General features: G+C 46.9%; 1 protein-coding gene across 1 annotated transcript; it reads left to right on the top strand.

The window, feature by feature from the left end:
• Nucleotides 1-13784: 13784 nt before the first annotated feature.
• LOC309523368 (steroidogenic factor 1-like) lies at nt 13785-69712 on the top strand (the record flags this gene model as incomplete). The annotated part of the gene is made up of 6 exons (XM_082207144.1): nt 13785-14015; nt 21048-21189; nt 27698-28449; nt 58666-58785; nt 59601-59748; nt 69465-69712. The coding sequence occupies exons 1-6, from the start codon at nt 13911-13913 to the stop codon at nt 69710-69712; spliced, it is 1515 nt and encodes a 504-aa protein (XP_082063270.1). The 5' UTR covers nt 13785-13910.
• Nucleotides 69713-71849: the final 2137 nt, after the last annotated feature.

Here is a 71849-nt window from a genome sequence, read left to right as displayed (position 1 = left end):
TCCCCCAAACAGTTCATCAAAAAAGTTTGTAAGAAGCTGTGCAATGGGCTAGTTAAAGATTCAGAAATATTTAATTCTGACATAAACATACTGCAAAAGCTTTAAAAAATTGTTTTGTTTTTTCATCTTTCAATTTTCACCTGTTGTTTTAATTGTTCTCTTACATTAAAAAAATATTTCCCAAAATGCCAACATCACCCCTAACCCCAAAGACTTCTACAAACACATGGAAACCTTCAGAGAGACTTGCTAGAGTGAAACTGTTCGAATCTTCCATGTGACATGATCATAGAATTGTAGAGTTGGAACAGAGGGACCACAAGGATCATCTAGTCCAACCCCCTGCAATGCGGGAATTTTTTGCCCATCGTGCGCTTGAACCCACAACCCTGAGATTAAGAGTCTCATGCTCTGCTGACTAAGCTTCACCATGTCTGAATGCACCTCTATTATTATTATTTTTAAATAAAATTTTTTATTGGTTTTTCAGTTTTTATAAACACAAACAATACACAATACAAACAAACAAACACACAAACAAACATGTATAATTTCATATCCCTTTTTCTTAGACCTTACTTCGCCGACTTCCCCATACCTCCCCTTTCTACATCCCAATTTCCAAAATTATTTCAGCAAATCCTAACACTTAATTTTGTCAAATTTTCCCTTATTCTTTTCTTTTACTTAATCTTTTACAGCTGTAGTCTCCTTTTTTCCCCTTAAAACCACGACATTTTAGCATTCATTGATTTTACAATGTTTCTTAAGATAAACTTTAAATTTCTTCCAATCTTCTTCCGCCGTCTCTTTCCCCTGATCACGGATTCTGCCAGTCATTTCAGCCAGTCCCATATAGTCTATCACCTTCATCTGCCATTCTTCCAAAGTGGGTAGATCTTGGGTCTTCCAATGCTTTGCGATGAGTACTCTTGCTGCTGTGGTGGCGTACATAAAAAAAGTTCTATCTTTCTTTGACACCAATTGGCCGACAATGCCCAAGAGAAAGGCCTCTGGTTTCTTAGGGAAGGTACATTTAAGCACCTTTTTCATTTCATTATATATCATTTCCCAGAAAGCCTTAATCTTCGGGCACGTTCACCAAAGGTGAAAGAATGTACCTTCAGTTTCTTTACATTTCCAACACTTATTGTCAGGCAAATGGTAAATTTTTGCTAGCTTGACTGGGGTCATGTACCACCTATAAATCATTTTCCTAATATTTTCCTTTAAGGCATTACATGCCGTAAATTTCAAACCGGTGGTCCACAACTGTTCCCAGTCAGCAAACATAATATTATGACCAATGTCTTGTGCCCACTTAATCATAGCTGATTTAACTGTTTCATCTTGTGTATTCCATTTCAGCAACAAGTTATACATTCTAGACAAATTCTTAGCATTGGGTTCTAACAATTCTGTTTCTAGTTTTGATTTCTCCACCTGGAAGCCAATTTTCCTGTCTTGTTTATAAACCTCCATTATTTGATAATAATGGAGCCAATCTCGTACTTTGGTCTTCAATTTCTCATAACTCTGTAGTTTCAATTTATCACCCTCTTGTTCCAAAATCTCCCAATATTTTGGCCATTTAGCCTCCATACTGAGTTTTTTCCCAGCTTTAGCCTCCATTGGCGACAGCCATCTTGGAGTTTTATTTTCCAACAAATCTTTATATCTGGTCCAGACATTGTATAATGCTTTCCTCACAATATGATTTTTAAAAGCTTTGTGCGCTTTAACCTTATCATACCATAAATATGCATGCCATCCAAATACATTATTAAAACCTTCCAAGTCCAAGATATCTGTATTCTCGAGGAGCATCCACTCTCTCAACCAGCAAAAAGCTGCTGATTCATAATAAAGTTTTAAGTCCGGCAGGGCAAACCCCCCTCTTTCCTTTGCATCCGTTAAAATCTTAAATTTTATTCTGGGTTTTTTGCCCTGCCAGACAAATTTCGAAATGTCTTTCTGCCACCTCTTGAAACAGTCCATCTTGTCAAGGATTTGCAGTGCTTGAAACAAAAATAACATTCTAGGCAATACATTCATCTTTATGACTGCAATTCGGCCTAACAAGGAAAGCTTCAAATTTTACCATATTTCTAAATCTTTTTTAACTTCTGACCAACATTTCTCGTAATTATCTTTAAACAAATTCACATTCTTGGCTGTCATATTGACCCCTAGATATTTCACCTTCTTAACCACTGTCAAACCTGTTTCATTCTGGAACCTCTCCCTTTCCATGGCTGTTAATTTTTTTTCCAACACTTTAGTTTTTTGTTTATTCAACTTGAATCCTGCAACTTGACCAAATTCTTGAATTAGCTCTAAAACTCTTTTCGTACTAGTGTCTGGCTCTTGTAAAGTAAGTACTAAGTCATCTGCAAAGGCCCTTAACTTATACTGTTTAGCTCCGACCTGAACCCCTTTAACCAGCTGGTCACTTCTAATCATGTTTAGCAAAACCTCCAGGACTGATATAAAAAGTAGTGGGGAAATTGGGCACCCCTGTCGTGTCCCTTTTTCTATTTTAAATTCTTCCGTTATCACATTATTTACAATTAATTTAGCCTTTTGTTCTGTATATATTGCACCCATACCATTCTCGAATCTTTGCCCTACCCCCATCCCATGTAGATTCTTCTTCATAAAACTCCAAGAAATATTGTCAAAGGCTTTCTCCGCGTCCACAAATATCAGAACTGCTTTAGTATTTATGTTCACCTCTAATAATTCCAAAATGTCTATTATGTTCCTCACATTGTCTGATAGATGCCTTCTTGGGAGAAAGCCTGCTTGGTCCTTATGAATCTCATCCACCAATACTCTTTTCAGTCTTTTTGCCAAAATGTCTGCAAAAATTTTGTAATCCACATTAAGTAAAGATATAGGGCGGTAGTTCTTAAGCTGAGTCTTTTCAGTCTCTGTTTTTGGTATGAGTGTAATATACGCTTCTTTCCACGATTCTGGAGCCCTTTTCCCCTCCAAAATCTCATTGCAGACTTCCTTCAAAGGTTGTAACAACCACTCCTTCAAAGCTTTGTAGTATCTGGAAGTCAACCCATCTGGTCCTGGAGATTTGCCCAATTGCATATTTTGAATGGCACCTTCTATCTCTTGTTCAGTTATTTTCTGATTTAGGTCTATTTTGCTTTGATGAGAGATTTTTTGCAAACCAAATTTCTTAAGAAACTCATCTATGTCCCTTTCATTCTGCGGCCCTTGTGAATATAATTTTTTAAAGTAACTCTGAAAACAGTTTCTAATCTCATTTGGCTTGTAAATGTTCTTTCCTTCCACCTCTAGGCTTGTAACCGTATTTAATTTTTGCCTTTTCTTCAATTGCCAAGCCAGAAGTTTACCACATTTATCCGCAGATTCAAATGTCTTTTGTCTCATTTGCTTAATCTTCCATTCTATTTCTTGGTTCATCAGTTCCATGTATTGTGTCTGAAGTAACTTAATTTCTCTCAAGATCTCCTGGGACTTTGGCTTGGATCTCAATTTCTTTTCTCCTTCTTTTATCTTTTCCATGATCTTATCCTTCTTCTCATTTTGGTTTCTCTTCTTTATTGAATTTTGTTGTATTAAAAATCCTCGCATAACAGCTTTACTTGCGTCCCAGATTACTCTTTTTTCCACATCTCTTTTTAAGTTTATTTCAAAATAGTCTCTCAAAGTTTTTTGGGCCTTTTTATAGACCTCCTCGTCTCTAAATAAGGTGTCATTCATCCTCCATCTAAAAGAGCCAGCTGTTGTTAGCTTCATCTCCATCTTTATGGCGTTATGGTCGGAGCAGGTTTTTGGGCAGATTTCCACTTTCTTTATCTTTGGAGCCATCCCACTAGTGATCCATATTTGGTCAATTCTGGTCCATGTCATCATAGCTTCTGAAAAGAAAGTTCCCTCTCTCTCGAGAGGGTTCTTTGTTCTCCAAATATCAATCAAGTCCATGTTTTCAGTCATTTCAAAAAAGGTCTTTGGTAGTCTCCCATCTTTGGAAACTACCAATCTTTGTGATTTGTCCATATTTGTAGATACTACTCCATTCATGTCTCCCAGCATAATTAAATTGTAGTCCATATAGTCCAGTAATATCTCGTGCAACTTCTTGAAAAATTCCGACTTCCCTTCATTTGGTGCATAGATCCCTAATATCAAAAAATTTTCACCTTGGGCTTGAATTTCAATTGCCAAAAATCTTCCTTGTTCATCTTTAAACATAAATTTCGGAGAAAGTTTTTCCTTTGCATAGATAACCACTCCTCTTTTCTTAACTTTATCAGATGAAATAAATTCTTATTGATGAGTAATTTTCTATGCAGTCTTGTCACATGGGTTTCTTGAAGACAAATCAGGTCCAAGTGTTCTTTTTTCAATAAATGAAACACACTTCTCCTCTTGCGAGGAAGGTTCAAGCCATTACAATTCCAGCTTAGAAGTTGCAGGGCCATCTTGTTGCTATTAACTTTTACCTCCTGTCGCTCCGAGTAGTTGTTCGTCTTCTGTCAGTGATTTCAGTCCAAATGTTAGATTCAAAATGTCTGTAGTTTCTTTTGTCACTTGTGTTGGATCCACTCCCACCACTCCTTTCAGGAGGTCTTCCCCGTTGTCTCGTAAAAATTGATCTTTATCTTGCACAGATCTTATTCTGATTTTCCTACCTTTGTATTTAAAAGATAGGCCTTGGGGGAATTCCCACCTGAATAGTATTTCGTTCTTTCTCAGTAGTTCAACCAACTCTTTGTATTGGGCTCTTGCATCCAAAATGTATTTTGGTATATCTTTAAAAATCCCCACAAAGGAATCTTCAATCTCCAGAGTTCTTTGAAAATGCAGATTCAGTATTTTATCTCTTTCCTCTTTTGATCTTAAAGTTATCAGGCAGTCCCTTGGCTTCTTTCTACCTTGTCTTTTGTCCAGTCTAAACGCAGACACTATCTTGAATTCTTCCTTCTCCAAGTCTTGTTGCCAAAAATCCGAAAATTCCTTAGAAAGGAAGTCCACTAAGTTGTCGTTCTCACTTTCAGGCACTGCTCTCAGTCTTAAGTTCCTCTCCTTCCTTTGCATTTTGAGCATGGACAAAGCCAGCTCATGATCTTCTAACATTTTACAGACTGGTATTATCTTTTCCTGAGTGGCATCAGCAGAAACTTTAGCTTCTTCTGCAATTTTACGTGTAGTAACAGAGTCCTCTAAAAGTTTATTAATAGATTCTGTATTAGAGGTCACCCTCTTCCCTAGATCATTGACACTATTCTGATCAAGCTTTGTAGAGAGCTCTGTCAATTTTTTACTGTTTTCCGCACCTTGCTTTGTCAGAGATTCCAAAGACTCATTTATTTTAACTAGAGCTTGTGTCACAGGGTCTATTGACATTGTGGTTTTTGTCTGCCCAGTTGCATCTGGTGTCACTGGGATGCCTGAGACCGAAACTCTTCGCTGTTGTAAAGTTTTTACCTTGTATGCTTTGCCAGATCTAGTTGTTGTCTCTTCTTGTGCACCACTCATGTCCCAGTCAAGGTCGTTCCCACGCCTGTAGATTGTTTTTAAGAGGAAAATTCCACTAACTTAGAAGTTATAGTCCACTTTGCAGCAATTTCAACAGAGTCCTCTAGGGGGAAAAAGTTTCCAGAACTTCTGCAACAAAATGTCTTTTAATCCAATCCCCCCAGATCTTCCCAAGAGTCAATTGCAACAGTTCCCAATGTATTTTCAAAATTTAACAGTCCAGTAACTTAGTATCTTTCCAGAGCCCAGTAACTCAGAACAAAGTAACTTTCCAAGTAACAGTTTAACAAACTGACAGTTCTCTTTCCGGCATCCTTATTTCAGGCAGTCCGTTTCAGGGGGGTTTGACACAGCGGGAGAAACTTTTACAAACCCCTTTTTCCTGCAGGTTCAAAGTCCACTCTCCCCCCCCCTTTTGCTCCTGCCAGCAAGAGGGGGGTTTCTTTAAACAAATGTCCAGTTCACTTAATTCCAAAAGATCTTTCTATGATTGCAGCTTTGTACTTTCTTTGCAGTATACTTTTGCAGTCCGGGAAGGCAGACTTCCTTGCTTTAAACCGTTCCCGTTTCCGGCCAAGTTTCCTTAAAATATTTGTAAATTCCAAATTGTTGAAGAGTAACAGATACAGCAGCTTTGTTCAGGCTTAACATGGCAATTCAGTTACAAAGACATACTTAAATCCCGCTTAAGATGGGAGTCTGAGCAATGGAGCTCAGACATGCAGGTTCTTCTTGTTAGAATTCCTGGCTCCGTGATTGCAGTTCTCACCTTTCTGGCTTGGTGATGAGATGAAGAAGTAAGAGTGAAGAGAGGCCAAAAAGAGCCCAGAGGAAGAGACCAGCCAGGTGTGGAGGTTTCCTATGGCTACACCCTTCCGCTGTCAGGGCTCAGAGTGAGTGGCTCTCTCAGAGGTCTCTCTGGCAAACTTTCAGGAAAACTTAGCAAAACCTAACTATGCAACTTTTAGAAGACATCTGAAGGCAGCTCTGTACAGGGAAGTTTTTAATGCTTTATTATGTTTTGCCAGATGGGCAGGGTATAAATAATAAAATTATTATTATTATTTAAATAAGAATGGCTGAAAACACAGAAAACAATAATTAAAAAACACACTGATAAACATTTATATATGTTATATATATATATATATATATATATATATATATATATATATATATATATATCTGTATCTTCATAGAATTGTAGAGTTGGAAGGGACCATGTGGGCCATATATTTGTTTGTGTTAAAAACATACAGATAATACACTTAAAAAAGCACATCACCAGTCCTTTCCTTAAAAACAGTCAACCAAAGGTCTGTTGGAATGAAACAGTCTGCCAGCAGAAAGACAGCAAGGAAGGAGCCATCCTGGCTTCTCCAGGGAGGGAATTCCAAAGTTGCCTGGGAGGAGCCAGCTCTGCGAAGGCCCTCTCCTGCATCCCCACCAAAGGTCGTGGGGGCCAAGAGAAGGTCCTGAAGACCTCAGAGCCTGGGCAGGTTCTTTTGAGGTCATGTGGTCTTTTAGGCACACCTAAGCCGTGTAGCTTTTGGGTTTAGCTTCTGTTAGTTTTTAGTTGCAACCTCACATACATATGCAAATATAAAAGTTTATTATTTATTTGGTATTCTGTCGGGCCTTTTAAACTTAACATAGCTTAGGGCCTCAGCATGTCTTAAACTAGCCATCCGAGTCACCCTCACCTGGTGGAACCTTCACAGCATCCAAACTGGCCCCTACAAATCAACCCGGAATGCCAAGTACCGAAGCCAGAACAACAAGAGGGATTACTGCTTTCACTGTGCAGCGATCCCTCTTGCTGTTCTGGCTTCTGAGATTCAGAATATTTTTTTTTCTTGTTTTCCTCCTCCAAAAACTAGGTGCGTCTTATGGTCTGGTGCGTCTTATGGAGCGACAAATACGGTACCTTTCATACATATTTGTAAAAAGAGCCGTATCAAAAGCAAAAAAACCATAAGAAAGCAGTTTGTGTCTGTGAAAAGGAACCGTGATGGTCCGCTGTGGGCCAGCTGCTGTGGTTTAACCAGTGCAGAAGAAGCCAGACCACAGTGCACAGTTAAACTAGGGAACTCCCTCCCACAGGAGGAGAGGGCTATGGGAGGCTCTTGGCCACAATGGCTGTGCTCTGCGTCCACAGTTGGAGGCAGAAGTGCTTCTGAAGTCACAGGAGGGGAAGAAGAAGAAGAAGAGGAGTTTGGATTTGATATCCCGCCTTTCACTCCCTTTAAGGAGTCTCAAAGCGGCTAACATTCTCCTTTCCCTTCCTCCCCCACAACATACACTCTGTGAGGTGAGTGGGGCTGAGAGACTTCACAGAAGTGTGACTGGCCCAAGGTCACCCAGCAGCTGCATGTGGAGGAGCAGAGACGCGAACCCGGTTCCCCAGATTATGAGACTGCCGCTCTTAACCACTACACCACACTGGCTCTGCATTCAGGTTGTGATTGAGGGCTTCCCATTGAAGCATGTGGTTGGCCACTGGGCTAAACGGGCTCCTTTGGCCTGATCCTGCAGGCTCTTCTTAGGTTCTCATGGCACCAACCTCCATCTCAGCAGAGTGCCTGGCTTGGCAGGGCATCTCTCTTCCCCGGGGGAGACCTTGCTAAGGCCCAGCAGGGCTGAGCAATAAATCAGGCTGAGTTCCTCTTCCTCCCTCATTTTTTTTAATGAGCTTCTTCTCTGGCCATGAAAGCCCCCACAAGCATCCTTTAGCAACTTCCTTTCCCCTCCTTCTTTATTTATGGCAAAGGTCCCAGTTTATCTTCCTTGCTGCCACATTCTGATGCTGGTTTATGAGCCGCATTTCATATCACAATTTCTTTTCTTTTTTTAACATGGTCACGTGGCCATGGAGAAAGCCAAGGAGGCAACTAATCTGTGTCCACCTTGGCCACCATTTGGAGGTGGGAAGTGAATTGGATGAAGGTCCAGTAGTGGCTGGGACTCCTGACACGGGGATGCCCACGTTGTGAGGGTGAGAGGAACCCCAGTCAATCCTTTCCGGGTTGAAACCTAAGCCCAAGGATCTGGCTGTTTCTGCTCCTGGAGACTCACGTGAGGGCCCTTGGCTTCTCCAGCTCAACAGACAACGCAGAGCAAGAAGGATTTCCCAAGTAAGTGATTTAAAGCAGGCCATTTGCAACAGCTGCAACTCCTCCACTCCTGAAACGATCCCAGCTGAACTGTCCATCCTGTACTCTCTGTGCATTGGTCGCTTGGAAGATTGAAACCCCAGTAAGGTACTGAACTGGGCCTAGGTTTCTGCATTGGCTTCCTGCTTCCTGCACAGATCCTCTTTTTCTTGGTGCTGCCTTCACAACTCCAGCAAATCTGTGCCTGTCAGACCAGGAGGTGGGAAGGGGGAAGGGGGAAGGGGGGCAGGGGTGGGGGAAGAGGCTGAACTGCCTGCCTGCTTGCTCCCCACACAAGGAGGGCCAGTGCTACTCTCTAGTGGGCAGGGTGGACGCTAAGCTACAATTCAGGACAGTTTTTGCAGGATCCATCTCAGCTCCAACCTGGACTTAACATGAGTCCATACGCAGCCCCCCCCCCCCCCTTTAGACCGCAAGCTCTGTTCTGGAACTTACATGTGAAAGAAGGAGGTTTCTTTGTGGATAAACAATAGTGCCTTATATATAACCACAGCCTTCTCATACCTGGATGCCTGGAAGCCACCATGTTTCAGTTTAGGAAGTTAGGGCCTCAAAGGGAGTGGAGAATGGCTCAAAATGCTGTAAATCCAGAAACCAAGTGAATCTCCTTGGGTGGGGCTCTTTCGTGCTTGACTTATCTTTAAGTGTTAGTTGTGCATCTTATTATAGCTATAGCGATCCATCAGAATTTTATGTGTGATTCTTCTGTAAGCTTAAGACTTTTGCAATAAAAATATAAAGCAAGGAGGGGGAGAGATAATAATAATAATAATAATAATAATAATAATAATAATAATAATAATAATAACAACAACAACAACAACAACAACAACAATAACAATTGTTGTTGTTGTTGTTGTTTGTACCCTGCCCATCTGACTGGGTTGCCCCAGCCACTCTGGGTGGTTTCCAAGACATAAAAACTTAATAAAACACCAAACATTAAAAAATTCCCAATACAGGGCTGCCTTCAGATGTCTACTAATAGTTGTGTAGTTCTCTATTTCCTTGACATCTGAAGGGAGGGTGTTCCACATGGCGGGCACCACCACCGAGAAGGCCCTCTGCCCGATTCCCTGTTGCTCACTTCTCACAGTGAGGGAACCACCAGAAGGCCCTCAGAGCTGGACCTCAGTCGGGGTGGAGACGCTCCTTCAGGTACACTGGGCTGAGGCTGTTTAGGGCAGGGGTCAGCAAACTCTTTCAGCAGCAAGCTGGTCCACTGTCCCTCAGAACCTGTGGGGGGCTGGACTATATTTTGAAGAAAAGAAATGAACAAATTCCTATGCCCCACAAATAACCCAGAGATGCATTTTAAATAAAAGCACACATTCTACTCATGTAAAAACACAGTGATTCCTGGACTGTCCACGGGCCAGACTTAGAAATTGATTGGGCTGGATCCGGCCCCCGGACCTTAGTTTGCCTACCCATGGATTAGGGCTTTAAAGGTCAGCACCAACACTTTGAATTGTGCTCGGAAACGTACTGGGAGCCAATGCAGATCTCTCAGGACTGGTGTTAAATGGTCTCAGCGGCCACTCCCAGTCACCAGTCTAGCTGCCGCATTCAGGATTAGTTGTAGTTTCCAGGTCACCTTCAAAGGTAGCCCTACGTAGAGCTTGTTGTAGTAGTCCAAGCGGGAGATAACCAGAGCATGCACCACTCTGGCGAGACAGTCCACGGGCAGGTAGGGTGGAGCTGGTAGACAGCTGCCCTGGATACAGAATTGACCTGCGCCTCCATGGACAGCTATGAGTCCAAATGACTCGCAGGCTATGCACTTCAGGGGCACAGTTACCCCATTCATTGGTGGAGCAAGCCGATTGGGTGCCTGGGGTAGCACGCGCGCCCTATGCCCAGGGACAGGGCCAGCTACCCGTGGGGCGGGGCAAGCCAGAGCAAGGCGGGGTAGGACACTCTGTGGGGCCTCCAAGGAGTGTTCCTGTCTCCTCCCACTCAGCCGCCCTACAGCTGAGGGGGGGGTGGCGGGTGGACCGTTTGGGGCAGTGCGGAGCCTGCGCGCGTCCAAGCCACCGTGTCTCTCCCAGGAGAGATGTGTGGCTTGGGTGCGTTGGTCCATCTGGTTGTTTTCTATCAGCTGTAACTCACTAAAAAGATGAATACATTTTCTATAGAAGATTAAGCTGTAACTGTAAAATTTAAAATGAAGTGTATTTTCACTTCTTGTGTGTGTGTGTTACATAACTACCAAGCAACTCCACGGTCTATCTATTTCATTTATACATAAAAAAGAATTCCAATGTGTGTACTACTTGAAAACTGATTGCCTTCTTCAAAATATAAAATAAAAGTAAACTATGATTAGGAATGTATAAGATATAACAAAAACTAATCTGAATAAAACTGCGCCTCTCAGAGTTCTCTACGGGGCCCCCCTGACGTCTGCGCCCTAGGCAGCTTTCTAGATGTCCTGATGAGAGCCCCAGCCCTGTGTGAGTGTGAGCGGGGGCGGGGGCGGGGGGAGGCTGCACCGAGCGCCTTCAGGGGGTTCTTCCCGGCCTCTGACAAGGATCTCTTGGCCCTTTCGGCCTGGTGGGACTCTGACTCCCATCAGCCCGAGGAAGCACGGTCAATGGCCAGGGACAATGCGAGGAAACCTACTGTTTTGTTCGCTTTCGATTCCTTTTGCAAGTGCATTACATTTTGCCTTTTCAACTGTCTGAAGCAAGTTGAACTCGTGTATAAAAAAGTGTTTCAGCTCAGCCTCTCTGAGACAACCCACGAAATAATCCAGTAGTCTATTGAAGCATTCATCGAGATTTGCTGCAATCCATTCATCATCATCACGGGACCACTTGGTACATGCATGAAAAAAGGCAGTTTTGGCAAAGTAAGAATGGACGCACAGCAACATCGTGCTCACTGGCCCTGCCGGAGAGTGGCGCGCACGTTGAGGAAGAGCGCAGGGGAAGGGCGAAGCCAGACTGGAGCGCTTCTGTCTGTTGGTAGATGTTTCCGGGGATGCTGAAGGCCTGCAGAACCTGAACCAAACCCCTGGGTCCGCCTTGCTCAGGGCCTCAGAGGCTCTCCAAGGATTTCAGACAAGGAGAGTCTCTCTCAGCCCTGCTTGGAGATGCTGAGCGGGATACACTCGAGGACGTCCTGAGCGCGAGGCGGATGCTCTGCCACTGAACCGTGTCTGTCCTTTGCCTCTGCGCCCTGTAGCGCATCAGCAGCACCCAGAGGAGACCTGGTTAGGGGAAATACTCTTGTGCAAAAGGGAGAACCGCTGCAGAAAGAGGGGCTGCGTTGGCCACTCTCTTTTGTCATGTGGATTTCCCCATCACCGCATTAAAAAAAGACAAAATACTAGGAGCACGTTCTTTTAAATTGCTCATCCCTTCGTTTGAAGGTGGTTCGAAATCCTTTTTCAGGCTTGCTATGGGACATTGGTTTGGCGCGTTCCTCCGTCTTCCGATGCTTCTTTATGTTATGATGATCATGTTTAATGTATCTATTAGCGATACGTGTGTGCTGAGGCTGCTGCCCGAGAGCATAACGTGCTGGTGGCTTACAATATTATTATTACACAATAAAAAATTAATACATTACAATATTTTATCATAATTACCGTTTATAATATGTTACAAAGTATAAATTTTAATATTATATAAAATGTATAGTGTACAATCATAGTATAACAAAAATAATATTAATGTACCCCCTGAATTAATAATAATATAAATATTTTATAATATTTTATCGTATTAACATTACTATATCTTACACAGTGTGCTATAAATTATATAACACAATATTGTATAACAACTCTAATATTTACTGTATATGTCTTCTGCCCTCAATATATTATTACATAATTATCATACATTCTAATTTATATTAACATGCTATGAATTGTAATATATTATATTTAAAGTATATAATGTTATGGTATAACAGTAAGATTGATATTTCTCCCCGCCTTCCGAATTACCCAAATCTCTAATAATTTGGAGCGTGATTTGCTGAGTGGGTGGAAGAAAATAAAAACGGCACATGAGGCTGGGCGCGGGGGAAACAAATAAAAACCGCCACCCCCCGTTTTCTTTTCACCGGCGGTAGCGGCATGAAGTTCTCCGGCTGACGCGTGTTCTCTTTCGACACAGGCAAAGAAAAGATGCTTCCGAGTCTTGTTTGGTTTTTTTTCCTGAAAACAATCCGAAACACATTTTGGAAGGGGGGGGGGGGTAATTTTCCCTCCTGAAATCCAGGAAGTCTCCTGGCCGAGGCGAACCGGCCCGGCTGAATCTCCGCGGCGCCTCAGTCTGCGCGCTTTGGGCTGCTGGCCAGTTCCCCGGGCTGACCGTGAGGAACAAAGCGCGTCACTGGGGAGGCCCGGTCGACGTCACACACGCGTGCACCCACCCAACCATCCAGGGTGAGAGAAAACAAACCCGGAGGGAGACTCCCCCCCCCCAAGAGGAGAAGGCCGCTGAATACCCCCCCCCATGCCCCCGCCCCATGTTTTCCCGAGGAGCACAAAGTTTCGGTCGCTCCAATCTGGAGTGGGGTGGGGGTGGGTGGGAAACCAGGGAGGGAACCAACAGAAGGCCCTCGGCGCTGGACCTCAGTGTCCAGGCAGAACGATGGGGGTTGAGACACTCCTTCAGATATACTGGACGGAGGCCGTTTAGGGCTTTAAGGGTCAGCACCAGCACTTTGAATTGTGCTTGGAAAGGTACTGGGAGCCAATGTAGCCCTTTCGCCTCCACTGTTGCTCCTGAGTAGCCAGTGCGCCCCGTCGGGGCCTCAAGTGCATGGAAGCCAGTCTCCAGCTGGGCTGATGAGGATGGGACGTTTCGTCTTCGGGCTGCGCCAGGAGGTGGGGCAAGCGGAGATCTGCTCAAAAGGCCACGGGGGGGGGGGGAGCACTGCCCCCATCGGGTGGGTGGGGGTTCTGACTCCCGACGCCCCACCCCATGGGTATAATGGAGCCCTAACTCTCCACTCCCCAGCGCCCTCCTTCCTCGGCTGGGCGCTTCTTACTCCCGCCCACACCCCCACCTCAAGAGGCGGTGGAAGAGACTGGGCTAGCGCAGCCTCCCCGCCCAGTTATAAAGGCGGCTGCCCTCCCCTGCCCATCGGTCGGTCGGTCGGTGCCGCTGCCAGTCCGCCCTTAGGTCCCGGACCCGCCGCCACCATCACCGCCGATTAAGGCTCAGACGCTGCCCGGCTCTCCTACTTTCAGAGGAGATGATGGATTGCTCCTACGAGGATGATCTGGACGAGCTTTGCCCAGTCTGCGAGGACAAGGTATCCGGTTACCATTACGGACTGCTCACCTGCGAGAGTTGCAAGGTAAGGGCCGGCCGTCGAGGGACAGCGACCCGCTCGGGACTGCCTTCCGCAGTCGAGAAAGGGGCTTAGTGGTCTTCTTCTTAGGAAGGAGAGAAGGAAGAGGTTTGAGATCAGGGATCCCCAGATTTGGACCCCCAAAAATATTTCAGGGCAGCAGCGTGGGCTTGTGGGGTCGGATGGCCTTCTTTTTTAAAAAATGCAGGCTCCCCCTTCCCCAATGAACTCCGCTCCAACCGCCGACTGAATAATGACCCCCGGATGGGATTATTATAATAAATGCCGCATTGAAAATTGGCTATCGCCCTGGGCTTCTTAACTGCAGCGCCCTAAAACACCCCAGAGCAAAACCGTCAGTGCAGAAAATTATGGTGGCGTATTTTAATACATGACGCTGGACGTGCGTATTTAAAAGAGGTTCATCCAGTGGCGTAGCGTGGGTTGTCAGCACCCGGGGCAAGGCAAGTAATTTGCGCCCCCTAACCCGTGGATTTGCGCTCCCGAACCCTAACCCCCAGATGTTGCGGCCGGTGCGGCCGGCCCCCCCTGCACCCCCCACGCTACGCCACTGGGTTCATCTCTCGGCTAGGGATGGGGTTTACAAATATTTGCAGGGCAAAACGGTGAGTACAGGATTGAAAAGGAAATAATTAGGATGCAAACAAAATTTGAATTATTATCGCTATCACTGCTTCATGGTTATATGAAATAGTGATAAATATATTGTTAAATATATTTTTCTTAAGCACCAAGCCATCCACATCGAACTCTGGATTACCCAGCGCTTCAGAACAGTATTTCATTAACCCCAGAACCTTTCCCATATTCTGTTGAAAATCCCGGTACATATTTCGACCTGTAGAAGCCGTCACTCTCCCGGCTCAGCTGGGGAGGGTGGGATATAAATAAAATTTATTATTATTATTATTATTATTAATTTTCTCGGGCCCATCTCTGTAGCGTAGCCCCACAACGCTCGCCCTGTAGAACCCACAATACGGCCTCAGTTCCTTTGGGGTTTTTGTTTTCGATCATTTGTGATATTTTAGAGGCCACAGGAGGACTGCGAATGTTTATCACTTCTCTTCGAACCCCGATTTTACGGATGGCGAGTTTTAAGGAGTCCGTGATCCGGCGCCCAAAATCGCATGTAACGCCGATTTGATGTCACTCCCATTCAGGAGCGATAGGTTCCCTAAGTCTGTTCCGGGGAGGGGGTGGGGGCCGGGGGCAAATGCTTCCCCTGCGGGGCCTTTTCGTCCCTAAAACTCTTTTCGAAAAATGCGCGGTAGGAATTCTTTGGAAATCTTCTCTGAGAATGAATAAAATGCTTCCGGAATAAACGAAATCGACTGGTTTGCGGGCGACTCGATCAGGAAATGTGTCCGGGAAAATGCATCCCGGTCTGGAGTTCTCAAAATGTGATTCAAAGAAGGAGATTCGTCTTTTGGGGAACCACAAGTCTTAGCAGTTAATATTATTGAAAAACTGAACCTAGGGGGGCGTTTGGCGGTTGGGGATCTGGGGACGCTTTCTGGTGAGCAGCATGTGCACGTCGGGGTGTGGATGTGATGGCAATTATTTTCCAAGAAAGTGCCTTGTAGATTTTTAGGCGCGGGAAAATATATGGCTGCGCGAAAGACGCCCGAGGACCCTGCGCGCCTCTTTCCCTGGAGTCGAGGGGGTGAACCAAATGGAGCCCCGGAGCGCTGCACTCGGCCCTTCTGTGCAAAAGGCCTAGTGGTGCTCAAGACCAGACCCGGCTGGCCCGCTCCGTCCTTCTCTCCAGGAACGGGTTTGCGCCAAACAGGGTCTCCGGAGGCCACCAGAGGACGATGCTCGGCAGGGGCCCCTGCTGGGAAGGGCCGCTTTGCAAGCAGTGGGTGCGAGAAGGGTTAGGGAGAAATGGGGGGGGGGGGATGAGGCGAATATTGCCCTCCACCCCCCCCCCAAATGATGACACCCAGCAAGGGCATCCCTTTAAAGTGAGGTTACAGGGAACCAGGCATAGGGCCTTCTCGGTAGTGGCGCCCGCCCTGTGGAACGCCCTCCCATCAGATGTCAAGGAAATAAGCAGCTATCTTATTTTTAAAAGACATCTGAAGGCAGCCCTGTTTAGGGAAGTTTTTAATATTTAATGCTGTATTGTCTTTAACACTCCATTGGGAGCTGCCCAGAGTGGCTGGGGAAACTCAGCCAGATGGGCGGGGTATTATTATTATTAATAATAATAATAATAAAATAAAAATGTCTGTTCTTGGTCATTTTTCTGCTTTGTGGATTTATTTATTTGCCCGGAGAGGGAAGACATTATTCTGTTTTTCTTCATTCAGTTCGGTTTAGTTTCTTTCCAGTTCCCGCGTCCTCCCTTGCTGTCTCTAAAGGTGTTTTTGCCTGCTTGCTTGTTTTGAGACGGTGCTTTTGAGATTCACACCTTAATGGTAGGATCAAGGAAGGTGGGGGAGGGAGAGGCCCAAAGACGGAAGGATGTGTCTCGGGGTATGTCTGTCACATTTGTCGTGAGGCTCCCACAAAGGAAGGGCAAGGTCCATGGAGTCTCTTCAAACTTCCAGAGGTTCCCCCCATCATGTGTGTGTGTGTGTGGGGGGGAATCGGCAGCTCCAGCTTGAAGGCCCGGCCGCCCCCACCCTCACCACCAGCGAAAGGGAGATGCGCTTTCCCTGGGGGACTGATAATGCCCTAAGCGCCTTGCGGGGGTGGGTGGGTTGCCAGTTAGGTCCTGTGAGAAACTCTAGTCTTAAGAAACATCTGCCACCCTGTCTCAGTCTCTCGCTGGAAAAAGTGTATTCCTTCACTTACACTTCAGAATTATAATTAGAATTAATAAATGTATTGCTCACTCTTCACCAGTAGGTCCCAGGGCGGCTTACAACAATCTGAAATTCAGAATTAACAATTGTGTGGTAAGCCGGCACTGCTCCCCCCCCCCCCCTGGTTCTTGCAGTTTAACATCCTGGCTGAAGGTTAGATTCCAGGAGGCAGAATATGACAGGGCATGGGGTATCTGCAGACAGGTGCCGGGGCTGAAGCGAGGGGGCCTGGGCAGTGGAGCCAACTGAGGAACCGTGCCCATCTTGCATTCTGAGAAGAGGCGCGCTCTTGAGGCTCCCTTTCCCCAGGGTAAGGCCACCTCTTCTAGGGATTCATCCCTGGAGCTGAGCCGTCCCCCCCGTTCTGAGTCGAAGATCTTTTTATTTAATTGCCCGAGGTTGTGACGTCATCGGCGGCGTGCAGAAGTTCACAAGACAAAATGACTTGCAGAAATGTGCTTTATTTAAAATAATCACAATATAATGTGATTCTTCTCCTTATGTGAAGGTGGTGATGGTGATGTGATGGAATTGGAATAATAATAAGAAAAAAATATTTTTACCCCGCCCATTTAATTGGGTTGCCCCAGCCACTCTGTGGGTGGCTTTCAGTATATATATATAAAATAGTAAAACACAGTAAAACATTACACCTTATAGAGCTTTCCTATACAGGGTTGCCTTCAGATGTTTCCTAAATGTTATATAATTACTGATCTCCTGATGGTAGGGTGTTCCACAGGGCAGACGCCACTACCGAGAAGGCCCTCTGCCTGGTTCCCTGTAGCTTCGCTTCTCGCAGTGAGGGAACTGCCAGAAGGCCCTCGGAGCTGGACCTCAGAGTTTTGGGTGCTTGTCGCCCCTCCTTGATAGGAGTCAGGGAGGTGGCGATGGTGGGGGCCAGAATGCGACAGCTTGATTAGATGCTAATTATATTGGAGCTGTGGTCCCCAAAGGGGTCCCTGGCTTCCCAATTTTCCTCTGCCCCAGTCAGCATGGCCACCGGACTGGTTAGGGGTGATGGGAGTTGTACCCTTTGCTATCAAGTGCTTGGGTCCAGGGTGCTCCGGTTATTGTCCCTGCTCAGCCTTGAAACTCTCCCCGGTTGTGCCACATTTCCCTCCTCCTCTCACTGTTCCTCCATCCCTGCTTTGCTCAAACGTCTCCCTCTTCCATTTCCGAGCTGCCTCATGTGGATATGATATGATATGATATGATATTATTTCACTCCTGGTGCGATGTGTGGTCTTCTGCATGTAGTTCCAAACTGTGATAATTTACAACAGGTACTTTATAATAAGCAAACATCCAAACGTGGAAACTATTATTATATTTTAAAAGCCACATGTTCGATCTCCAGCTTTTCTAAGTAGCGCTGGGAATGACCCCTGCCCGTGAGCTCTGCTGCCAGTCCATACAGGCAGTGTTGAGTCAGGTGAACCAAAGTTCTGCCTAGGTATGAAGCAGATTTCCATTTTCCTGAACTGCTAAGACCAAAAAAATTAACATGGTATAAGCTTCTTCATCAGATGCATATGGGGACATGACTCTTGGGTTGTGGTATTGTTTAGAGATTGTTGTTGTTGTTGTTTATTGTTTATGACTACTTTGGAATGTTTGTAATTGTGTGGGTTTTTTTACATGTTGTAAGCTGCCTTGAATATGGTTTTAACTTTGGAAAGGCAGCACACAAATAAAATGATTGAAAGACAGAGAGAACGTTAACTGAAATCAGAGGGAAATTAAATGGATTTATGATTACTAATAGTATCACTATCATCTTACAAAGGGCCCCAAAGTATCTATCAGCTGTAAAGACAAAAACAGTCTATGCCCACAGACTCACCACCAGAGAGACATGGCACAAAAGAAATAAACAAGGAGGAAGGCAGAGGAAAGCAAGTGTTGGAGCAGTTTCTTCCTAACTGGCCCACGGATGGGGCCAGGTTGGTCTCCCCTTTGCAGTGTTGCTGTTCCTTGAACAGTCCTTCAGATACCCGTGATAAAGGATGCAAAAATGGTTACAGTCACCCTTCCCAGAGCAGAGTTGATGATCATAATGCTTTGGTACATGTGTAGTGGGATACACTCTCACACATATTCAGGTCTCCCGATTCCACCCTGCCGCTTTCCCAGTTGCCCCTCTTGTGTCCCAAAGAGCACCAGAGGGAACTGGGTTTTGAGACAAGGAGCAGAGCTAGCTATCTAAACACATTTAAAAGGACACAAAATGTTAATTGGCTGAATGCCTGGCTGAAGTAAAACATTGTATTGGAGGTGACAGCCGAGCCTCCCTGGGGAGAGCATTCAGCAAGCGGGGAGCCACCACTAAAAAGGCCCGTTCTCCTACTGCAGCTCACCGGGTCTCCAGTGGAGGGGGCAAACGAAGAAGGGCCTCAGGTGGTACAGTCTTCTCCCTCCTGCACCCGAGCTTCATCTGTGTCGGGTTCACCGTGAGTTCCTCAGAATCATAGGCTCTGCTCTGGAAGGTCTGGCATATTTACTGTACTAAAGCGAGAGTTATAATAATAATAATAATAAATTTTTATTTATACCCCACCCTTCCCAGTTCAGAAAACCGGGCTCAGGGCGGCTAACAACAAATTTAAAACACTTAATTGAGGCAACAAAAAACAGCTTAAAATACAGTATAAAACGTGAATAACAATAAATTCAGAATTCAAAAATCAATTGGGGGGGAAATCCATCCAACAAACATTAGATGATCACCAGGGCTAGCTGGCTGAGTTAGTCCTATTTGGGCCAGCGAGGAGACCAGGGGAGAATGAGCTGTGGGATCCCAGAGCAGGTAATCTTCATAAAAAGGGGAGGGGGAGGGAAGGAAGGGGACTAAAAGATTAGGCTATGTTCAAATTGAAAGCCAGGTGGAATAGCTCTGTCTTACAGGCCCTGCGGAAGGAATTAAATCCTGCAGGGCCCTGGTCTCATGGGACAGAACATTCCACCAGGTCGGAGCCATCACTGAGAAGGCCCTGGCCCTGGTGGAGGATAATCTGACTTCCTTAGGGCCCAGTGTGGGAATGTTCAGGGATGCAGGAGAGGATATATTGTCTGATTATATCCTTATCCAACTTGTGTTAACAAGTTCCCCAATTTCAGCAGAGTAACACATTCCCCTTTATTTTAAGTTTGCAACGGCAGCGTTTGCTCAGGCTCGCTAAAGCCTCTATAATAACTGTTCTGGTAATTTCGCCTTATTCCCTCATAAAATAGAAGAGACAACACAGTCTTTTACAAAAGTATAAAAAGAGTTTACTCACATTCTGTTCACATTCAGATCCCAGAAGGCAGACTTAGCTTAATGAAGTAACATACACTTGGAATCTATCTCTTAAGAAGACAGTCCCTTTGTCCTCTCTTGGGAAGCCAAGAGGGCATCTTTGGCTTAGTAGATGTTGTGTCTTCGATGCATGTGGTGAAAGAGAGAGAGATGGCTGCCCTGCCCTGTGCTTTTGTCATTACCTGCACAGGTGAGGCCACACCCACCTCTAGTCACATGCAAAGGAAGTCTGCCCCAGCCCAGAAGGAAACAGGAAGTTTACCTGCTGGCTGGACAAACATCCCTCCCCATGTGTAAACATGTTCACTCTAGGAATGTTGTACTTGACTGCTCTTGTGTTTCACATCCCACACCCAGGACCTCTAAACTATGATTATTCATGGACCTTAAGGACCTCTGCAGGGCATACCAGGAGAGGTGATCCCGTAAACAGTTCCACTGGGCATACTCAGAGAGCATTTTTGAATTCTCCTCCCAAGTGACAGCTGCTTTGGGCAGGGTGGGGTCTTCAAGGCGAGGAGTGTGGGACCCACCTGTGATCCCCGTTTCTGGGGAATTCTTCGCACTTCCAAACTCCTTGAACTTCTCACACTTTCCCCGCACATTTTATTAAGATGTGGTGTTAAGATGTTAAGAACGGTGGACTCATAATCTGGTGAACCCGGTTCGCTTCCCTGCTCCTCCACATGCAGCTGCTGGGTGACCTTGGGCTAGTCACACTTCTCTGAAGTCTCTCAGCCCCACTCACCTCACAGAGTGTTTGTTGTGGGGGAGGATGGGAAAAGGAGATTGTGATAAAGCGGGATATCAAATCCAAACTCTTCTTCTTCTTCTTCTTCTTCTTCTTCTTCTTCTTCTTCTTCTTCTTCTTCTCCTCCTCCTCCTCCTCCTCCTCCTCCTCAGGGCTTCTTCAAGAGAACTGTGCAGAATAACAAGCACTACACGTGTATTGAGAGCCAGAATTGCAAGATCGACAAGACACAACGCAAGAGGTGTCCCTATTGCCGATTCCAGAAGTGCCTTGTGGTGGGCATGAAACTCGAAGGTGACTCCAGTTGGCATAGTCTTGGGCGGGCGGGAGGGGGTGAGTCTTTGCAACACAGAAGGTAGGTGCTGACGGGAAAGTGCTTTCTGCCAAGTGGGTGGGGGAGGGATCCTGACATCCAGCCTATGTCCTGGATGCTGCTGCCTCTGAGCTAACCGCGGCCAAGAGGGTTTCTGCTCCAGCCCAAACAAGATGTGGGGACTTGAGACTTGACATGGGCGGGGGTGGGTGGAAGGACTGGTGACTTGACTCCTACCAGCCATTTTCTTCCTCGTTCCCCCTCTTAACGCCCGTTGCTTTTCTACCTCTGAGGGGGCGGGGAAGCAAAACATATAGGTATACATGCATTTCTTGCCTAGAATGCAAAACCTTCCCTGGCCAGGACGTGCGTTTTTGAAAAGAGCACGCCTCCACACACAGCGTCCACCCAAACAACAGTGCCAGGTGGTTTAAAAGAGACTTTTTGAGATGTTCTAGATCTGCTTCCTTTATATCTTTAGCCTCTTTCCCCTCTACCCACCCCGTCCCCCAGTAATCCCCCCTTCTCCTTCTGCTGGGTTTCCATGTGTCCCGCGTGGGTCTCTAGAAGAAGGGCAGGGACCTTACCCTGCAAGGACTCTTGGAAGTGAGACCATGTAAAATGTAAAGGAGCTGAGTGCTTTTTCTGTGTATGCTGTCAAGCTTAGTTGCAAGCCACAATATCCTTATTACTATTAATTCAGTGTTCCATTTGAGTGGAGGCCCCCTAAGGCCGTTATCGTTGGGAAAGTCGGGTAATGATGACAGTATTCTTGTGGTTCCTCAGGAGCCAGTGATGGTAACCAACCTGGAAGGCTTTAAAAGAGGATTGGACGAATTCATGCAGGATGATAAGGCTATCAATGGCAGCAATGCTTTCAGACGTGCTCAGATCCTGCTTGCATGTTTCCCATGGGGGTATCTGGGTGGCCACTGTGAGAACAGGATGCGGGGCTGGATGCCCCCCCCCCTTGGGCTCCTCTTATGTTCTTGAGGCAAAATGCCTGTGCAGCCTCTTCTGACGCTCTTATGTCCAAGGAGCGTTTCGTGCCCGCCCCACCCACGTCATAATGCTGACTCTTTGAGAAAGGGCTAGCAATAGGGCGATAATTAAATCTGACAGGAGTCCCTCCCCACGTCTCATTGCCCAGACCCAATTCCTGATGCTCGGTGCGCTTTGCTGGAGAAGTCCTGAAAAAAACCCGCATTTATTTTTATACTGCTTTTAAAACCCGACTTTCCAGCTCTGTTTCCACTGAGTGGTCTGAAGACTGGTATATTTCCCATTTAGAGTCTAGCAATTAAAAAGCCGCAGTACCGATTCAATGCACACTATTTGCTGGTACTCCCAGTTTAAAACCCGACTTTCCAGCTCTGTTTCCGCTGCCGCTGCCGCTGCGGGTTGCTGTCTTGTTCCTGGGGACCTTCCTGCCTTGGAGAGCTGAGGGCTGCCTGTAGCTTGCAGCGGCGTGGCAGCCTGGAGAGCAGGATGGAGCGGCGGCTTTGAACAACATAAAGTGAAAGCAAATTCCTCCATGGGGTGGAGAGGAGGAGGCGAGGCGGGGCGCTGGTCCCGCGGGAGGCTGCTCCACAGCATAGTAGTCTAGGTCTGGAAGGACACGTGTCTCCGGGAACCAATTGGGGTTTCAAATAATAAAAACAAGATAAAAATAAACACAGAGAGAGATCATATGAGAGCCATCTTCGAATACATAAAGGGCTGTCGTATGGAAAATGGACCATGCTTGTTTTCTCCTGCTCCGGAGGGTAGGACCCGAACCCATGGTTTCAAGCGACAAGAAAGGAGATTCATTCAGACTCAGCATCAGGAAGAAATTTCTGACAGCCAAAGCTGTTCGACAGTGGAAGGGTCTCCCGCAGGAGGTGATGGTCTCTCCTTCCTCGGAGGCTTTGAAGCAGAGGTTGGAGAGCCACCTGTCAGGGGTTCCGTAGTTGTGATTCCTGCACTGTGGGAGTTGGGCTAGACGACCCTTTGGCTTCCTCCCAACAAAGCCCAAGTAAAGACTACCAATTTTATCAGATCATTAAGGCTAGTTCCATAGTTGCCAGGCTTGCGATGAGGGTTGTCTTGAAAATGATGGTTCTGTTGCCTATGTCATAAAGGAATGCCAAATCATATAAAGTGTCCGGAGGTTCTACTCGTCTTCAAAATCTCAGATATGTGTGCTTCTCTCCATTAAAGCTGTATTCCAGAGTGTGTGGTACAAAGTGTCCAGTGTAAGATTTTGGGCTGTGTTCCACTGAGTTGCAATTATTATTATTAATATTAATTAATTAATTAATTACATTTCTAGACTGCCCTTCATCCGAGGATCGCAGGGCAGTGTACAATATAAAATCACAAAAAATACATCCCTTAGTAACAATTAAAAAACAACGTCCCCCCACAGTTTAAAAGGCCACAGATGATGATGATGATAATTATACCCCACCCATCTGGTTTGGTTTCCCCAGCCACTTTGGGTGGCTTACAGCATATCTAAAAGCATAATAAAATTAGCCAAAGGCCTGGCTGAAGAGGAATGTTTTTGCCTGGCACTTAAAGATATATAGAGATGGCACCAGGCTAGCCCCCCATGGGGAGAGTATCCCACAAGTGGGGAGCCACCACAGGAAAGGCCCCTTCTCATCTTGCCACCCTCTAGATCTCTCGTGGAGGGGCCACATGAAAAAGGGCCTCAGAGCTTATGGATAGAAGCGGTCCTTGAGGAGTGGTGCTCCTGAGCCATTTAAGGCTTTATAGGTCAAAACCAGCACTGAATTGGGCCTGAAAACTAAGTGGCAGCCAGTTGAGCCACAGTTGGCATTATATGCTCAAACTGTCTTATTCATGCTGCCAAGGTCATATATAAGACCAATTCTTTTGACAATATATTTACATTTGTATCATCAAAAATATTCAGTAACATTAATTTTGGGCAACGAACAATAGTTTCTTTAGCAATATTTATCATTCATGTCAAGAATAAATTCCAAAAATCTTGCACCAAATTACAGTAAATGATAATATGTACGAAGTTTATTGCAGTCCCTCCAACTAGTAGGTGATAAAGAAGGAAATATTTTTGACATTTGCAAAGGAGTGCAGTACCATCTGTGAAATAATTTCAAGGAGTTTTCCCAAAGAAATCTGGAAGCAGATTTTAAGAACTGTGATTCCCAAATTTCATTCCCGTCCTTCCCAAAAAATCTCCCCATATTTGTGTGCAAATATATAGTTCCCATATCTTTTTGAGGGGTTCCATAGATCCACTGATAACCTACATTAAGCAATATAGAGTATAATTAAAATCTAATCCTTTCCCTGCTCTACCAATTGTAATTTTCAAATTTTGTTAAGGGTGATTGTCCCTTCACCATCTCCAGTTGCACATACAGACTCAGACATGCTTATGGGTGAGCTGTGTGATAAGCCAGTGGAGATAGGGTTTTTGTGTATGTGTGCGGGAGATACTTTGTACATGCTCAGAAGCACCCTCTACACATATCCCAAGGCATGTGGATGAAAGCAGGCAGTGCCAAGAAGGCGTGTCTGTGTGTTTGTGTGGGCACTAGGAGTATACCAATTTCCTGTATCATAATGGGATGCACTTTTGCTTAAAAACACTGAAAAAGGGACTAATTATTCTCAGTTATGGAAAAAGGTTGCCCTGAAATGAAAAGTTGGAAACACTGTATATGTAAAGTTATTACTCATAACTATTAGCACTTTTTAAAACTACATGGAACTGTTTATAACTTTTACAGCTGCCTGGAACTTCCTAAAACTGTGGAGAATGTTCAAGAAGAATCCAAATATTGGTCTATAGGGAAAGATTTGTGGGCAAACAACTAAACTTCTTAATTTTTAATATTTCTTTCTGTGGCAATATACAATTGTGGTTGGAGAAACCCAGCTGGATGGGTGGGGTATAAATATAATCATAAACATTACAATGTCACACAAGATCCTCAATTTATTCTCAGCAATAAGAAGTGATGAACCATGTATAAAACATTGTACATGTATTAGAAAATTTGCAAGCTCTATTTTTCCTGTATACATGCTATGCATAATACATTATACAGTTACATATACAAAAATTGATGTATTGATTTCAGGGTGACCTTTTTTCAAAAGGTTTGGAAATGACAGTTCATTCCTTTGTTTTTAGGCAAAAGTTCATCTAACTAAGCTACAGGAACATGAGGTTGTAAAAAAGTTCTAACCCTAGCAGACACTTCCCTTTCCAAAGATCCCAGGGGAAAGGAATAAAAATAATATTAAGATTTGTTTTTTGTTTAAATCCCAGCAGTCCGGACATTTATTCCGGCAGGTGCTCAGCTTTTTCTACCATTGCAAGGAAATAGCCTCCTATCCTGAGCAGTACCGAGTGTCTCGGCCACGGTCCCGACTCACTGGAGTCCATTGGGCACGCCCATTGTGCAGCACCTGGCTGGCTGGAACCCCTCTGATGGCAGGCGCCATGGGGGGGGGGAAGAGATCTGCTCAGTGGTGAAGTGCCCTCACTTTGCATGCCAAAGGCTCCAGGTTCAATCCCTGGCACCCCCCCCCCTTAAAAGGACCCTTGGCCGGAGAGCTGCTGCTAGCACAGCAGACAATACCGGTGGGTTAGATGGACACCAGTGTCCGCCAGATTCTTCTGTTCTGTGCCTTGGCGGAGCAGGTGTGATGAAACCTTGGGCCTCATCCTGGAGGTTTCTGAGCTACAATTCCCATCAGCCCCAGCTGATGGTGGTTGATGGGAGTTGTAGTCCAAATATTTCTTTGTTTGCATTTATATCCCACCTCGTTCTCCAAGGAGCTTAAGGTGGCAGAGGTACAGGGTTCTCCCTTCCCGATTGAATCCCATCGCAGCACTCTCTAGCAATACCATTGCAGTGCCTTTGAGTGCCCATACCCTGTGATGCCTTGCGACTGGCCTTCGCGTGGCTTTATCCACCAGGGGTCGCCGCAAGGGGCGGAGAAGGGCTATAGTTCAGAAGGTCCCAGGCTTAGTCCCCAGGGACATCTCCAGCAAGCAGGGCTGGGAGAAGACTATGAGGGAGCTTCAAGCAAGCAGGGACATCTCCAGCAAGCAGGGCTGGGAGAAGACTATGAGGAGATGCTGCCAGTCTGTGGAGACAATTCCGAGCTCTATAGACCAGGAGTCTCTGGCTTGGCAAAAGGCAACTGCCCCACGTTCTTCTGTTCTTCTATTATTCTGCGTGGAGCAAATGGGCGCACGAAAAAGGGAGTGAAAGAGAAGGAGGGGCACACATTTCAACACGACACCCTGGTTGGGTGCTATTTATTCATTCCTTAAGTGTATTTATATCCCCTGTTTTCCTCGGAGGAGCTCAATGTGACATCCACGTGGCGTCCAGAGTGGCGCAATCTAATCCCAACGACAACCCTGTGAGGCTAGAGGCTAGAGTGACAAGCAGTGACTGGCCCGGGGGGCAAACTTGTATGAAATATTGTGGGAGGGCAGGTAAGCCCCTTCCTGCACACACATCACATCACTTGAGTAGCAATGCCCATCAACGGGGGGGACGGGGACTGTTCCCCTCAAATATTTTGTTAGGGGGTGGGCAAAGGGACCTCGACCCCTAGGAGTTGGCTTCTATTGACTGGCCTCTAATGCCACACCCAGGGAGCTTCGAGGCCGAGTGGGAGGATTTGAACCCAGGTCTCTCCCAGGTCCTAGTAAACTAATCACTATGCCACTATGACAGCAATTTTGGATGGCTTCAGGGCGTAGTGGTTTTTTAGCTTCTCTTTTAGCACGTCCCAAGGCGCTGCCTGGACTGCTAGTGGCACGACCAAAACTCGGGCCGTCTCGAACACCTCGGGCTCGCAGAGGCTGAGGAATAGGCCCCACTTACGCTCCTCTGACCCTTCCGTCAGCTCGTTTGCTTGGAGGCAGCAGCTGAACTGAGCAAGATAGGAGTCCCATGATTCAGAGGCTGGGGCAAATGGCAGTAGAGGCACGAGTGAAGCCATGGTTCCGATGCCGACGTGGTGGGCGATGGATGGAATACAGTGCTCTAGCCAGTATGGTCAGCTCTGAACTGGGTTCTGTTCAGTGATTTTGCTCAGTGAGTGTCCAAATGTGGCTGTGCTCTGATGTCCATCTGATCCCATCCCCGGCGCCAGTATTAAATAGTGGGTGGACATAGCAGACAACACAGAGATTTCTCCAAGTAGTTCTTTATAAGTAAGCTGGAACTGAACTGAACAGCAAACAGCTCAGCCGGCCTGCTTTTATAGGCAGCCGGCTGTCAACATTGTAACAACAGCCCAGGGTTTCCCGCCTAAATTAACTTACGTGGACCTGAGTGGAAACTATATACACAATACCCCTGTTGGCCAGGGTGAGAACTTCAATACATAACACTGGGCCTTCCTGGCCAGATTTTGTCTGACGCCTTTTCCCCGCTTTCTCTCCCTTTGCCCCTTCTTCTCCTCCCTCCCTCCTCCCTCCAGCCGTACGTGCCAACCGCATGCGGGGTGGCTGGAACAGGTTCAGGCCCATGTACAAGCAGGACCGAGCCATGAAACAGCAGAAGAAGGCGCTGATCCACGCCAACAGCTTCAAACTAGAGACGGCGGCCCAGCTGCCCATCGTGTCCCCGGTGCAGACGGCGGAGGAGTCCGGCGGGCTGTCGGCCTCGCTGCACGGCCTGAGCCAACACCACCAGCCTGAGGTGGCAAAGGGGCTACCCCCGGCCAGCAGCAGCAGCTCCAGCAGTGACAGCGGTGGCAGCGGTGGCGGTGGCAGCGGGATAAGCAGCTCCACTGCCATGACGGCCATCGACTATGAGTGCAGCTCCTACGGGACGCCCATGCTGGCCATGCCGGTGCCCTTGGGTCACGGGCCGCTCTCGGGTTACCACTACCCGCCCTTCGCCAGCTGGGCCATCAAGTCCAAGTTCCCGGACCCATACGTGATGCATCCAAACGAGGCAGCCCCGCCGTACCCCTACCCAGAGGTCTACCCCAGCGGCGGCTCCCCAGCCACTGGGGCCGACATGCCCGACGTGATCCTGAGGTTGCTGGAGCAGGAGCCCGACGAGGCGCAAGTCAAGGCCTGCATCCTGTCCTGCCTGCAGGAGGAGCAGAGCAAGGGCCTCCACAACAAGCTCAGCGCCTTTGGCCTCATGTGTAAGATGGCAGATCAGACCCTCTTCGCCATCGTGGAGTGGGCACGCAGCTGCATCTTCTTCAAAGAGCTGGAGGTGAAGGGGGGGTTGTTGCTAATCATGGGGCGGGGGATGAACCCTGAGAGGAAATGGCTTCCCATGACCTACATCTCCCCGACTTGGACATGTTTCCAGCGGTTGCTTTGTTTGGTCCCGGGGGTGGGGGTGGGTGGTGAGGCGGAAGGTTGAACTGTGGCTGGAGCTGGCTGAAGCGAGGCCTGCTTTGAGCACGTGCAGAGCTCAATGGTTAGAGTGTCAGACTAGGAAAAAGTTAACAGTAGTTTGGGAGCAAAATTCTCTTAGCAGTCTGTCCTGAAATGATGACGAACTTAACACCAGTGTGTACCTCACAGCATACCGGTAGTTTTGAGGATAAAATAGAGGGGAGGCCAAGCTAGAATATAAATGTGATATAACAGTAAAAGGAGGGTTAGGCAAATACATGGGGTGTAAGGTGAACAGTGGCTACTAGTCATGATGGCACCTCCAGAGTGAATACTAGTTGCCTGGGGCTCAACAGTGGGAGAGAACTGCTAACAACCCCCCCCCCCCCCCCGCAAATGTCCTGCTTGCGTGGCGAGTTCCTGCTGCCCCCAGTGGAAATAAAGACACATGACATAATTATTAAGGTTAATGGGCTAAATAAGGCCACAACTTTATTGGTTACAGGTGATGAACGGTATTGGCTTAGGCATTGGTCCTAACCGACTATATCCGGCTTCAGCCCATCAGCTTGAAGTCCGGGAAGGGTTAACCACCAGTAGGGGGAGTCCTGCTGATGCACATCAACTAGGAACTCCCCCAGGGTCACCGATAGGGGGCGTGCCTTAGGCCCTCACCTCTGGGCAGGGAGGTGGAGGTTTTTCTGGGGTTTTTCCTGGGTTTGGGCTCTTCTGTCCTCTTCCAGTGACAACCTATAATTTAATAAATTATATAGAGATGGATTTCTCCCGGTGATGGGAGGCTTGAGGGTGGCTCCAAGCAATGGGAATCTGACGGGATGGGTGCTGTGGCTTGATCTGGGCTGAGGTCTTGTGATTTGTATTTGAATGGCCAGCAGGGTGTGGATGGAGAAATCTGAGGCTGGCTACAAGAAAGAACCAGTGTGGTGTAGTCATTAAGAGTGTCAGACTAAGACCTGGGAGAGACCAGGGTTCAAATCCCCACCTGGCCGCCATGAAGCTCACTGGGTGTGATTCACTGCCTCTGTCAGCCTAACCCACCTCACAGGGTTGTCGTGGGAATTGAATGTGGAAGGGGAGAAAACCATGTACACCACTTTGAGCTCCTGGGGGGAAAAGCTGGGATATAAATGCTAATGCTAAAGCTAATGCTAATAATACAGTCATACCTCGGCTTGCAGACGTTTCAGGTTGCCCACCGCGCCAAACCTGGAAGTACCGGAACAGGTTATTTCTGGGTTTCAGCACTTGTGCTTGCGCAGAAGCACTAAATTGCGCTTTGCGCATGCGCAGAAGTGCCGAATTGCGACCCATGCGTGTGCAGACACGGCGCTGCGGGTTGTGGATGCTGCGGGTTGCGAACGTGCTTCCCGCACAGATCACGTTTGCAACCCGAGTGTCCACTGTAATAAAAAAAAAAGATAAAACATTTGAAGATATTAGTACTGTGCAAGTGATCAGTGCTGTGAATTGATGAGTCGACACGGGGGCGGGGAGTGGTGTTGTGTTCAAACTGTGGGAGATGGAAAATGTTTTGCAAAAGTGACTCTGAAATAATTGGAGAGGGCAGGAAAGTGCCTTGGTGGTAGAAGCAAAGACCCCCTCCACCCCACTCCCCGCCTCCTGCCGATAGATTGGACAATTGCAGTGTCTGGGCTCTCCCTCCAGACTGGTGTGTGGGTTCTATTTTGCAGCATTTCACTGACACAATAAGAGCGCGTTTGTGGTGGAGTTGCACTAGACTGTCCAAATATCATTCTGCTTTATTAGTTGTTCTGCAGTGTTATTGTGCTATTACTATCTGAAGGAGCAACTCTTGTGCAACAGGTGCTGAATGAAAAAACGCCCCAGCCCACCGCTCCACACAATAGCCCTCACATTTCTGGTATGAAATGTTATAGGATTTCAGGAGGAAGTTATGGGGGCTGCACCAGTTGTGCTCCCTGAAACTTTTGCAGGGGCAAACTGTCCTGAAAGTGGGATAACCTATAACCACCCTGATACCTAGAGATGGGAAGGCCTGGAAACCCCCCCGGAAAAATCGAAAAAAACCCAGGTTTTTTTCTGTTTTTCCCCAAAACTCTTTTCCCCTGGAATTTTTTTTTGAAAATAGTTTGATATAGTTTGAATATTCCACACATATTTTTTTTCAATTTTTCTTGAAAAAATGGCTTTGGGAAAAAACAGAAAAAAGCCTGGTCCCGTCCCCCCCCCAATTTTTCAATTCCCCCCCCACTGACACCAGGAGGCAGGTGCTCTCACTGTACTCTTTCCAGCAACTGCTCAAAACATTTTTGTTAGGGCTGTTGTAAACAGCCCATCTGAACACATAGAAGCTGCATGCAGTGGCGTAGCGTGGAGGGTGCCAGGGGTGCCGGCCGCACCAGGCGCAACTTCTGGGGGGGCGCGCTCGCTGCCTCCGGAGTCGCCGAAGAGCCTCGGGCGCAGGCTGTAGCAGAGCCGCATGTCTTGCGGCGCCCGGCTGAAGGCGCCCGGCAGGCAGCGGCTCTCAGCGCTCGCCGCGGAGGACGCGCCAGGCAGGCCCTCCTCACAGCCCCGCCTCCGCCGCCGCTGCTGCAGCTGCTGGGCCGTTGCATTTTCCTCGCCTCTCTGCCCCCTCCTCCTCCGGGCAAGCGGCGTCGTTTGGGCAGCAGCGCCAGCGGCAACTCGCAGGTTAGGGGTTAGGGGGGCGCAAATTACGTGCCTTGCCCCGGGTTAGGGGGCGCAAATTACTTGCGTTGCCTCGGGTGCTGACAACTCACGCTACGCCGCTGGCTGCATGCGATTTACTTCCTTTTAACCACTGCTGACTTTAATCATCTTTTGAATACTCTTAAATACCTGCTTTTAACTGTGTTTTATCAATCATTTTAATGTTCTGTTGTATATTTTTGTTAACTGTTTAGAAGCTAAAATAAAAAAATTCCTTCCAGTAGCACCTTAAAGACCAACTAAGTTAGTTCTTGGTATGAGCTTTCGTGTGCATGCACACGAAAGCTCATACCAAGAACTAACTTCCCTCCGCCTCTAGCTCCGATGTCAGTTCCCTGACATCCACCTCCCCCCCCAGGACCCCCTCCACCCCCGGCCCGACCTGTTGACCCAACTTCATCCCTTTCTTCGGCCAACGATGCGGGGAACCCACGGAAGGAGCTGTCGCCATCCTCTGAGGATTCAAAACCCGCTTCCCACCCGCTCTGATCCCTTCCCTCGGGGTGGGCCTCCCAGTCTGATTCTTCTTCCTCCGAAACCTCTTCTCCCTCCCCTTCGGAGACAGAAAACCCCACAAAATCCTCCTCATCGTCTGTGGTTCCAAATTGCTCCTCCCAGAATCTCGCTAGCGGTTTGGGTTTGTCTGGGAACAGGCGGTGGAATTCCTCCACCAGATACCCGTCAGTAATTGCCTCCGTGGGAACCCACGTGTTTTCCGACCCGGGTTCTCCCTCCCAAGCCACCAAGTACTCCACCTGGCGCCCTCGCCACCTTGAATCAAGTATTTCCGTGGCCAAGTTGTGGTGCTCCCTCTCTTCTACCTGCGGGTGTGTGGTGACTTCTCCCTCTCGCCCCGGGAATCCCCTTCCTTCCCTGTACGGCGAGAGTAGGGACCTATGGAACACCGGGTGTATCTTCATGCTGTCTGGCAATTTGAGCTTGAATGCCACGGGGTTTACCTGCTGTGTTACCTCAAACGGTCCCAGCCGCCTGGGTTGCAACTTCTTGCACCCCCCCCTTAAAAGGTAACCCTTGGGTTGACAACCACACCCGATCTCCCACCCGTATGGTCTCCCCTTCCCTACGGCGCTTGTCTGTCTGCCTCTTGTAAATTTCCTTGGCCCGCTCCAAGTTCATCTTAAGTTGCTGGTGCAGGGCTTCCATTTCTTCCACAAACTGCTCTGCTGCCGGTACACTCCAACCTTCCTCCCCCCTCCCCGGGAAGGCCCTGGGGTGACACCCATAATTGGCCATGAACGGGCTCATTCCCGTTGACACATGTTCAGCGTTATTGTACGCAAATTCAGCCAGCGCTAGTCTTTCTACCCAATTGTTCTGCCTCTCGCTGACGTAGCAGCGTAGGTATTGCTGGAGAATACTGTTCGCTCTTTCTGCTTGCCCGTTGGTTTCCGGGTCTCTCGCCGTTGAGAAGCCCACTTCGACCTGCAGCAAGCTCATGAGCTTCCTCCAGAAACGGGAAGTAAATTGTTTCCCGCGGTCGGAGATGACCCTCGAAGGAGCCCCATGCAACTGGAAGATGTGATCTACAAACAACCTGGCTGTTTCCTCTGCCGTGACTGCATGTGAGCAAGCTATAAAATGGCACATTTTTGTTAGTATATCGACCACTACCATGACCGCTGTCTTCCCCCGGGACTTGGGCAAATCAGTCATAAAATCAATGGATACCACCTCCCAAGGTTTCCCCGGCGTGGGTAAGGGTTCCAGTAATCCTGCTGGGGCGGTCCGCTCCCCCTTTGTCCTTTGGCAGCGGTCGCAACCCCGCACATATTCCCGTACATCCTCCCTCACCCTGGGCCACCAGAACTGCCTGGTGACGAGCATCATGGTTTTGTGCTGTCCAAAGTGCCCTGCTGTGGGGTTGTCGTGGAGTTGTTAGAGTACCTTCCCCCGTAGGGTCTCCCCCGGTACATACAGCGCCCCCTTATAGTACAGCACCCCTTCCTTCTCCTCAAACCCTCCTTGGGTCTCTCTTCCGTCTCGGAGTTCCCGGATTTTAGTTTGTGCGAACACGTTGTTTCTAGTAAGTCCAGCCAGTTCTCGTCACCCCACCAAAGTTCCCACACACACCCATTGGTCCTTGGGGATCACGTGTCGTATCTCCGGTGGCCCCTCTCCTTCCAAAGACTCCGGTTTCCAGGAGAGAGCATCTGCTCTCACGTTTTCCTCTCCTGGCACGTATCGGATTTCGAAGGAAAATTTGGAGAACTCCTGTGCCCATCGAATCTGTCTCTGGTTGAGCACTCGTGCGGTCCTCCAGTATTCCAAGTTCTTGTGATCTGTACAAACCTGGATCTTGTGCTGCGCCCCTATGAGTAGATGTCGCCATCGACGAAACGCCGCATAGATCGCAAGCAGTTCGCGGTCATACACCGTATAGTTTTGCTCCGACTTGTTCAGCTTTCTTGAGAAGAAGGCACACGGTCTCCATTCCTGCTTGCTCCTCCCTGGCTGCAAAAGAACCGCCCCAATGGCTCTGTCGGACGCGTCGGTCTCTAGCCTCATGGGTTTCTCCAGATCCACGTGCAGGAGCTGCTCTTCCGATGCGAACGCCTTCTCCAGTTTTTCAAAGGATTGTTGGGCCTCCTCTGTCCAGGCGAACTTCCTTTTGCTACTGAGACAGTCTGTGATGGGTGCTGTCAAGTGGGCGAAGTTCTTGATGAACTTCCTGTAGAAGTTACTGAACCCTAGGAACCTCTGCACGTCCTTCCGGGTTTTGGGAGCCTTCTACTCCAGCACTGCCTGCACCTTGCTTGGGTCCATCGCTAAGCCTTTGTCTGACAACTTGTACCCCAAAAACTCGACTTCTCTGGCGTGAAACTGACATTTCTCCAGCTTGACCCACAACTGGTGCTTCTGCAGTCTCTTCAGCACTTTCCTGACGTCTCTGACATGTTGCTTCTCATTGTCCGAATAGATTAAGACGTCGTCCAGGAAGGCTACACAGTTCTTGTACAGCAGGGACCCCAACACGTGGTGCATGAAAGCTTGAAAACAGGCGGAGCCTGACTGTAATCCAAATGGCATAACTAAGTACTCAAAGGCCCCCAGGGGTGTGAACATTGTGGTCTTCCATTCGTCCCCCTCCCTCATCCTAATCAAGTTGTATGCTCCCCTGAGGTCTAGCTTGGTAAAAATTTTCCCCTGCCTCACCCGTGTTAAAATGTCGTCAATCCTGGGCATTGGGAAGGTCACTGGTTCCGATACCAAATTGACGGCTCTATAGTCCACAACGAGCCTGGGTTGATTAGTGTCCTTTTTGTCCACAAAGAACACTGGACTGCCCCCCACCACTTTTGATTCTCTTATGAAGCCTCTTTTCAGGTTCTTGTCAATGAACTCCCACAACTCCTTCATCTCCCTGTCCGACATGGCATACAGTTTACCCACCGGTAACTGTGCCCCAGGGAGCAAGTTGATTTGGCAGTCCAAGGGCCTGTGGGGGGGGATAGTCTATCTGCCCCCTTCTCGCTGAAGACCTCCTGCAGGTCAGCATATTGTGGTGGCACCTCCCCTTTCGGCTCCACAGCTATCCCAGCCACCCTGGCCACGGTCATTCTTGGGGATTCCCCCCCTAGACAGTGTTCCAAGCAGTAAGCGGACCCAAAGGTGACCGTTCTCTGATGCCATGCCACCACTGGATCATGTTGTGCTAGCCAGCTCATCCCTAATATTATTGGGGGCCCTGCCAGTGAGGCTACATGAAAGGCGATGGTCTCTGTGTGCCTGGAAACCCTCATTCTCATTGGTGGGGTCTGGTGCGTCACTTCCCCTCCCAGAAGCTCCCTACCATCAATGGTGGTCACTTGCAAGGGGAAATCCAGGGGCAGCAGGTGGAGCTGGTGCTCTAGTGCAAAGTCCTTGCTGAAGAAATTGCAGGAACTGCCTGAATCCAACAGCCCTTTCACCTTGACTGGGTGCCAATTTGGGAGTTCTAGCACCACTTCTATGGCTATAGCCGCCCTGGGGGGGGGGTCTGGTTTGGGCACTTTTATTGGTTGCTGGCCTGGCTGCTGTGCCCGTTGAGTGGTAGCCAAGCTTTGGCGTTTCCCTGCTCCTTTACCATCTCCTCCTCACCCCCTGCAGCTCCCACCATCCCTTGCCAGGCTTTTCTTTGTGGGAAGACCTTGGCAAAATGTCCTGGCCACTGGCAGAGAAAACACTTCTTGGTGGTTTTTTCCATCCTTTCCCTCTCTTTTGCGACCTTCACTGGAGTTTGAAATCTCCCCCCTGCGCGCCCCATCCATTTCCATGGGCTCCGCCTGCGGGGAAGGCTGCCCTGGTATTTCAGGAATGCGGTAGTCATGGTAACGCTGCTCTCTCCCTCCCCGCTTCTCCTGGGCCCGCGCTTCCTGCCTTACACCAATCGCAAGCACTGCCTTGGTCAGCTGATCCATCGACTGCGGGCGGGGTGCGCGGGAAAGCTCGTCCTTCACCGTTGGGGACAACCCCTCCTCGAACAGCATTTGAATGGGTTCCGAGTCCAAATTCCACCCGAGTCGGTGGACTAACATGGCAAAGCGTGACCAGTAGTCTCTAACTGACTGGTGCCCCTGTTTACAGTTCCGCAGTTCCCACCTAGTCACACTTTGCTGTACATCACTGGAGTACATTGCGTCCATCGCCTGAAAAAATTTCCCCAGGTCCTTCAAGGCGGCATTCTGCGTTGCCATTAGGGGCCTGATCCATTCCCGGGCCCCATCCTGCAGATGCCCAACAATATAAGCAACCCGCTCCCCGTCGTCTGCAAAATCATTCTACTGCAGTTTCAAAGCGCACTCTATTTCCGTTCGGAACGCACTATAGTCCTGAGGCTTTCCTCCAAATTGTGTACCAGTCCCGGTACCTTCCTTGCTACGGGGGTGGGTCTGACCTGTGCATCTTGAGCCCGCCTTTCGTCCAGCCGCGCAGTCAGAAGAGCCACATGCTGCTCCAAATCTCGGTTCCTCTCCACCAGATTTTGCACTCCGGCTGCTCCCTCCGTGGCGCCAGCTTCTCCGGTTTTACTCATGATGCTGCCTGCCGCTGTGCACAAGCAACGTCAAGGACTGACGGATTGCTGTAATGGGTATGGGGTTGCTCATGCGTAAGTTGCCGCCTCTCCTGGTTATGTTGCCTTGTTAAACCTTTCTGTCTGGACAGCCCTTCAATTCGTGGCTGCCTCAGTCGCTAGCAGAATCCGTCAGTGGGCGTTTCTTAAATCTTTTCCAACATAAAAGTTGTTTGACACCCAGTCTCCTCCTACTCTCTCTGCGCAGAAGTCTTCTGCGCAGGGTGGGCGTGGGTAGCGGAGGACCCGTGCTCTCCCCGCTGGTGTCCGGTGAAGAGTCCTGGAGCCCTCTTGCCGATTCCCCCATCAGCCCCTCTATATCCCTGGTGTTGCGCTGATTTGCTTCCCCATCTGCGGAGCTGCCTCTCTCCCTGCTGGGCCCTTCTCCAGCATCATTTGAGAGCCTTCCCTCCGCCTCTAGCTCTGATGTCAGTTCCCTGACAGCATGTATATGTTGTGTCTTCTGTTTCTTTTCTTTTTTAAGCACTACTCAAAGGGTAGACCTTCTATGGAGCTTAAATATTGAGGTGGACCTTAACTTCATTTGCTGTTGGTGCTAATGGGCAAATCTGATTATTTTTTATGTTGATGGTTTCTTGCTTTTTTTGTTGCTTTTGAGGGAAAGCGGGGTGGTTACCTGTTTCATTGCAAGCATAATACTTTTACATACATTGCATTTCATGCAATTTGTAAAACTACTCCACACTGAACATTTTTTCAATTTTCCCAAAATTTCTATTTTTTCTGGAAAAAAACAGGGGGAGGGGAACATTTTTTTCTCATGGCATCAAAATTTCTGGAATTTTTACATCTCTTCTGATACCATCATGAATGTACAATGACCAGTTTTGGAACTTCGCTTGCTTCCAAGATCTGTGGCTAGTTTCCTGATGGAAGCCTTCTTCCCTGGGGCTCTCCTGTGTCTGATAAATACTTTGAAAGCTCATTGGAGAGTCTGTAGTGGGATGGTCTGCAAAGGAGGGCCATGGCTGCTCTTGGACTCAGCTGTAATTATCTTCATAGAATCATAGAATTGTAGAGTTGGAAGGGACCTCCAACCCCCTGCAAAGCAGGAATCTCAGCTAAAGCATCCAGGACAGATGACCAACCTCTGCTTAAAAACCTTCAAAGAAGGAGAGCCCACCACCACCTTCCCAGGTAGTCTATTCCACTGCTGGACAGTTCTTACTGTTAGAAAGTTCTTCCTAGTGTTTTGTTGGAATCCCATTTTAAAAAAAGTTGAATCCATTGGTTCGGGTCCCACCCATCAGAGCAGCAGAAAAGCAGATTGTTTCATTTGCCAAGTGACAATCCTTCATATATTTGAAGACGGCCATCCCTTCACCTCTTAGTCTTTTCTTCTCCAGGCTAAACATCCCCAAATCCTTCAAGCTTTCATCATAAGTCTTGATTGTGAACAGAGCTCCCCCCCCCCCCCCGGAACTCACCAGAACTTAGTTCCTGTACCTCTCAGGTGGGCACCATTGCCATTATAAGAGAACAATAGAGGCGTTCAGGGTGAGTTGCGGCACCTCTTTTTCTGGAAAAATAGCACTGGTTTTGAGACCGTTGATCTTGGTCACCCTCCCCTGCACACATTTCAACTTGTCAACATCCTTCTTAAATTGTGGCACCCAGAACTGGACACAAGACTCCAGGTGGGATCTGACCAAGGCAGAATAGAGCAATACTATGACTTCCAATGATCGGGACACTAGACTTCTGTTGATGCAACATAGCATTGCATTACAGTCGTACCTTGGTTGTTGAACGGAATCTGTTCTGGGAGTCCATTCAACTTCTGAAAATGTTCGACAACCAAGGCATGACTTCTGATTGGCTGCAAGAGCATCCTGCACTCAATCAGAAGCCGCAGAAGCCACGTCAGACGTTCGGCTTCCAAAGAACATTCAAAAGCCGGAACACACACTTCCGGGTTTGCAGTGTTCAGGAGCCAAAACGGATGAGTACCAAGGCATTCGACAACCAAGGTACGCCTGTCCTCCCCCCCCCTTTTTTTCTTTTTGCTGCTGCTACATCACACTGTTGACTCATGACAGGTTTGTGGTCTGTCTATCTATCTATCTATCTATCTATCTATCTATCTATCTATCTATCTATCTATCTATTTATTTATTGTGAATATATAGCAAAATACACCAGAAAAATTTAAAAAAACAATAATAATAATAGCAAAATTTGTTGTTGTTTAGTTGTTTAGTCGTGTCCGACTCTTTGTGACCCCATGGACCAGAGCACGCCAGGCACTCTTGTCTTCCTCTGCCTCCCGCAGTTTGGTCAAACTCATGTTCGTAGCTTCGAGAACACTGTCCAACCATCTTGTCCTCTGTTGTCCCCTTCTCCTTGTGCCCTCCATCTTTCCCAACATCAGGGTCTTTTCCAGGGACTTTTCTCTTCTCATGAGGTGGCCAAAGTCTTGGAGCCTCAGCTTCAGGATCTGTCCTTCCAGTGAGCACTCAGGGCTGATTTCCTTAAGAATGGATAGGTTTTGATCTTCTTGCAGTCCATGGGACTCTCAAGAGTCTCCTCCAGCACCATAATTCAAAAGCTTCAATTCTTCGGTGGTCAGTCTTCTTTATGGTCCAGCTCTCACTTCCATACGCCACTACTGGGAAAACCATAGCTTTCCCAGCAAAATAGCAAAATACACCAGAATAATGAAAAAACAGTAATAATAATAATATACCCCCGCTTCTTATAGCAATGTGTATACAGGAACAACAATGCGATGTTTCAGCAGCAATATTATGTGATACTAAAACTGAAAGTTATGATACATTTACAGCTCCATCTGGATGGGCTCATTTTGTTGATTTGCCTATAGATTTGTGGCGGAGGTTGGCTGGGGCAGGTGGGGACAGCCTTTCCACTGTGGAGTTTGTGCTTAACTTATGTGGATGGTTTTTGAATCTAGTTGAGCTAAACCTAGATGAAACCACCCATTTCCCTTGGAATGCCAAGTAATAGGGGGAATCTCCACTCCAATTAACTATAAGGGAGAGAATATTTTTTGTCTGCATTTTGATGAAAAAGTATTCCATGCTTGTTTAACAATTGAGGGCTGGGCGAACTCGAGTCGTAGGGCTGCACCTGAGACACATCTCGGGACGCCGGAAAGAGATCTCAGAAACATATGAAGTGGGCGATCCAGGTTTTTAAGCAGAAGTTGGATGGACATCAGTCATGGATTCTTTAGCTGAGATTCCTGCATTGCAGGGGGTTGGACTAGATGACCCTTGGGTCCCTTCCAACCCTACAAATCTGTGATTCTAAGTGAGTTGAAGCACAATTATCTTTCAAAATTTGTACTTCTCTGAATTAAGTAATGCGGTTCTCCATCCAGTGTGTACAAGGATGCATACATTAGGAGGAAGTGTGCCTAAAAAGGCATGCATTAGTAAAATTAGATATAGAAATGCATTCTGTTTGGGGAAACTGATTGCAGGAATGTTTTAAGTTCACCAAAGGTGCATCTAAAAATAGTGTTTCTTAGGTTAAATTCACAATTAAATGCTGATGAATTTTCATGAGGATTTCTTATTTTTTACTTGTGGAAATGTGGAAAGCTGAATTTAATATTAGAAAAACAAGAAACTGAAATCGACAGATTCCTCTCATTAGCCCCAGCCAACATGGCTAGAGGTCCGCAGCGACGGGAGTTGTAGTCAGATAACATCCATTGGCAAGGCTGTGCAAGGAGCGAAGTTAGTTCTTTGCATTTTTTGCTTTCTTTTAGGTAGGGTTAAATGTCCTGCACACCCAGTTCTTGGGACGGAGAAGGAGAAGGAAAAAGTTGCAAGCCTGTTGTGCTGAACTGACATCTAGGCAGGCAATTAAACAACATCTTGTTTTCCTGATGATCTTGGTGGTGGTTGGGGGAGGGGATAGGTCAGTCACTGTGACATCTGAAGGGTGTTAACCTCTTATTAACCCCTTCAATTTGTGAAAGGTTTTGATTGTCATCTCCTGGCCCAGCTTTGTCCCTTCCCAATTGTCGAGGGGACACATCCAATCTTCACCAAATAATTGTGCCCTCTGCAACTCCCCCCCCCCCCCCGCTGCAGTGGCTACATCCATAGCAGCCTCTCAGAGAGACTTGTGGACATGTTTCATTTTGAGTGATCATAACAGCACAAGAAGAGGCTGCTGGATCAGGCCAGTGGTCCATTGAGTCCACCATCCTGCTCTCAGAGCAGCCAGTCAGATGCCTAGGATGGGAAACTTTGGAGGCTGAGCAGAGCCATCCTGGCTAGAAGCCATTGACAGCCCTCTCTTCCTCCTCCATGAATTTGCCCGGTCCTCTTTTCAAGCCATCCAAGTGGGTGGCCATCACTGCCTCCCGTGGCAGGGAGTTCCATAGTTTAACTTTTCTTTTCTTTTCTTCCAATATCTTCCAATATTCAACTTCATTGGAATTCCTCTACACCATGTGTAATTTTACAAGCTTCTGTCATGATGCTTCTGACTTGCCTTTTCTCTATAAACTAAAAAGTCTCCAAAGTTACAACCTTTCTTCATAGTCAAGTCACTCCATCCAATCTATCATTTGAGTTGCCCTTTTCTGCACCTTTTCCAGATGGCATCCATCTGTCTCGAGAAGGCAAGCTGCTTCTTTTTAGCAGCACCAAAGTGACCTCCCTGGGATGCAAACCCAGGCAGTGTGTCTGGAGGTTCTGGGCTGCCCAGATGATACTCTCAGCCTGCTTCCAAAGGAGAGCAGAGCAAGACGTTTGGCACCAGCTTGGCTGCAGGAGTTGCCGGAAGGAGGCGTGCAAGGCGCCACACTCCACATTTGTGTCGGGTTTGCTCCTTAGCCTTTTTTCCTCCCAAAGATATCTTGCAAGGCAGCAGATGTTTAAGATCAGCTTTCTTTCTTCTAGATGGGCTCCCTTCCCAGGTGGACAAGCCCCACCTACCCCTCACTTTCCTCTGCAGCACAGGCAGAAACTGCCTTCTTGACCCGCTCTTGGTCTCATCTGTTCAATGCGTGAGAACCTTGTCTTCGCATGCAGGGGAAGTTCCTAACTCACTGAGGGTTTGAAACCCATTAGCTCCCCTCACCTGATTTAGCCAGCCAGTCGAAGCCATTGCTGCTGGGCTTGTGGCTCCTGTCTCATGCTGACAGCTTCTGGGAGCCACAGTTGAGAGATGAGTGCAGGGTGGGGACCAAAGGGGGATGAACTACCTCAGAAGGAGCATCATGTGTTCCCCCCACCTGAGGTACTGCCCCTCCCCTAACATGTCATACACCCCAACTCTACACTGTCCTTTTTTAAGATGAGGCAACCAGTATTCCAGGTGCATAGCGGCAGTATGGTACTGGCAGTTTTATTTTCACTCTTATTCCTAATGATCCTTGGCATGGAATATAGCTCTCCCCTCTCTCTCTCTCTCTCTCTCTCTCTCTCTCTCTCTCACACACACACACACACACACACACACACACTGCAAACAGCAGGCTGAGCACCTGCAGACATTTCTGTGGCTTGGAGATCAGGTGCTTGGGAAAGCCTCTGCCTCTCCTCTGCCTTTCCCCCTTTTTGTGGCTGCTCTCAATGGTGCAGAAGCAAGGGCAGTGAAAGCAGTTGGCAGCCCCAAGCTCCACAGGGCTCTCCTTGGTTTGGGAGCAGAGGCAATGGGTGACCTGTGCAACGCCCAAATTCAGCACCCCTCCGCCTCCTCAACATAGTTGCAGTGTCCCCAACGGTGCTCTGCGCCCAGCGCAACTGAACTGGTCCCACTCCCCTAAACCTGCCTCTGGCGGAGGCTGCACGTCTTCCAACACACACAGACCCCACCCTCCTTTGGAGGCAAAACTGGTGTGTCCAAAACCCTCCTGGTGACTTGCATGGAAGAATTTGGCTTGAGATTTTCAAATCTTGTGGAGTTCTTGATTCATGGATAGGAGGGCTATTGACATCTACATGCCACGATGGCTCTGCCCTTCCTCCACAGTTGGAGGCAGGAATGCTTCTGAATGCCAGTCGCTGGAAATCACAGGAGGGGACAGAGGGCTGCTGTGATTGAATCCTGCTTGCTGGTTTACCAATAGATGCACCTGGTTGTCCACTGAGAGCTGGATGCCAGACTGCATGGGCCCCTTTGGCTTGAACAAGCAGGGCTCTTCTTGTGTCCTTGGCCTGTTCCACTTGCAGTTCAAGGCACCCATTTCCTCTGTACTCCCTGAACTCTGTAGCACTCTTGTTACACAAGCCAGGCACGTTACCCACACCTTGAAACAATTTGCACCTCTAAATAGCTACTTGGGACCAGTGCTCTTTGTGTTGGAGTGTTGTGCACCAAAGGTCATCGGTCAGAGTGACATGGGCTTGTAGGTGTCTCTCACCCCCCAGCCTAATTCCTCTTGGAAAGCTTTGATGCCAGAAAAGATACTTTCTGTAACTACCAAGGAGTTAATTGTCAGCTTCAAGCAGTGGAGTTCTAGCCCACATTGCATCCTGCTGTTATGAAGGTTTCCAAAGACAATTAAAAGCCCTTCTCCTTTCCCCGCTAGCCCCCCCCACACACACACACATGGATTATACCTCTTTTTGGCTGTGAACCGAGGTTCATTGCCTAACACCATCAAGCAGCGGGCTCCAGTAGCATCATGTTTTGATTGGTGTGAGCTGTCTCTGCTTAGGTCTCCTGTATGAGATGAAGGTCCTTAAAGCAAACTCTCAGTCTGCATGTGCACAGAGGTGATCTCATGACAAAAAGAGACTGTGGGAATTGCACTTTGTTCATGTTCATTTCTTCCTTGTTTGCACCATGCACACACTTTGAAACAGGTATTACTTTGTTTGCACTCTGGGCTGGAAGAGATAGTGCTTTGCTTACACCCTTGTAGGACAGGGAGGGAAGAGGAGACTCCTGGCAAGATTGAAAGAGAAAGTGGTAGTCTCTGAGGTCTGGGTTGGCTGGCTGCAGATTCAATTGCTGCCCTTGGGGCCCGTCTGCCTAGACTCGTGCTCAGTTGCTCATCTGCAAAATGGCAACAATGGGGGCCTATTTCCCCTCTAGGTTTGTTAGGTGGGCAGGAGTAATTAACGTCTTTGCAAATAAGGAACACAAAGAAGAAGAAGAAGAGGAGGAGGAGGAGGAGGAGTTTGGGTTTGATATCCCGCTTTATCACTACCCAAAGGAGTCTCAAAGCGGCTAACATTCTCCTTTCCCTTCCTCCCCCACAACAAACACTCTGTGAGGTGAGTGAGGCTGAGAGACTTCAGAGAAGTGTGACTAGCCCAAGGTCACCCAACAGCTGCATGTGGAGGAGCGGAGACACGAACCCCGTTCATCAGATTAGCAGTCCACCGCTCTTTTTTTCCCTTTCTTTCTTTGCATCCTGACTGCATTTTATTAAAGGATGTATTTTATCATTTTGGATCTCTCACCTGCAGGCATTTCTAAAGCATGCCTCAGGAAATGTGAACTTAGAAAGCAAAGGAACCCCCTATATTGAGAATGCCAAAAAAACCCACAAAAAATTGAATGAACTTAGAGCCAGTTCTGTATTTCAATATATTTAATCATTTGAAATACACATTATCTTTAGGACCCACATCCAGACCCCAAACACATACTGCTCTTAACCACTACACCACACTGGCCCTCTGCTACCAACAGGAACTGCTTGAGTGGGACAGCTCCTGGGATTATGCATTGGCTGAGGCAGGAATGTTGAGTCTTGGAAGTCTCCTGCAACTCCACCTCCCATTCCCTGAGTAATCTTTCTCCTGGCTCCTGCTTTATTGCCACTCTCTGCTGGGGAATCCCGGTGTCCTCTGCTTCCCTAGTTCCACACCCATCTTTTTTCTATTATAAGTGCCTTGCACAATGGGTGCAGAAGCCAGAGTTCTCGGGAGGAAGCGTAGGGCTGTGTGTGTGTGTGTGTGTGCGCATCTTCACAGTCCATGAAATGCTCTGCTCACTTTTGCCAACACTGTTGTTACAGAATTGAAATGGAGGAAACTGGCAAAGGAGTTGATTTTAGATTATTGTTAAAGCTAGGTAACTTCCCTGAGCTGTCAAGTTGAAAAGATATATTTATGCATAATATTTGTAACATTTAACAACTTGAAAGATGTGGGCCCCCCCGTAATTTCCACAACACTGTCTGTTGGAAAAACGCCCCCAGGAAGGGTGCCACTCTCTGGCTGGAAATTGCCCTCAGTCCAGAGAGACGGGTAATAAGCGACCCCTCCATCCTGAGAGTAGCACACTCGTCTTCTGGTATCCCATCACAGAAGAAAGAAACAGTCAGCAGTCTACACACTACTTTATTTACAGACTGTACACGCAGCTCTCATCCAACATGTCTGCTCTCCTGAGCAGCAAGCACAGAAGTATGACTCAACACCCGCTTCACTCAGAAGCGAAAGTAACTCTCCAGTTACATGAGAACAAGCAGAGACTTCCTGTCTCACGCTCACAGACATCACATGATGTCAACAACCATTGTGCTGCTCCTCGCAGCTGGTGAGATATAAAAATCCCAACACTGTCAATGTGTCTGTTGCAGGAGAGTAGCAACATTTTGAGGAAGCAGGTGGACTGAGGGGAGCTTGAAAGAGGGTCAAGGTAGCAAGTAGCACTCTTTTGTGGGGCAGAGGGAGAAATGAGGGAATGGCATAATGTAACTTTGTCCAAACTGACACTGCCCAGAGCTTTTGGGACTATGACAAGCTTGATTGGGAGTCAGTTTTACTTTCTCTGCTAGATTTTGGATTTTGCTGTGGTATTTTTGACTGTCCTGTGTTTCAGCTGAACCCTCCCCCCCCCAATAAATTTTTGTTATTTTCTTTACACATTCTTTCTTTCAATACATTAATCAACATATAAACATTTTTGCTCTGCCGAGCTTGTGACTTCCCTCCCTCCCTTCAGTTGGTATCCCTTATCAAATCCATTCGCGTATTTTATCTTTTCACATCTTCTATCATCTACATTGTAGGAGTTACTTCAGTCCTGCTAGTGTCTTTAGATTTATACAGCTGTCCTTTAAATATACAATAAATTTACTCCAATTTTCCTGGAATCTCTGATCGTCCTGATCCCAAATCCTTCCGGTCAGTTTGGCTAACTCCGCATAGTCTGTCATCTTCGCCTGCCACTCCGCAATGGTAGGAACTTCTTGTGATTTCCAATTTTGGGCCAACAAAGTCCTTGCAGCAGCTGTGGCATACATGAATAATCTTTGATCTTTTATCTTACAGGCAATCTCCTTTCCCATCAAGCCAAGTAGAAAAGCCTCTGGCTTTTTGGGGAAGGTATATTTTACTATCTTCTTAAGTTCATTAAAAATCAACTCCCAAAATGGCTTCACTTTATCACACGTCCACCACATATGGTAATATTCTCCATCCACTCAGCTGAACCCTTTCGGGGGGTTGGAATAAACTTTTTATTCTGCTTTGCCCAGAGAACTATACAATGGGACAATTCACAGTTATCTAAGTACGTACACTAAACTAATAATAAACTGCCCTGCTTACTGAACTGTTCCTTTTTTGTGGGGGGGGGAGGTGCCCCCTGACACTCACCTGTCCATCCTCAGTTTCACTTCTGCCTCCTAGACTGAAGACTGTTCTCTACGGGTGGTGTCCCTGGAGAAGCTGAACCCCTGGCTTGGCTGTGCTGGCAGCCGCCTTGGGCAGCGGGGATGCCAGGATTTGCTTTGCATTTGAGGGTGTGTTTGTGATGACCTGTCCTCCTCGTGGAGGCATCTGGGTACTTATGGGCAATCTTGCTATACTTGGTACATTATGTCCTCACTGAAACGTTTGCAGGTGCAAACTGCTTCCTTTCCAATCAGTGCCTGTCCCATAACTTCCTGCTGAAATCCTGCAACATTGCATACCACAAATGTTCCTATTTGCTTATTTGTTTGTTTTGTCCCACTTTTGTTGAGCTATAACACAAGAGATGCCCCTCCAGGTGTCAAAAATATGGGAACTTTGGGAGAACTTTGTCCAGAACAAATCCACCACTAATGAGCTATTACTATTGCAGAAGACGCCTGACAGTGTGTGTGTGTGTGTGTGTGTGTGTGTGTGTGTGTGTCCGTCCGTCCCTGGTTTGGAGAGGCCCCAAAGTGTTTTTTGGGGAGTTTCATGTATTCAAAGCACATCTTGCAAGTCTTGACAGAGGAAGTGCCACAGCTCCGGGGGTAGAGCACCTGCTTTGCATGCAGAAGTTCTCTGGTTCAATCCCCAATGGCCTCATCTTGAGGTAGGGCTGGGGTCACCCCCTTCCTGAGACCCTGGAGAGCCACGGCTGCTGGAGGTGCACGTACTGTGTCTTGGAGGGCAAAATGTATCGACAGCAGCTTCCTGAGAGACGCTGGCCTTTGTGTGTGCAAACAACGGGGTGGTTTTCCCTCCCTCCCTCAAGGATGTTGGACGGGGGATGTGCCCAGCAAGACACTGTGTTGAGAACTGGGCGAGATGCTTGGCCCAGGAAGGGACTCAGATAAGAGTGCAGATGAGCCAAGCAGCCATTGTTGCTCTCCCGCTGTGGGCTGCGTTTGCTTTGCAGCTGGGTGGTGGGGTCTCCAAAGCCAGCCTTGCTGAGCTACCCCCACAAACTGTCCCTGGAGCTCGAGGAGGAGGTAGGGAGGCTGAAACAATTCATTGCACTTCCCTCCTTCTTTCCTGCCTTCCTTCCAAGGGAACCTTAAAGGCCAAGAAATTTATTGCTGCGACTCCAGCTCACTCTGCCAGATGCCTGAATTGAAATCTTAGTTGGGGGAAACGGTATGGTGGGAGCGGAATGGCAAGGAGATGCAAGAATTAGTCAGTGACACTTCCGCTTGAGGCGCCACGGAAGATGGCTGACAATACCATCGCTCCAGCTCCCACGAGGTAATTAGAGGCTGAGATGGGAGTAATCAGCCTCCCCAATTCTTCCTGGTGTAAGGGAAGATGCAGTCTCATCTGCGGATGCCCAATAAACTACCCCCAAGTTCGTAAAGAAGGAGGGGGTGGGGGCACTGGATGGAAAGCCCCCAAGGGAGTTCGGTGCGAGCGCACCAAGTCCCATTTCTTAAGATGAAAAATTGGATTTAAGTTTTCGGATCTCCTGGACGCTGTCCCCGCGAGCGCACCAAGTCCCATTTCTTAAGATGAAAAATTGGATTTAAGTTTTCGGATCTCCTGGACGCTGTCCCCGCGAGCGCACCAAGTTCCATTTCTTAAGATGAAAAATTGGATTTAAATTTTGGACATGCTTCAAGTGAGGAGGGGGAAATTAATCTGCCAATTAAGCCAGCCACTGGGGTGCCAAGAGTGACAGAGAGGAAGAAAGAATAACACCTAAGAATAACATCTAAGTTGGTATGTTGGAACAGAATGGAAAAGGAGGGTGGGTAAAGCCTTTTTTTACTATGATTTATTACAATACCTGACAAATCCCCCCCCCCCCAAGAACTGTTTACATTATTTACAGCAAGTGAGATTGGAAAATATAAACTGTGTGGAAATAACAATACTATATAATTAAAGCTTTTGTTTGTTGAATTGCTTGGAAGAAGATAAAAGTCCCTCCAAATATTGATTAAATTTTTTTTGCATTTTAAAATTTTATTAATTTCCCATTATTTATACATTATATCCGTATTTAGTACATCTCATACATTTTGAACTTCCTTCAACGTCATTGACATTCATTCGTATTTGTTTCTTTATAACACATTCCGTTCTTTCATATTGCCGTTCTTTCCTCCCTTCGTACATTATTTCTATTGAGCAATACTTATTGGTTCTTTACAGTGCCTCTTTAAATCCCACTAGCGTTGTATTTACAAAACATTTATTCTCCAGATAGCCCACAAATTTCCCCCAGTCCTCAACAAACTTTTGATCCTTAATATATCTGATTTTCCCTGTTAATTTGTCCAACTCGGCATATTCAGTCAGTTTTATTCTCCACTCTGCTACCGTTGGGATTTCTTCCTGCTTCCACTTCTGGGCTACCACAATTCTGGCTGCCGTTACCGCATACTGGAAAAGTTTACAATCCTTTCTTTTGATGTCCTTTCCCGCAATACCTAATAAGAAGGCTTCTGGCTTTTTTACAAAAGTATAACTTAACATCTTTTTCATTTCATTATAAATTTCATCCCAGAAGCTTTTAACTTTCTTGCACTTCCACCATAGATGATAGAACGTCCCTTCTTTTTGTTTACATTTCCAGCATTTGTTATCTACCTTATACATCTTAGCTAGTTTTACGGGTGTCATATACCACCTATAGAGCATCTTCATCACATTTTCCCTCAGTAACGCACATGCCGTAAATTTTATATTCACTCTCCACAATTTTTCCCAATTCTCCGGTTGAATGTTGTAGCCGAAATCCCTTGCCCATTGTACCATCACTGATTTTACTTCCTCATCTTTCGTATTCCACTCTAGCAATATTTTGTACATTTTTGACAGATTTTTATAATCGTTGTTTATTATCTCTTTCTGAAATGTCGATTCCTTTTCCTCGTAACCCCTATCCTTCACCTCTTTTTTAAATATTTCATTTATCTGAAAATAGTGCAGCCAATCATATGTGAATATTTTAACCTGATCGTATGGTTTTACTTTCCACTTCCCTCCTTCATTAGTAACCATTTCTCCATACTTGCCCCACTTTTCTCTCATATTGACTTTCTTTACACTTATCAACTCCAATGGGGATAACCAATGTGGGGTTTTCGGTTCTAGTATATTTTTGTATCTGTCCCAGACCTCTATTAGTGGTCCCTTGAAGATGTGGCTACAAAATCCCTTATGCACTCTCTTTTTGTCCCTCCACAGGTACGCATGCCACCCAAATTTGTTGTTATACCCTTCCAGGTCTAATAATTCTTTATCCTCCAACTTTACCCATTCTTTTATCCAACACAGACATGCTGCTTCGTAATACAATCTCATGTCTGGTAGGGCGAAGCATCTGTTGCATCTGTTAGTAACTTAAATTTAATTCTGGGCTTCTTTCCTTCCCAGACGTATCTAGAAATCGCCTTTTGCCATTCTTTAAAGTTTTTTGTACCTTTTATTATGGGTATCGTTTGGAATAAAAATAACAATTTAGGGAGCACCATCATTTTGACCATAGATATTCTTCCCCAGAATGATAATTTCATCCTGGCCCAGACCTCCAGATCTTTTTTAATTCCATTCCAAACCGGGGTGTAGTTGTTTTGGTATAAATCAATGTTTTTATTGGTGAGCCAGAGTCCCAGGTATTTAACCTTTTTGACGACCTCAATTTCTGTTTGTTGCTGTACTAATTCAATCTTATCCTGATCTAGATTTTTAACAATAATTTTTGTCTTACTCTTATTCAATTTAAATCCTGCTAACTTCCCAAATTTCTCCATCTCCTCCAAAATTTCCCTTATACTTTCTATAGGTTCTTCCACCGTTAAAACCACATCATCAGCATAAGCTTTAACTTTGTACTCATTTGAACCTAATGTTACCCCTTTAATTTGTTTATTTTGTCTTATTGCATTTAGTAAGACTTCCAGGACCACAATAAAAAGCAACGGCGAAAGCGGACAACCCTGTCTTGTTCCTTTGGATATTTTTATATCTTCAGTAATAACATTATTTATTATCAGTCTCGCCTTCTGTTCTGTATAAATTGCTTTTATACCATTCAAAAACTCTTGGCCCACCTCCATAATTTCCAAATTTTTCAACATAAAATCCCAGACTACATTATCGAAGGCTTTCTCCGCGTCTACGAAAATTAGGCTGGCTGGTTTGTCACATCTATCAGATAAATACTCTATTAAGTTAATTATACTTCTTGTGTTGTTTTTTATTTGCCTGCCCGGTAGAAAGCCCGCTTGGTCTTCGTGTATAATTTTTGTTAATATCTTTTTTAACCTTTTGGCTAGAATTCCGGCAAAGATCTTATAGTCCGTATTTAATAAGGAAATGGGTCTGTAATTTTTAACTTGAGTTAGATCCGAATCTTGCTTTGGGATTATTGTGATGAATGCTTCCTTCCATGTGCTTGGAATGTCTCTTTCTTTTAGGATGTTATTCATTACATCGATTAGCGGGGTCATCAATGTGTCTTTCATTTCTTTATAGTAACTCGATGTGAACCCATCTGGGCCCGGAGCTTTCCCTCTTTTCAATTCTTTTATCACTTCTTCTACCTCTTCTCTATATATTGGGGCATTTAGCCTTTCTTTTTGATCTATCGAAATCTTCCTCACCATCTTTTCTTTTAAATATCTTTCTATTTTTCTTTTGTTGTTCCTTTCTTTATTCCTATATAGTTGCTCATAAAAATCCACGAATCCTCTTCTAATTCCTTTCGGGTCAGTTGTTTCTTCTCCGTTTATTTGTATTTTATTAATTGTGTTTTGGTCTTTCCTCCTTTTGACTTGCCAAGCAAGCCATTTTCCTGACTTATTGGCGAATTCGAAGTTTTTCTGTCTTAGCCTTTTGATATTCCACTCAACCTCCTTATTTATTAACATTGCGAATTGAGTTTGGAGGGACTTTATTTCCTGCAATATCCTTTCATTGTTCGGTTTTTTAATCAATTTTTGTTCATTGTCCATGATCTGTCTCAAAATCTCTTTAGTTCTTTTTTCTTTGTTGTTTCTTTTCCACACATTTTGTTGAATAAAAAGGCCCCTCATTACTGCCTTACTCGCGTCCCATACCACACTTGTTTTCACCCCTTTATCTAAATTATCCAGAAAATACTCAAATAGTTTCTTCCGTATTTTTTCAACAAACTTTTGATCATCCCATAGGTTATCATTCAGTCTCCATCTAAAAGTTCGTTCTTCAGCTCCCTTCATCTCCATTACTATTGGGTTATGGTCAGAAATAACTTTGGCCTGGATTTCAATTTTTATAATTCTTGGTGTCAGCTCATTCGATATCCATATTTGGTCTATTCTTGACATTGATTGATTCGGTTCTGAATGATATGTGAATTGTTTCTCCAAAGGGTGTCTCAATCTCCATATGTCTACTAAATTACAGTTCTTAATCATTCCAAAAAATGTCTTAGGTAACTTTCCTTCTTTTTTCTTCGTTTTTCTTAATCTGTCCATTTCAGTTGAGACCACCCCATTCATATCTCCCATTATTATAATTTTTTGATCCATGTGTTCAAATAATTTCTCTTCCAATAATCTAAAAAATTCTGTTTTATTTCCATTTGGTGCGTAAATCCCGACTATTATCAATGTTTCGCCTTGCCATTTAATACGAACTGCTATTATTCTTCCTTCCTCATCCTTAAATAGTTGGTGGGATTCGATATTGTTTTTGATATAGAGTACTACACCTCTTTTTTTCTCTTTATCCGAGGATATGAATTCATTCCCTAACCTCTTATTGATAAGAATTTTCCTATGTTTCTTGGCCACGTGTGTTTCTTGAAGGCATATTATGTCCAAATTCTTCTTTTTTAGAATACGTTCAATTCCGTTCCGTTTTTTCTTATCGTTCATTCCATTAATATTCCAATTCCATAATTTTAATGTCATATTTCTTACCACTAATCGAGTTTGAGTGTTAACCTATATCCTTTCTGTCTCTTCTCCTTCTTCCTCCTCTTCGTCTCCCTCTAATTCTCCTCCGTTCTGTTCTTCTTCTTCTCCCAATTCTGGTTCCTCCCTCAGTCTTAATCCGCCTTCTGCTCCTTTAGGCTCCTCCTCTCCCTGCTGAAGCTCTTTGTATCTTCTTGTAAACTTTCCTATTTCCTCGGGGCTAGTCAATCTTCTTTTGACTCCTTGGTAGAAGAATGAGACACCTTCCGGAAATTCCTATCGAAAATCAATCCTGTTCTTCTTAAGCAGTTGCACTAGTGGTTTATAGGGTTCTCTTCGTTTCAGCAACCTTATTGGAATATCTTTAAATATAATTATGTAGTTTCCATCAATATATAATCTCTTCTCTCTGTTCCTTTGCAAAATCAGGTTTCTCATCTCTCTGTCTTTAAATATAACTAAACAGTCCCCTGGAAATTTCTTTACCTTACTTGATTTTATTTTCATTCTATATGCGTTTTGTATTGTCTTCGCCACATCTTCTTCCGCCAACTCCATCCACTGCACTATTTCCTTTATTAGTCTTTCTTTTATATTTTCATTTTGTACTTCCGGGATTTGCCTCAATCTTAAATTAATTTCTCTCTGTTTTAGTTCATTCATTGCAATAGAGTCTTTTATTTCTTCCTGTATTTTATTTAGATCTGCTATCTCATTTCTCATTTTTTCTTCTTCCCGCTTCATTTCTTTCATTTCCTGCTTAGTCTTTTTTAATCCCTCATCCACTCTTTTTGAGACCTCCTTAATCTGTCCTTTCAATTCACTTACAGTCTCCTCAATCTTTTTGTCCATTTTCCCAATTTTATTATCCACCTGTTCCAGTTTTGTTTCTAAGTTTTTTTCGTTTTGTTTTATTTCTGCAAACATCCTCAATATTTCTGTTCTAAATTCTGTTTCTTGTTTTGAAGCTCTCCTATCTGTTGGGGTTCCCCCCTCTACCCCTTTTTTTTGAGTGTGCGACATTGTCTTAAGCCTCAAAATATCGTGTATTTCCACTGAGTATTTTTTATCTATCCTGTCCTTCCTATACAAATATTCCTATACTTGCAATTAGGTTATTGGGTTAGCCACCAAAAATAGTATGAACCACCTTGTATAGAATAACAGCATATAATAACAAATGACCAAAAAGCAAAAAAGAAACCACGAAACCAGACTTCTTTAACCGTTCGTCTTGACCTAATATGCTTAGATGTTGTCCCTCCTTCCTGAAATTTGAGGGAAATTAATTGTTTATCAATTCTAATGATGTCCTGTTTGTAGTCTTCTTGCCCCTATTCGGGCTAATCCAACCAAACGCTTTGATAAACAAAGTCTTGATTTGTAGAATTCTACATCCCAATATAATCCAGGTGAAGATGACAAAGGTATTGGGGGCACTCCACTTATAGCTTCCGAGGTACTCCAAATTTAAATGTTAATTTGAGTGTAATTATCAATATTTATATTAGTTATCCTTAATCAAATATGTCCATACTAAACAGATCAAAGGGTGCAGTCCAGTTATCTTCTTTATTTCACTGAGCCTAAAGAACCTCAACTGAGGTTTTCCAGGATTGGGATGTAATGTTTGACTTACACCACCGGGGGGAGTCAGCCCCTTTCAAGCTTGAGAGGAGGGTTCTTAGTTAATTAGGTTTTTTTTAGTTTTTTTTTCAGCTGCCCTCCTTATATTCCTCACTCTTTCAGTGTCTTATAAACTAAGGTAAAAAGGAAGGATGGTAAACAAAAAGAGAATCCCAGAACATCGACCCAGAGTACTTCAGAGTGTTTTATCTTCCCTTTCTCTGCGTCTTTTAAAGCCACTTAATATGGCGTCTGAAACTCCGCTCCACCCCCGCTTAGTATAGCGTTGGAAAAATCTTCTCAGTATCTTAAACTCTTCACATAAATCTTAACAGTAGTCCTCTTTATATTTCGATTGCCTTAATTGCTGTATCGACTGGGTTTTCTCTTCTGTCACGGCACTTCTCTGCTCTCCCTCAGCTATCTCCCTTTCTCCTTTACCTTCGGAGAAAGTTTCTTTTTAACTTTGAGTAGACGGGAGAGACGGAAACAGTAGCCGCTAGCGGTAACTTACTTTCTCTTTCGGCTCTGCATGCCGCGCTGCGTCTTTTTTTCAATGAAGTCAAACCGATGCTAAACTCGGATTCTTCTCTTTCTACTCAGATACTTCCTTATCTTTTCCCCACTCACATTGTTTTCAGCGCTCCTTTCTGTATCCGAGTTTCTTTGTATCGAGAGCGGGGCGCTAATCCTTGCAGGCTCGGGGCTTCGCTGGTTCGCCGCTGTAATGGCTGCCCAATTGCCCGCCGCTCGTTCCGTCGCTCTCTTCACCTTTATTCAAAGGCTACCTGGCGACCAGACGAACAGCACCTTGGCACTGCTGGGCACCTGGACCTCTGGACACCCTCCAGAGGCTTGACAGGAGGTTTTTTTCGCCCTCAAAACCTCCCAAATCGGCCGAAGAAGCTAGGGCTCTCTCCGCAGAAAAAACCCTCGCCTGCAACAGGCTCCGCGCTCCACCGGAAGTCCGGCTCCCAGTACGTTTCCAAGCACCCCCTCCAAATATTGATATTAGAAAGAAGCAGGATCTTGTTAGCCGCTGGAGAGACTTAAAAAAACTTTGGACGGATTCTGAGAAGAGTGATGTGACGCATTATTTAAATGAGATCCGCCATTATGGGATAAGACCGAGCTGCAGAGATAAATAGTCATAGGGGGAGGTGAGCTCTTAATTTGTTATTATATCTGCACTTTAAGTCCGATTTGGCAAATCTCCCCTGCAAAGGCTAGTGTTTGATGCAACCTGTCTGGGAAAATTAATGAGCAAATGCCTAGATTTGATTTCATCGGAACTGAGAGAAGATGGCGTCTGCCAGCAGTGAAATGACTTTTGGATTGTTTTGGCATAAACACCAGCGTGTGAGGAGATACTGTAACAATAGGAGAGTCAAGTACACAAAATTCACACAGAAACACATCATTGCTTACTTCATCTCGCCTGTGGAAACAACTCAGAGGCCATGAAAGAAGGAAGTTTAACAACAGGAAGATTTAAAGGAACTATTGGAAACTCAAGGCAGCAGAGATATGAGATGATCAGAGCCCCCCCCCCCCAACTTGAAGCATGGGAAGTCCCAATAAAAATTTATAATTTGGCAGAATATTTGGACTATATGATATGTATTTGTATAATTTGGAATCTTTAATGTGATTTGATTGGATTGTTAAAATGGAAAATTTGATAAAAAATTATTTAAACAAAGAATTAGACAGTGACAATTAAGGCTTAAATATATGTTCAACTGGCACACCTTTAACCTTTTACAGTAGCAGCTTGGTGATAATTGACCTAGAAGCCACTGAAGGACACTTTGCATTTGCCCCGTGGAGTTATGGCAGGACTGGCTCCAGGTTTAAGTGGGGCCCATGTGTTTGCTGGTGGGTGGCCTTCTCCATTGGTGGCCCAGGTGGGCTTACCTGGCTGTGGGGACCAGCCTTCTAAGCACCTCTGGTTCTTAGGTGCTTTTAAAAGATCCCAGAATGGTGTTAGGTCAGGTGCTGTGCACAATTTTTTTTTTAAAAAAGTGGCTGTATGCAGCCACAAGGCACCCATCAGTGTGTCTGGCTGGGGGGAATTACAGGGTGCATGGTAGGCAGGCATCCTCAGTAGGTCTTGCTGAAGTCCTGGGGCCCTGCCTATAAAGTGAGAAAAGAGGACTTCCGGGTTGGCGCCATCGCCGAATGGCGGACTCCCTCCGAGCTACGGAGGGAGTCTGCTCGGCAGGGGCTGGGTCCTACCGCGCCGGCGACGCGGGGACCCTTTAAAACCACGGGCACGGAGACCGTGGACATGGGTGACTCGGCTGGCACCGCTAGCGCCCTCCCGACTCGTGAAGGAGCCTTTTTAAAGGCTTCGGATCGGGTGCCAGGGAGCGGCGTGGTGCTTTGAGTCCTCTGCTTTCCCTGCCGAGCGCAGCCGCATGCCATTCGACGGAGAGCGCTGACTTCTTCCATTGGAAATTCGGACTATTAACAACAACCCGTGAGTAACTGGGAAATCGGGTTCAAAAGGAGAAAAAAAATGATTTTTTTTCGGATTTGGTACGAGCGGGAGTGATCTAAAAAGGAAGTCAGTCCCCCCCCCCTATTGTAAACATTCTAAAACAAGGACTGGGTAACCAAGGTACAAAGAGAAGTATATTTTTGATAAAAATTATTAATTCCACGATGGGAAATTATAAGAACTGTGCTGGAGGAGAAGAGTGGAGGGGGAGAAGGAAAATGCAACCCCCCCCCCTGGGAACCGGGGCGATTCTCAGAGCCTGGTGAAGAGAGACGGAGACTTTGACAGCTGTCAAAGTAGCTGTCAAAGCTGGAGAATATAAAGAGGACTTTGTTATGAGGACTTTGCTGGTTAATTTTGTTACAATTGGCTACAATATGGACATAAACTGTTGGAAAACAAGGAACAACAATTTGACTTTTGGATTAGAGGATACAAAGTTATTACAATCCCCCTAGAGGGGTTTCGGGACATTACAAGAACGGTCGTAAGTGGAAAAATACTCTTGGATTCGTACAGGACTTGCTATCTTCTGGGAAAGCTGCAAAACTGAAATAGTATTTTGTCTACAGAGGTGTTTACACTAAAGGAGACAATAGAATTTTCTATTGAAGAAAGGAAGGGACTGGACGTAAGTTTTTGTTCCTGAACAACAAACCTCTGTAGAGATACCAAATTTCTGAATTAGAACGTTTTAGCAGCTGAACAGGACAAGAAACCTGAGAAAGTGAGGAATAAAAAGAACAAAGGACTGATTACGACACGGAAAGAACAATGGGAGGAGCGGCAAAGACCAAGGAAATCAAAGGGCTCTGTTAGATTGGACGTTTGAAGCTAAACATTATTAAAATAAATGAATTAAAAGAAAACCGGCAAGGTGGAATTGGGGAGAAATTTGGCCATGGACTTGAGACCTCCAGGCTGATAACATATAGACTGATGGACATGGGGAATTCAAACCGGGGAAGGGGGGGAGAGATTTGGAATCCAAAGGCTGTGTAACCATATCTTGAATCTTTTTATATCTTTTATCTTCTATTTCTTTATATAACTTTTGTATATCATTGTATTTTGATTGGACGTGTTTAAAAAAAAAAGGGAATTCGTGGAAGGAAACCGGGGTGGATCTTGGGGGAAATCTTTTTTCTTTTTCTGTTAATGATGTGGGATGGTGGTAAGATTGTATAATTTAAATTGGATAATGGGTTAAACAAATTAAGTTTTAAATTGGGAGTGAGAGCTTGTAGAACCAAATTAATGAAAGGGGAACACAGTCGGGAGGGGGAGGGGGGAGTCCCCGAAAGTAGGCAATGAAAGTAAGGTTTTGAGTATATTCTATCTTTTTTCTTTTCTGTATTTCTATAATTTTGGAAACTTTAATAAATATGATTAAAAATATATATATATAAAGTGAGAAAAGAGTCCTTACATCAGATGCATAGCCCTGTTGCCTCTCGTTTAACTGATCTGTAACACCTAGCAGGATCTGGACCTGGAAAGGGCCCTAGCTCAGTGGCAGAACATCTGCTCTGCATGCTGAAGGTCATGCCACACTTGTCAAAGCCCTGGAATATCCAAATGACTCAGACCATTGACACCAAATGCCCCGGAGTTCCTTCTCCTGCTTCATGGAGCCCACCTGGCTCCCTGGTATACGCCAGAGCTTAGGAAACAAGCTAGGAAGTGGATTGAACATGAGTGGAGAACTCCGGTCAGATTCTTGCTCTTGATGGGGTCACAGTCCTTCTGAAGAAGCAGGTATGTAGCTTGGGGCCCTGGATCCATTGCTGTCACTTGAAGCTAAGGTGGCCTTGGTGGTGTGGAGTACCTTCCATCATCTTTGGCTGGTGGCCAGCTATGTCCTTATCTGGACAGGGAAAGCCTAACTTCTGTCGTCTATGCATAGTTCAGCCTCTGAAGATGGTTTGGAAACTTAAGCTAGTGCAGAGTTTGGTGACCAGGTTGCACTCACTGGGACAAGACAATTTGAGCGTGTTACACTGAGGGTGACCCAATGGCACTGGCTGCCAGTTAGTCTCTAAGCCTGATTCAAAGTGCTGGTTTTGGCCTCTACAGCCTGAATGGCTCAGGACTGCAGTACCTCAAGGACTGCCTCTCCCCATATGAACTAGCCTGGACCCCAAGATCATCCTCTGATGCCCTTCTCCATGTGCCGCCTCCTTGAGAGGTCCAGAAGGTGGCAACATGAGAAGGGGCCTTTTCTGCAGTGGCTCCCCATTTGTGGGATGCTCTCTCCAGGGAGGCTCACCTGGCACCTGCATTATATATCTTTAGGGGTCAGCTGAAAATGTGTTTCTTCAGCCAGGCATTCTATGTCCTTTTAAATGTGTTTGTAGGAGGAAGGTTATTGGTTTATTTGTTTGGTTATTTTAAATGTATTTTGTGTTCTCATTTTGTATTTTTATGTTGTGAATTGCCAAGAGATTTTTGGATGAAGGATGATATACAAATGCTATTATTATTATTATTATTATTATTATTATTATTATTATTATCATCATCATCATCATCATTATCATCATCTCAACTATTAATCCTCTTTGGAGGAAGCTTCTCAGCTATTTTCTTTTCCTTCTCCTCCTCCTCCTCGTCCCAGGTGGGTGACCAGATGAAGCTGCTGCAGAACTGCTGGAGCGAGCTGCTGGTCTTTGACCACATTTTCCGCCAAGTGCATTATGGGAAGGAGCACAGCATCCTGCTGGTGACAGGCCAGGAGGTAAAAGCACTAGTGTTTGCAGGTTCCACAATGGCCATTTTCAGAAATACTGCTGCAAAATGTTGTAGCATGAAGTGCCACTGCTGCGGCTCAGGATTCTGGCCACTTCCTTTCCTTTCCCCATGCCCACCCCCCTTGTCTCATCTCCCACACCCCCAAAGGTTGGTCAGCCTTCTTTGCCCACTGGGCTTCTGATTTTGGGGGGAGTGTGTGTGGGCGTTCCCTCTACATTCTTCCGCCCAAAATCCCACCACCACCACCTAGCATGGGTGGGACAGTTTTGGCTACATAAACAACAGCACACATGGAGCGCTGTTATTGCTGTGGGTATATAAGAATGATGATTTGCCAGGAATGTACAAAGTGTAAGAGGACACAGGTCCCCTGCCCCACGGGAGAGGGAGATAGAGGCTGGAGTAAACATGGGGGTGGGGGAAGAGAATCTGCAAGTACTCCATTGCACATATTTAGACTTTGGGTTGCAGTTCTCTGCACACTTACTTGGGAGGAAGCCCTATGGGATGCTAAGGGACATCACTTGTGAGTCAGCCTGCATTGGATTCCTGGCTAGTTAGACTTTGGTCGTTATTGCTTATCCTTCTGTGTAAAGCCAGCACCCAGATATAACCATATTTATTGTAATTTAGGCAACAACTGAGTCCATTAACTGCTTTAAAGCCTTAACAGCTGATTGCTCAAAAGTCTTTCTGATGGAGGTTGTCCCCCACCGCCCAGCTCTTGAACCTCCTTGTTCCCCTGACAAGATGGTACTTCTTGGGGGGTCCTGAGCCCTGCCCACCTCCCCTTTCTTCCAGGTGGACATGTCGACCGTTGCCATGCAGGCGGGATCCATCCTGAACAACTTGGTGCTGAGAGCGCAGGAACTGGTGCTTCACTTCCATTCTCTCCAGGTGGACAGGCAGGAGTTTGTCTGCTTGAAGTTCCTCATCCTCTTCAGCCTTGGTAAGTGCCAAGGGGTGTGGATGGGGCAGCGAGACACCTGGGAAGAGCAAACAGGGGCTGCCATGGAGAGCTTTGTGCTTCAGCCCCCCCCCCCACCCTGAGATCTCAACCACTTGAGGTGTTTGGAGGAGACTTGCTTTGCTTATAGGTTCATCTGCCTGGCGGGTGGGGCTGGAAGCAGAGCCTCCATTGTCTTTGCCTTCTCCCTACTGCCAGAAGGATGTGATAAGAGCCTGGCTGCTGGACCAGGTCCATCTATTCCAGCCTCTTGTTCTCATAGTGGCTAACCAGCCGCCCAGGCAAGCAGGACATAAGCAATGAGCCCCCCCCCCTTGCGGCTTCCAGCAGCTGGTAATCTGGAACATTGCTGGACAGCCCTTTCCAAAACATGGATGTTGGTGGTCTCCTTGAGCATGTTGTTGAGAGCTGAGGGGGTGAGGGGCAGTTCCTGTTCATCTGTTTGTGTCCAGAGGAATTCAAGGACAGCCTCGGATGTGGTCAGCCACACTGGAGATTGCAGGAGATTCCAGCCCTGCCTATTGCCCAGAAGAACTGTGCACAACATCTGACCTTGACACAATATATGCAGGGAAATGTGGGAGTGCAGTCTGCAGAGGAGCCAGGTTTGGCTTGTCTGGTACCTGCTTCTAATCCCTGCCCCCAAAGACCCCTTCTTTCTGCTCAGAAGTTGATTTGCACCAGTTCAGACAGCCTTGCCTCCTCCCCTCCTGCGCATGGCAGTGGAGCAGGGCCGTCTGTGTGGGTATGAGCGACACCTCACCCCCCACAACTTCTCCTACAAATAGTTGCACCAGCAGTGGTTGAGGGTGGTATTGGCTGCATCTGCTAGGCCTGCAAGGTTGCACACCAGCCCTGGGGCGGCAGGGGTCAAGCAGTGACCTTTTCTGCACTGGGAAGCTGCTTTGTTAGTGCTGAAGTCTCAGGCTCTTGGTCTGTCCGGCCCAGCGTTGCCTACACTGACTGGCAGCAGCTGCTGCTCTTTGGGGTCTCAGGCTTGCGGTTTTATCTCAGCCTCTACCCATAGAATGCCATTTGGCAACTGAACCCAGCAACTGAAATGCAGAGCTTCTGCCTGTTCTGTGGAAGTGCTCAGCGCTGCAGTTCTCTGAGGAAAATGACACCAGCAGCAGTATCCTTCCTGACGTTTGCCAAAACTGTTGTCCAGGCTCCTTTGAGAAAAAAGGTTCAGAAAAGTTTCCTCCTTTTGGCAAATGCTGTGTTTGCCCATTTCATGCCTAACCTGCCCAGGATTCTGTACCTGAATTGTGCAACCTGAATGCAAATCAAGCCTCTTTATAAATCGAGCCGTGAGGCTGGATGAGGCCGGTGGCCCACCTAGTCCAGCCTCCTGTTCCCACATTGGCCAGCCAGGTGCCCCTGTGGAAAACCCACAAGCAGGGCTTGAGCACATGAACACTCTTCCCTCCTGCCAGAGCTATAGCTAGGTGATCTTGCGCCCCTGGCAGAACCGTCCAGATTGTGCCCCCTAGCCATGGACAAATTAGGTCTTCTTTCCACCTCTCTCCCCCCCCCCAATTCAATTCACTCTCTATTCTTATGAGGCAATAATCAATATTTATATTTATGGACATATTTTTAGCCAATTTTGCAGCCCCCCCCATCACCTGCACCCCTGGCGGGGGGCCACCTCACTACCCCCTAGCTATGGACCTGCCTCCCATCAGCCAGTTATGACCCAGCTGCAGAGTGGCACAGCTGTGAAACGGTTCCATGGTACATTCTGTATGGCATCCCTCTAGGGACGCTTCCTGTAGTGGTCAAGAGACTAGGGTATGGAAGTCAGAACAGCTAGCTAAAGGTTGCAACTTGAGCAATAATGGAAATTAAGAACTGGTATAGACACACACAGCTCTTTTAGCTCCTTGATCTTGAACTCAAAGCATGAGCTCCATAAACAGACAAAAGAACGTTGCAGGTTTGGCTGCTTCAGATTTAACACACTCAAAAGATTCTAAATACCACCAATTCCCTGCCTTGTCCCTTAGCCACATGGTGCAAAGCAACAGGAACTGCAGCCGTCCCCATTCCCAAAGAGAGCAAGGTTTCAAGCTCGGGAACTGAGCAAAGGCAGCAAACAGGGTTCTCTCCATACAACTGGAATGCAGAGGCACCTCTGCTTCTGACAGTGGAAGCGGAGCATAACCATTGTGACTAATCATCATCATCATCATTTATTATTTATACCCCGCCCATCTGGCTGGGCTTCTCCAGCCACTCTGGGCGGCTTCCAACAAAATATTAAAATACAGTAATGCATCAAACATTAAAAGCTTCCCTAAACAGGGCTGTCTTCAGATGTCTTCTAAAAGTCTGCTAGTTGTTGTTCTCTTTGACACCTGGTGAGAGGGCGTCCCACAGGGTGGGTGCCACTACCGAGAAGGCCCTCTGCCTGGTTCCCTGTAACTTGGCTTCTCACAGTGAGGGAACCGCCAGAAGGCCCTCGGCGCTGGACCTCAGTGTCCGGGCAGAACGATGGGGGTGGAGACGCTCCTTCAGATATCCTGAACCGAGGCCGTTTAGGGCTTTCAAGGTCAGCACCAACACTTTGAATTGTGCTCGGAAACGTACTGGGAGCCAATCTAGGTCTTTCAGGACTGGTGTTATGTGGTCTCGGCGGCCGCTCCCAGTCTCCAGTCTGGCTGCTGCATTCTGGATTAGTTGTAGTTTCTGGGTCACTTTCAAAGGTAGCCCCACATAGAGCGCATTGCAGTAGTCCAAGCGGGAGATAACCTTTGTAGTAGCTTTTGTACTAGCCTTTGATAGCCCTCTCCTCCTCCTCCTCCACGAATCTGCCAAATCCTCTTCTAAAGCCATCTAAGTTGGTGGCCATCACTGCCTCCTAGGGGAGAGTGTTCCATAGTTTAATCATGCACTGTGTGAAGAAGGGCTTCCTTTCCTCCTGCCGGAAGAATTCTGGGTCAAATGATCTTCTTCAGAGCATATAAGACAAGCTCTGCACTTGGGTCAGGCCAAAGGGGGCCCATCGAGTCCAGAACCCTGGTCTCAAAGATGCCCCAACGGGCAGCCCATAGGCAGGACCTGAGTGCCAGTGCACTCTCTTCTTGTGTGGTTTTTCAGCAACTGGTGTTTCTCTTTGGCTTTGCGGCAAAGGACCCACCCCCCCGCCTCCATGATGCCTTCCCTTCCCTTTTTGCGCATTGCGTTAAAACTTCCACCTGCCGGTGTGGAAGCTTTTCTCCTTCACCGAAGAAAATCAGTAACAAAAGGTTGCCCTCTGCCCATGCCCCGTGCCCAACTTCCCTCTCTGAGCGTGGTGCCGATTATGCTGCAAGCCATGTGCCCTCTGCAGGCTCGGCTGTACGGGAGCTGCCACCTCCTCGCTTATATATGCCGGCTGTATTTGCCCTGAAGAAAAGAATGTCGTCTTCTCTCTCTCTCTTTCTCCCTCCAGCTCACAAGCTGCACTTGTGCACACACACACACACACACACACACAAACACAGGTGTGCGAGAGGGGGAGGAAAGGGCGCCATTTGAGTCTAAATAGATTTTTCTCATGAGCAGGTAAAAGAGGTTTAATTAAAATTAGGGCTCCTTTGAACAGCAATATTTATGAGGAGCGGCACAGGTTAGCTTTGTTCTCCAGAAGGGCTTAATAGAAGCTTAATGGATCAACACCCCCCCTCCACACGTGCCGGCCTGACTTCCATTCTCCAGCCAGCCACTCGAGGGGATGCGAAGTGTTATGTACAGTGGACGCTCGGGTTGCGAACATGATCCGTGCGGGAGGCATGTCCGCAACCCGCACCGGCACGTCTGCACACGCACAGGTTGCGATTCATGCGCGACTGCCGAAAGCCGGAAGTAACCCATTCCGGTGCTTCCAGGTTTTGGTCGCCTGCAACCCAAAAAAACACAACCTGAAGTGTCTGTAACCCGAGGTATGACTGTACAGTGGTACCTCTGGTTGCGAACAAGATCCATTCCGGAGCCCCGTTCGCAACATGAGCAGAACGCAACCTGCGTCTGCGTGTCTGCACACGCGTGGGTCGCAATTCGCCGCTTCTGCGCATGCACGTGACGTCATTTTGAGCGTCTCTGCATGCATGAGCGGCGAAACCCGGAAGTAACCCGTTCCGGTACTTCCGGGTTTCGGCGGTCCGCAACCCCCAAAAAACACACCCGAGGTATGACTGTATTAAGATCAGCTGCAGTTCTCACTCAGGGCCACCAGTATGCAAATGAAGGACTGAGGACTGTCGCTCACTGACTGGTTAGCTAGTTGGGAGTTGTTACTGTTACAAGTTACTTAGTATTATATAAAGCAGCCAGCTAGGCTGCAGTCAGTCTGACTCCAGGAGCAGTTCTAACTGCTGTAATAAAGAGCTGAGAATCTAACAGAACTGTGTCCTTCATCCATCTCCCCCACTATTTAACATGGAGCAAGAGCGGCTTTTGTGCGCCTGCATTCCCTTAAGCGATTGCAATTTATCTGACGCCTCCAGCAGACAAAAGTGGCACTGAATGCAAAGAACTCTTAAGGGCATAGAAATGGTCCCGGCAGCTCTGCCTGTGTGTGAGGCGGCTTTTGTCGCAGGACGGAGTCTTTGTGGCCGCTCTCTCTCAGTGGAGTGCGTCAATGTTATTTGGACAACATTTTTTATGCCTTACAGGAATGAAAAGATTATTCAAATATTCAATTAAATCGTGAATAGGGTTTCTTCTCCAAACCAGGTGAGTTGATCAAGACGAACCCTCTATTTTTGTGCCAACTCAAAGTGTGTGTGTGGGGGGGGGGGGCAGTGGTAGGGAAGAGAAGGCTTTAGCAGCGTAACTTCTAGGGTGTGTGAGTGTGAGGACTGCGTGTCCCCCCCCCCCCTTTCTCCTGAAAATGAAAATCACAATACAGTGGTACCTCTGGTTGCAAATGGGATCCGTTCCGGAGCCCCGTTCACAACCTGAGCAGAATACAACCTGTGTCTGCGCGTGTACAGGTCGCCACATCTGCGTATGCGCGTGGCATCATTTTGAGTGCGCATGCGCGAGCGGCAAAACGCGGAAGTAACCCATTCCATTATTTCCTGGTCGCCGCGGTACGTATCCTGAAAGAACGTAACCTAAACCGAATGTAACAAGAGGTATGACTGTAATGGTATGCAGATGAAGAGATTCCATAATTGCGTGCCTGATTATCCCAGCAGTGACTCAGAAATGAAAGGGGGCAGTCAGCACTTCAACTGCTAAGCACAAGGCCCAGGTCAGGGGAATGTCAAAAGAGCCCTGAGGCAGGATGGGACCAGTGGCCCTCCCCGCCCTGCGTTCTGTTCTCGCAGTGGCCAGTGAGATGCCCATTATGGGAAACCCGCAAGCAGGGCCCAAGCGCCAGAGAGTGCCCTCTCCCCTCCTGCACTTTCCAGCTGGTTCTCCACCTGTGGGTCCCCAAATGTCATTGGACTACAACCTTTTGGGAAGGCCTTGTTGGCCTTTAGTTGGGCTGGATCCAGAACTTGGCACGGCTGAGAGAAGCATGTCCTGAGTGTTTTTATAGGGATGGGAGCCATGCAGTCCTCTAACTGCCATCAGCCGTGGCCAGCCTGGTCAGGGACTATGGGAGCGGTGTGTCCAGCAATGTTTGGAGGGCACCAGGCCTTCCAGAACTGCTTTACAGAGGACACAAGGGCAGGTCCCTGCCCCAAGGACCCTGCAGCCTAAAATTCTACCCAGGTGGGATGCAGCAGGAAGCAATATGTTGTTGTTGTTTTCAGTTACAGGTGGTTAGGCTCGGTTGTATCCCCTGGGAACTGTGTGCAAGCCTTAGGGTGAGGTGCCACTGAAGCCAGGCTGTCCACAGTTGTCTGCAAGACCCCTGGGGGAAGGAGATGTCTCTTGAGACATTGGCGGACACTTGAGGGCCTTTTGACAGCGAATCTGGGCCCTGAAGGAGGGCTGCCCCTCATGGTTCCCCCATCTCCAACATTGCTGCTGGATGCCTTGAGAGTCTACAAAATGAGAGCTTGCCACTGTCAGGAGTTCAGCCTACACTCGAGTAGGACCCTGGCAGAGACACATGCCTGACTGGCATGTCCTTCCCCTCCTGGTCTTTTGTTCGGGAGCTTCATAAGCTTTCTTCAGCCCGACCATCACAGCGACCGATGCCAACCGACATCGGCACACTTAGGGATCCGCAGAGTCTTCGCAGCATTGCGTAACAGACCTCAGCAACTCAGCATTTTGGCTAATCTACAGTGGTACCTCGGGTTAAGTAATTAATTTGTTCTGGAGGTCCGTTCTTAACCTGGAACTGTTCTTAACCTGAAGCACCACTTTAGCTAATGGGGCCTCCTGCTGCTGCCGCGCTGCCAGAGCACGATTTCTGTTCTCATCCTGAAGCAAAGTTCTTAACCCGAGGTACTATTTCTGGGTTAGCGGAGTATGCAACCTGAAGCGTATGTAACCCGAGGTACCACTGTACTTTATTTACATACAGTATAAACACACACGCAGCACTGCAACATGGCTCCCTCCCTCTCTAGCATCAGACAGCAAAGAAAAAGAACAAAGGACAATAGTCCCACTTCATGGAACACAGTGACACAAACATCCTGCCGCCGTCACTTCCCACTCTGTGGAGTCAAAACATATACCGTCATGTGATAAACAATCCCATGACTGCAATCATAGATCAGGAATTCTAACAGCCACTTCTCCAGAGAAGGTTCTAGGAAGGGATCTTGAGGAAAAGCAGATTTGCAAAAAGGCTCCCGGGGGAGGGCAATAGCTCAGTGGAAGAGCTTCTGCTTTGCGTGCAGGAGGTCCTGGGTTCAGTCCTCAGCAGCATCTCCAGGTAGGTAGGCCTGGGAGGGGGCTAAATATCTCTTGCCATGGAGAGCCATGGCTGCCAGTACGTGTAGACAGTACTGATCCTTTTTAAAAAAATCCCCCCATGCTTTATTAATTTTAAAAACATAACATTACAAAACAAATACAAAACAAAACAAGATGCATCAAGCCACAAAGGGCAATCCAGTAATTAACACTCCCTACACCATACGTACATACCGAAAAAGAAATTATTAAGTTCATCCATCGCTAATTCTAACGTAACTTCCGGTCCACCCACTGTGGTTCCTAAATTTCATTATGCTGCGCACTTAACTTTTTCTCTCCTAAATTCTTCTGTTATTTTAATTCTGTAATGATTTCTTAATTCGTGCAGAAATCAATCCAGGCCTGCCAAAGAATTTATGCTATTACAATGTTTGTTTAAATATTCTATGTAGATATTCCACTCTTTATTAAATACTTGATCTGTATGGTCTCAGAATCTTGCTAGTTCTGCATATTCTAGCATTTTATTTTGCCAGTCTAATTTTGAGGAAATAGAATTTCCTTTCCATACCTTAGCAATTAGTATCCTAGCTGCTGTTACCGCATACATAAAGATTTTCCTTACCTGTTTAGGGATTTCATTGCTCATTATGTCTAGCAAGAAGGCTTCGGGCCTCTTTGGGAAGGAACATTGAAACAATTTTTTAAGTTCATTGTAGATTGTTTCCCAAAATTCCCTGATTTTTTTGCCATTCCACCACACGTGGATCATGGTGCCTTCTGCCTCCTTGCATCTCCAACAGATGTTTGATCTAGATTTATACATTTTGGCCAGTTTTACAGGTGTTAAGTACCATCTGTAGAGCATCTTCATGAAATTCTCTTTCAAATCGTAGCACACTGCGAATTTTAGGTCCTCCTTCCACAACCTCTCCCATGATTCCATCTGGATGTTGTGCCCAAAATCTCTGGCCCATTGTACCATGACAGATTTTACTTCTTCCTCCCTGACCTCCCAGTCAAGGAGGCACCTGTACACGTTAGCGAGCGTTTGTGTGTGTGTGTTTATTAAACAGTAATAATAATAATAATAATAATTTGTACCCCACCCTCCCTGGCCAGAGCCGGGCTCAGGGCAGCTAACACCAGTAAAATTACAATAAAAACATAATGGGGGAGACCGACCAATTTAAAATGCAGGTTAAAATGCAATTTAAAATGCAGCCTCATTTTAAAAGTAGCCCATAGATCAAAACCGTAAGGGGAGGGAAACGTAAGGGTCAGACTGAGACCAAACCAAAGGCCAGGCAAAACAACTCTGTCTTGTAGACCCTACGGAAAGATGTCAAGTCCCGCAGGGCCCTAGTTTCTTGTGACAGAGCGTTCCACCAAGTCGGGGCCAGTACTGAAAAGGCCCTGGCCCTAGTTGAGACCAATCTAACCACCTTGCGACTTGGGACCAGCAAAATGTTGTCATTTGTGGACCTTAAGGTCCTCCATGGTGCATACCAGGAGAGGCGGTCCCGTAGGTACGTGGAAATCTTGAAATTTCTGTGGAAAAGCCTTTCTGTTTGTCCTTTTGGAATGTTTCATTTAACTGAAAATACTGCAACCAATCAGTCAAATGTGTCCGAATTGCTTAAAATTTCTTTAATTTTAGCTTATTTTCTTTTTCTTCCAATAAGTCTTTATAAGTTGCCCAATTACTTCTCTCATGCTGTTTTTTTAAACTGAGAACGCTTCTGCCGGGACAGCTTTTGCCGAGTTTTCAAGAGCAGTGTGCATAGAGCAGGCACATTTTCAGGCAGGTGGGTGACAGCTTAAGAGGGATGTGCTTATCACTGCACCTTCACACCCGTCTCTCTCATCCTCCTACCCCTTGTTCTCTGGCTGAGCTGCTTGAGGCACCTTGGATCATGGTTCCCATGTCAGCTGAGCCCTATTTTCACCTGGGAAGGCCAAACAGATTAAGCCCCAATCCCTCCAGCTGGTGTTTAGAGAGGAACACAACAGAGTGGCTTTGAAGTGAAGGTTTGTTTAGGGAACATCAGAAAGTAAGAAGAAGATCGCTTGTCAGATATGGTTTATTTATCTTGCATAGCCTTTACCAGCCTGATGCTCATCTGCAAAGCATAAGGCTGGCAAGGTCAGACCCTGTTCATCCAGGCAGATGGCCAGATGAAGCTTATGAAGGTAGGAAGAGCCATTAGCTGGATCAGGCCAATGTGCTATCTAGTCCTGTTCTCACAGTGGCTGACTAGATGCTTGTGGGAAACCAGCAAGCAGGATCCTTGCACAAGAGCAGATCTCCCCTCCTGTGGTTTCCTGCATCTGGTATTCAGAAGCCTCGCTGCCTCTGACCATGGAGGCAGAGCGCAGTAATTGTGGCTCGTCTCCTCCTCCTCCATGGATTTGTCCAAACCTCCATCAAGGCTCTCCAAATTGGTGACCATCATTGCCTGCTGTGGGAGGGAGTTCCATAGTTTAATGTTGCGCTGCTTGAAGAAGTACTTCCTTTTCTCTGTCCTGAATCTTCCAACATTCAGCCTCATTGGATGCCCACGAGTTCTGGTGTCATCATGCGAGAGGGAGGGGGAAAACTCTGCTTTCTCCACACCACATGCAATTGTTTATGCTTCCGTCAGGTCGCCTCCGGTCCCCTTTTCTCTACACTAAAAAGCCCCGACCGCTGCAGGCTCTCCTCACAGAGGAGCCTCTCCATCAACCTCAGCCGTTTTGCAGATATCAGCCGATGGCTTGTGCGAGCTTTGCAAGCGACACCTTCCATGTTTGCGGCCTGTGTGCCCAGGAGGAAGTCCCTCCATTCAAGAGAGGTTACCCCATTCAATGCATCCCCCCCTTATTTCCCCTCCCCCCTGCTGCAGATGTGAAATTCGTGGAGAATTCAAGTGTGGTGAAGGAAGCCCAGGAAAAGGCCAACGCAGCCCTGATGGAGTACACCCTCTGCAACTACCCACACGCCACAGACAGGTTCCGCCAGCTTCTGATGCAGCTGGCCGACGTCCGGTCCCTAAGCATGCAAGTGGAGGAGTACCTGTACCACAAGCACCTGAGCGGGGACGTGCCCTGCAACAGCCTCCTGATTCAAATGCTCCACGCCAAGCGGACTTGAGAGCGCAAAGCAAGGCTCTCTGTCCCCCCTTCGTCTGGGGAAGAGACTCATGGCAGCAGAGGTGCAAGGGTGGTGGCAGATAGGTCAGGCCCCGGGATTGGGGGGGGTGTAGGGTGACAGGGAAGGGTGAATGTCTTGTCATCCCCTCCCCACAGGCAACCTCTCCCAGTTCTGACTTTCATACATGCCATTGAGAAGCTCCAGGTCACCTGGTTTCCCCACCAGGCAGCTGCGGGTGCAAACCCCAACCCTTGCCTGCATTTTGGTGTGATTCCTCCTGAGTTCCAGGCTCTCGCTCTCTAAAAGCCATGGGGCTAAGCTGTGTGGGGACTGCCCTTGGAGGCTGTTTAGGGGATGCTTTGGGTGGGGGTTGGCTTTCCTAACTGGGCGGGAGAGGAGTCTTCTCCCAGGGTGTGTGAGAGAGGAGGCATCTGCCCAAGCTCCCCACCTGCTCTCCAGGCATGGTCCTCTAGCTAGATGGCTGGGAAAAGATGGAGAGAAAAAGGCCCAGTACAGCTACCAATTGGAAGGCCCCCGCACCCCGTCTGTCCCTCTGCAGGTAGTGGCCAGGTTGGCCACAAGGATGATTTCTGTGGCCCATGGGCCACCATGAGAGCGAGTTTGTTGTGCCTCAGATACACTGAAACCACTCTCCCCCTTGGGGCTTCATTTTGGGAGACCTTTCTCCGAGGCCTTGCAGCTATGAGTTGAGCAAGTCCGGTGCTCCTTTTATAGTTTGCGTTGGTTATCTGTTAGTTGCATTCTCATATATATTTCCCTGTGGGTTTTGATTGCACTTTGCAGCATTTTCTGCTCCACATATAATGTTTGGACTACATTTGTGTGTCTCTTCTGGTTTGAAAGAGTTGGAGAAGACAGTTTGCAAGTGCCAGGCTCTGCCTGTACGTGTTTTTTTCCTTCTGAAATAAAAAGTGCTCTTAAGTGTCTCCCTTCTCAACATTTTACTCAGAAGGTCCTTCTGAGCATTGGTTAGTGGTGAACTATCTTACCAAATAAGACATTCCAATAAAGTTTTCAATTCAGTTATAGCTCTTTGTGTGCGTGTTTTCTTTTCCTCCTCTCCTCAAAAAAGTCTGCATCTTTGGTTGGGTACCGTTCAGGGCGGTATGCAGAAAGGCACTCTGCACCTGATCAGAGACTCTGCTCAATTTATCACTACATTACAGGTTCAGGGCTGAGTCCTGCCATGAGAGCATGATATGGGTGGTCAACACCTTGGGTGCAAGAAGTTTCCAGCAGCAGGGCCACATCCCTGTCTCTGCACATTTCTCTCCCTCTCTGAAGGACATCTGTCAGGGCTGCCTCAGGTCTCAGCTCACAAAAGACCAACGCCAGGCTCTTCTTATATACAAGGATGTTTATTGCAGTTCATTATCGGTTCCACAACTGAGGCGCGCAGCCCCGCGTCTCTTAGGCTAGACGTTTGAAGTCCCCTCTGAATCAGTCCCGCCCCTACACCAGCTTAAGAGGCTTGTGCTAGTCCACCTCTTCCTGTCTTTCCTTTTCCGCAGGGTCTTTCTGCCCCCCTGGGTTCCTTCCCTCCTGCTCTCTCCTGAAGCGGATTCCTCAGATGCCTGTTCCCCCCTCCTTCGTGCTTTGGGGCCAGGCTCCTCCTCCGGGCTCTCTCCATTTCCGCGCGCCTCCACATTTGAACTTGGCGCGCGTTCGCTACCCCTGACCTTCCTCTTGACACTTACACTACTCCCTGTACTACTCTCCGCCTCTTCCGGCAGGACGTCCTGCCCCGATCTCCTTCCCCTGTCTCCACCCTGCTCCGCTCCGTGTGTCACACTGGGAACTCCACTCTCTTCACTTCGTTCCTGCTGGGAAGCCGGCCCCGATCTCCCACTCCTACTCGGGGTTTCCCTGCTGCTTCCCTGCTCCTGGCAGGTCCCCCCTGTGACCCCCCTTGGCCTGACTAGGGGCGCCCCCTTCTGGGAATCCTCCGATTCACTTGAGAGACTCATGGAAGACCTCAAGTCATTGTCATCCTCTTCCTCACTGTCCTGGGATTCTTCCCCATCGCTCTCTGTCTCCCCCCTCACCTGTGCCTCTGTCTCTGAACCCCTGACATCCATCCCCCCCTCGAAGCCCCCCCTCCCCCCCTCCCGCTGCT

The sequence above is a fragment of the Podarcis vaucheri genome (assembly GCF_965113315.1).
Source record: "Podarcis vaucheri genome assembly, chromosome: W".
In the NCBI taxonomy this organism is placed as follows: Eukaryota; Metazoa; Chordata; class Lepidosauria; order Squamata; family Lacertidae; genus Podarcis; species Podarcis vaucheri.
Note: the sequence above shows the minus strand (reverse complement) of the source record. Positions and strands in the feature narration are given on the sequence as shown.